The sequence below is a fragment of the Hibiscus syriacus genome, unplaced genomic scaffold (genome assembly GCF_006381635.1).
Source record: "Hibiscus syriacus cultivar Baekdansim isolate YM2019G1 unplaced genomic scaffold, ASM638163v2 tig00117012_pilon, whole genome shotgun sequence".
NCBI lineage: Eukaryota > Viridiplantae > Streptophyta > Magnoliopsida > Malvales > Malvaceae > Hibiscus > Hibiscus syriacus.
Window position 1 is genome coordinate 1,327,924 of NW_024063524.1, and position 72,089 is coordinate 1,400,012.

The following is a 72,089-nucleotide window of genomic DNA, read 5'->3' on the forward strand; positions in this document are numbered from 1 at the left end:
ATATTCTCTCATAAAACCGGTATACTTGTACCGGTTAGATTGGAAAATTACATATTACATTATACTTTTGGGTTTCGATGTTTTTGGGATCGACACTTTTTATATATGGATCGACACTTTATGGTTGCACCCTGTTTTCCATTTATTCTGGACAAAAATATCGACACAAACTAAAAAGTGTCGACACATTATTTAGACATATTCTCTCATAAAACCGGTATACTTGTACTGGTTAGATTGGAAAATTACATATTACATTATACTTTTGGGTTTCGATGTTTTTGGGATCGACACTTTTTATATATGGATCGACACTTTATGGTTGCACCCTGTTTTCCATTCATTCTGGACAAAAAATATCGACACAAACTAAAAAAGTGTCGACACATTATTTAGACATATTCTCTCATAAAACCGATATATTTGTACCGGTTAGATTGGAAAATTACATATTACATTATACTTTTGGGTTTCGATGTTTTTGGTATCGACACTTTTTATATATGGATCGACACTTTATGGTTGCACCCTGTTTTCCATTAATTCTGGACAAAAATATCGATACAAACTAAAAAAGTGTCGACACATTATTTAGACATATTCTCTCATAAAACCGGTATACTTGTACCGTTAGATTGGAAAATTACATATTACATTATACTTTTGGGTTTCGATGTTTTTGGGATCGACACTTTTTATATATGGTTCGACACTTTATTGTTGCACCCTGTTGGTCATATTGTAAATTTGCCTTTTACTTCAAAGTATCAACATGATCCTTAATGTGTATAAGAAACATGTACAACAACATACTGCTAACTTTTCTCATCTCATTCATAATTATATTCACATACAAAAATATAAATCGTATACAAAATTATAAATCTTATACAAAATTAACCCTACATTTACATCATTGCATCCTTTTGTTATTCTTATGTAATATGGCAGCTTTTGTTATCTCCTGTCTTCGTTCATTTTGATTGTGGCTTACGATATCATTTAATATTCGCGATCGATCCCAGTCTCCAACAACCTATATTCAAATTGTCAGAACGTTAAGTATTGTTAACTACAGCATTCAATCTACGACTTTTAACAATGTTACCACAAACGAATTTTTCTATCCACTTACAAAATCACCAGTTGCCCCTGTAGAACCGATCGATTCCATCCACATCATCACATACATGCCGCAATCATGTCTGTTACAAAATTTGAAAACCACACATGTCAATTATGATGAATACTGCATAAATTAAGCTTTCTATTTGTGATAACATCTCATACCCATTCAATTGCTTATTCTTCTTATGCTCCACAAATTTGAAATTTTTCAAGGGATACTTTCCTAGAGATCCACAGGATTCAACCCAAATGTGTTTTTTTATTATAAGAATCTAATATTTTAATCTGCATTAAAATAGAAGAAGTTATGATCCAAAAAAATTATGCATTATAATTTACATAATGTCCTTTCATACATACATACATACCAATCTCTTAGCATCCTTCACTCTCTGTCTAGCTGCTTCAGTTGTAAACATACTATCATATATTGTTGCAACACGATCTACCATATCCAACACCAACAGATACCAATGTGAATTATGGTAGTTTATTGTGATCATGATCTGCAACAAATTTCACTCCCAATTTGACAAAATTCAACATTCTATATCCGAAAACATCATTTGCAATTGGTATGGTGTCTTACCTTCTCACAGTCGGTGAATTTCACATAGTTATTCAGCATGGGACCCCAGAAGCTAGCAATACCCTCAACACTTTCTTTGCTGTTGGCATCCAACGCCTGCTGCTGTAATTACGCAAAAAACATTATTAATTTACCGTCTATAACACTACTTATCTCCATTTATTAATTTAACTCACCGCTAAGTGGTATGGAAGGTAGCCAATCCTCCGGAGTGACTTCTGAGAATCGTAGCATACTGTCCAGGCGAGCAAATCAATAACTTAACAAAATTAATTACACAATCAGAACATATTAAATAAGTTTTAACATTTTCTACTTTCTACTTACCACACCGCCAACCTATTCCGTAGGCTTCAACGTTGCAACGTCGTATACACTAGCGAATTGATTTCCCATTGATATTACAGAATACCTGTATGAATCATTAGGATTAATATGTTGTCATGAAATATTTAAATATAACTCACAAAGCAATATATTTCACTTACTCCGATTCTAACTCGCTATTCCATAAATAATCACAAATTGCAGCTTCGATGTCATCAATTCCGCTTGGAATATCCGCTTTTTCAACCTACAATTTTGCATACAAATTTTTGTCACAACAACATAATAAAAATCAAATTAAGTTTTCTTTTATTCAACTTACCTTCTGCTTCTTCTTCTGGGGTGCAGGACATTCTGAATCCAAATCTGCTGCTATAACACTCTCCGGTGTATAAATGACATCGACTTCCTTCATCCTCATTTCTTCCATCTTTTCTTCTTCCTCCTCCCTCTTTTCTTCTTCATATTTTTTCAGTTCATCGTATTTTTTTCTACATAGCTCTTCATCTCTTTTATTTCACCCTTCAATTGATCTCCTTCATCCAAGTATTTATCAACCACCCCCTTCACCCCCGTAAGTTCACTCCTCAATTCCACAACCTCCTTCACCACTCCCTCAAATTTTTCACCCGTCACCATCTTAATATCACCCCTTAACACACCAACTTCTTTCACCACTTCACCCCTCAACACCTCTACTTCTTTCACCACTCCATCTATTTTTCCTTCCACTACCCCCTTATGCCTCTCAAGTGTATCTTCGACTCTCTCAAGTTTCTCTTCGACTCTATCAAGTTTCTCTTCGACTCTTGATTGTATTTGCATGATTTCAAATTGTATTTTTTGATATCAGCCAATTCAGACATCAAAATGTCGAAGTTACTCTGTTTTCCCTCACTGTCATCCCCCAATACAACAATCCATCCTTTCTTCTCCTCTGCCTCCACTGCCTCCTCTACATCCTTGCCAATAACCTTTAAAATTAAATTACAATATTAAGACATTGATTATATTCTTAATATTATTTAATTACATTTATTACCCTTTCTTGCTTCTTCGCTCTATCCAACTTCAACTTCACCATCACTCTAACCACCTCTTCCTTCCCCCATGCACGGATGCGTGCCACTCCGGTTCTTTCATAAGTCGGCACTGCCTCACAGCCCGACCAAAAATCGAACAGTGCAACCTGCATTTATAATAAAATTTATATTTTTATATAAAAACACAAAAAAGTTATTCAACTCATTTACCTCTAAGATTGCTATGCACCCTTTGAGGTATCTCTGGCTGCCCTTTTTAAAGGTGATTATTGATTCAATCTCGAATGGATATATTCAGCCCAATTGAATTCACCCTTCAAGCCTTCATCACAAATGAGCTTCATATGTTCTTTGTTCGTTAATGTATTACCCGTTGGACAAAGAAAGATACCGACAAGGTATAATAGAACTCTGGCCTTCAGCTCATCCCCAACGTAAGATCCATTTTTTATTTCCTCTTCAATTTCAGCATATGTCACCTTATGCTTCAAACCATATTTGGAGGCAAGTGCTTTCCAGTCCTTACTCTTACAGACTTCTACAACACTTTTGCCTTCATTTTCTACCCCCAATACGGCTGCAGCACATGGGATCCCGAGAGGAAATGAAAATCACCATATTTAGCATACATTGACTGACATCAAATTGCACCATCAAGGATCGACACAATTCCCTCCGAATAGGTCGATCCCTTACTCCTACCAATGATCCAAAACCTATTTCTCCCAGCACATTCAACTGACCCTTCTCCTTAAGGTGTTTAATTAATAAATTCACCCTTTTAATGCTGCATCTTGTCGACACTTCCTACATTTTTTAACAATATATAATGTTATAGTTCTTATATATTTTGTATCAACGTATTTACAAGTTTAATGAATACCTTATTTTCATGTGCTTTCCTCCGTTCTTTGTATTCTTTACTATCATTTCTTGACTGTGTGATGTAAGGTTCCTTTTCAGCATCACTCATTGAATTCCATTTGGACCTCACATCTTTTGTCACCTAATATAAAACATAAACGTTTCTTAATCAATACATTAACACTAAATACTACTCAATGTCAATTTCATTTTACATACCGAACCGCTCTGTGTGCCATCTTCCTTCATCCTTTTGCATTCGGCCATACTGTCAACATTTAAAATTTGTAATTAATTTAAAGTTTATCGATACTTTAATCCAATTACCATTTCAACAATAATAACAAAAAGACATTGATACTTACTAGAAGTACATATATCCACCATTTGGTTGCTTTCGAGTCTCGGCCTCAATTTCAAAGTCATCTGCTCCACCAACAATTTTCCAACCCATTGACTCCATTTTTCCTTCATATATCAGTTTACGCAAATCAAATTATTTTGTTACATACACTTTATTCAATATACAAATATAGATAAATACTCTTGTGGTAAAACGGTTTTCTTCAAAAGAATTTGAATGGCCACACCAAAATGTGTCGGCACATTTATACAACCTGTAATATCATTTTCTACCTATAATATTTAATAAAAGTATCGACATTTATATTTTTCCTTGAATATCACTTTCTACCTGCAATCGGTCCCAAATGCTTCTTTACTCCAAAACCTCAAACAACACATAAAAACCCTATCGCGATTACTGTAATAATAAAAAATTAGGGTTTCGACAACATACTTTTCGATTCGACTGCAGCAACAAACAAACAAACTTCGCTTTAGAAACGTCTTCTGAAATGCAGCAACAATTACGCTTCGATTTCAAAACTCGTCCGTTCTATCTATTTTCAGAGGATATTTAGCTTATATTTTCATCGGATATGTTATTTATATTTAATCGATACAAATACAAAAGTGTCGATACTTTTATGTCAGGTGTCGATACTTTCGAAAGGATAATTACCTATTTCTTTGAAAGTGTCGATAATTTATTACACGTACTTACGAAAGTATCGACACTTTCAATATATCCGGTATCATTTTACCGGTTTTATCATTTTGATACCGGTTTTATCATATTTTTACCTGTTATATCGTTTTGGATCGATATATTTTTTTAAAGTATCGACACATTATAGGCGCTAAAACTGCTTCTCTTTTAAATTCACAAAGTGTCGATCCTTATATAAAGTATCGACACTTTCAATATATCCGGTAACGTTTTACCGGTTTTATCATATTTTTACCTGGTATATCATTTTGGATCGATACATTTTTTTAAAGTATCGACACTTTATAGGATTTAAAACTGCTTCTCTTTTAAATTCACGAAGTGTCGATCCTTATATTAAAGTACCAACACTTTAAATGTATCCGGTAGCGCTTTATCGGTTTTATCATTTCTATACCGGTTTTGTCATAGTTTTACCTGTTATATCGTTTTGGATCGACACGTTTTTAATTTGGATCGACACGAACCGGTAGCACAATTTTTTAATATTTCTTCATGACTTAGACCTACTTTTATAAGTATGGACACTTTTATAAAAATGATATATACTTTTTTAAAAGTTATGTAATTTATGTTTCAATTTTTTTTAATAGTGTTTCATGTTTTTCACCTACAATATTAATTTAATAATTTCATTTACACAAAAAATTATTTAATTTTTTTGATATTTTATAAAATATTATTTAGAATTTAAATTTAACAATATTAACCAAATATAATAATAAATATATTTTCATAGAGAAATAAGTATGGACACTTTTATAAAAAGGATAGATACTTTACAATATAACAGGTAAAAATATGACAAAACTAGATTTATTATGACAAAACCGGTAAAATTTACTTTATATGTTAAAAGTATGGACACTTTTATAAAAAGGATAGATACTTACCGATAACCAAAGTTTACCGGTTACCAAATTTTTTAATAATTTTTCATATTTTCTACCTAAAACATTATTAGTTGTCAACATAATAGGTACCGCTAAACCGAATTTATTAAATATATTTTAAAATATCCGATAATGTCGTATATTAACCGTATATTAACCCGTCTTTCCTGAGACAATCCCATGCTCCTTGGGCAGGAGAAATTTCTTCATATAAAGGAGTTTGTAGCATGGGGATTGCAACATAAAAAAGAAAGAAAGAAAGACGTTACGCTACTCTGCTCGTTCTAAATGTTTTTCAAACGTCTTTCATCGAGCACGGTAATTAGTACTTTAAATAAAAAAATAATTTTCTCATCACCCTAAATGATATTTTTTTCTTCAAAATATCATCTCAGCAATTTTGTCAAAATTGAATAGGACTAAGAAGATCCATAATTTTATTAATCATGATTGGTTAGCAAAATAAGATGTTAGCTATTTTATGTTAAAATTTAAATTTTAACTTGCTTAGACTAAATTTAAAAGGTTGGACGATGTTGATCTCTATAGTATCTCGTTTTTTATTAATCAATCAATGAATTAGACATTATAAAAAATTAAAATTATTTAATATAGTATTTATAGTAAAAATTATTAAAGTGTTATTTTTTATAAGATAAAGGAAATCGTTTTGAATCAAGATAAAAAGAACATTTGAGTGATTTATAGAAGAAGGGTGGTTATTGTTTGCAAGGTTGATATTTTCTTGATTTATATTATTCCGAAGAAGATTTTAGTAAAATCGACCAAAGTTAATAATATATGAGATAGGTACATCTGTTAATAAGATTTTATAAATAATTTAATATGTATACACAGACAGAAAATGGAGTGAATAGAGGTAACCTAATTTAAAGTCAAGAAAAGACGCGGAATCATAATATTTTTAATTGGATGTAATGTTGATTTTTTTAATAATTTTTTTATAATATTTTCGATCGCGTTTATTTTTACCGTTTATAGGCTTAAATTAATCTGACGTAGTACAGAGTTATCTAGGAAAATTAGAGTAAACCCCAAAAGAAAATAACGCTACATACTACTTAGCACCAAAAGATTGCAATTTGTTAGACATAAAAATGAGCTGACCCTTATTACCATATGTAATGGGGTAAGGGGGGAGATAGGATAGTAAGCTGTGTCCCCAACGCCAGGTTGAGAGCATCTTCCGTGAAGACCTCCAAATTATGAATTGTCTCCCGTAGAACTCGATCCCACGACCCCAAAGTTAAAAGCCTTTTGCTCTACCAATTGGAATTTGTTAGACACACATACTAATAATAACAACAATAATCCCTGATTTTGTTTGTATATTTCCCCCTTCCTACACTGTTACTGCAAGTCTGAGCAGCGAGCATCCCATATCTGGCTAAGTAAAGCTAAAACTGCAATGCCCCCATATTAAGTCTTAACTCCCATGGAGAAAAATCCCAAAACTCCTTGTCTCCTTGCTCAGCCACCGTACAATTCTTTTGTTTAATGTATGTAACCACTACAGCAAAAGTGTTATGTAGTGGCGTTTTTAGCGGCGTTTAGAAAATAAACACCACAAATTTCGGGATATAGCGGCGTTTACAATCCAAACGCCACAAATTGAGACTTTAGCGGCGTTTTTCCAACAAACGCCGCAGTTGAGTGGTAATTTGGCGGCGTTTATAGCAAGAACGCCACAATATAGTTATTTATAGTGGCGTTTTATCAACAAACGCCGTAAAATAGTAGTACTTTAGCGGCGTTTATGAAAAAACGTTGCAACAGTATTGTCTATAGTGGTGTTTGTGAAACAAACGAAACTATAGAGTGATAAATTACCAGCGTTTATCAAACAAACGCCGCAGAAGGATTGTTTATAGTGGCGTTTGTTCATTAAACGCCGCTATAGAGTATTAATAAAGCAGCGTTTGTAGTAAAAACGCCGCAATATGGTTGTTTATAGTGTTATTTTGGGAAAACGCTAAAGCAAACCTAATCAATAGTGGCGTTTATTTTAAAAACGCTACAAAAACATGTACTATAGTGGTGCTTTTATGTAAAAACACCGCTAAAGGATAAATATATGCTTCACCCTTTTCTCCTTCCCAATCCCTAAAATCATTTCAACATTGCTATCTTCAAAAGGGATTTCTGTGGTACAACAACGGCGCTCACACGATTCCAAGCGAAGTCGTATTCTGTATGTCCCGTGACCAAATCGACCCTCTCACCGGCGAACAGTTATCTGACGATTGCACGGTTTGATCCATTCTCTCACTACTTAACCTTTTCATTTACTTTTTGTTCATATTCTGAAAATGGATAAAACCCAGAAAGCTAACGTAATTGAGAACAATAATAGCGTTAGAATAGGAAAACAATATATATACATACTGTTTTACTGGTTTACTGCTTGGGATCAATGTTTTTCTGCTTTCGAATAGAAAAGTAATAGTTTTCGAATAGGAAAATAATACCTTTGAAAACTTGAAAAAATGGTTATGGTACAAACAACAGTGTTGCCTTGAGAAAGGGAAATTATCGTTGGAATGTCCACCTGGCGTATTTGCTCTGATGATGGATCAAATTATCGTTGGGAGCCTATCGGTCCAAGCTTGCCGTCGAAACTCGATGATGACCCAAAAGGACTCATATTGCTCCAAATCCTTCCATGGTTGATCTCCTAATTGAAGGTAATAATCGTGAAAGTTTCTGCCGCTACATTTTAATTTTGTACTCTAAATTTCATAGTTCGCACGCATGTAGGATGTTCAAAACTTATTGAGAACGATGATAGAGGAGTGGCTAAATACCTTATGCTTAGAACCAAATTTGTAACTCTGTGGCATTGAAAGAATATTCAATTGCAAAAGCAATATCTATCCTCAATGAAGACGACATTGCCTCAACTGTACTCCAAGTAAACGTTTCTATCATCTATTTAAAAAAAATTAATGTTTGATTCTGTTCGCAAGCCACTTCCAATCAAGTTTGATACTGTAGGTGGAAGGTCGTTATCTGTTTCAAGTGAAGCACTGAAGCGCGCAAGGAGTCTTCTTGGTGAACCGGAGGTTGGGGATTTATTTGGTGAAATGGATGAAGAGTATCTCCATATAGACTTTACACGGAGGAAAAACTTAACGATGCGTCGTGAAACAAGGAAAACGACTTTCCTACGTCCTTTCCCACGAAGGAGCACAACTAAATTCTAGTGAACAATATGGTGCATTTGTTTATGCATAACTTTTAGTAGAAAAATTACTGTGTACTTTGTTGTTAAGTATTTTGATGCATAAATTATGTCTAAATTAAAATGTATTGTTGTTGTTAATTAGATAAAGCTACATATATTAGTCATGGTTATTTGATGTAAAATCAACGAATGTTATCTAAATAAAGGTAATTAGCGGTGTTTGTTTCTAAAAACTTAAATTATTTGACGATAGATATGTTATCTAAATAAAGGTTGTTGTTAACATTTTTTATTAACTAAAAATGATTATAAGATAGTATATGTTAAAAAATTTAAATTATTTATGATAGATATTCAAATACTAATATAGATTATGTTTGAATCTGAAAGTTTTAAAGAAAATTCCTTTTTTTTATGTATTGAGGTGGATTGGTACATGTGACATGAAAGAGAGAGATGGAGTGAGTGTCAAAAGCGGGCAATAAATGGTAGCAGGCAGAAAAGCATGTGATCGCAGTTGCGGACCATATGCGCCATAAGATTTGGTTGCCTCCTACCATATTGTCAAAATCCCAAAGTTTTATTACTATTATTATAAATATGTATACGTATATAACACATTCTCTTTCGGTTCCAGGTTATCTGCAGTTGGAGGATTCTATTCTCTTGTAGTTGTATTGCAACTATGGTGTGGTCTTAGGAGGATTCGATTAGGGGTTTTGGTCTCACCCCGCCGTGGAGATTAATCTCCCTGTTCATCATTACTTCTCCGGTCACCATCTTCATTAACATATTTTGTTGATTAATTGAGAGAACGTGTGAATGTCATATCAGAGTGAAATTTATAGATTAATCTCTCAGTTTATAGATATTTGTTTCATCCATAATACTATGCTTTATAACTATGTATAGGGCTATTACATGAGGTAAAATTTATTTATACGGAGTAGAGTGCTTTATGATTTTGATGAATGAAAAAAATCATATTAACAGTAATAAATAACAAGATGTTTGCATGAAAAGAAATACAATGGCTGATTTGCTACTGTAGAGTTTTGAAAAAAATTATTTGTTAAAATAAGGTCTAACTGAAATTATTTTTTAATATAGTGTGAATACTACAGTACCTGTCGGAAGTCTTATGGACCACTAATTACCGACGTAGGTAGTCAATGTAACTTATGGGAAATCTAGGAAACCAATGCTTGAACGTTTGGAGGACATGGCGACCTATAGAGGTTGCCCGGAGGATCTGGCGACCAACCCTCGAACTGTAGCAACACTCCAAATGAGCAAATAATTCTCGGGTTGCATTATCTGAAGAAATTTTTTTATTTCAACTCATTATCTGAAGAATTTTGCCGAAATACAATCGTAGATAATAATAATAATAATAATTTATAAAACGAATTTTCAACCACATCAATCGGTTATTAATCCTTAATAAGCTCTTAAGTTTCATACCACTAAACAAAAATTCTAACTTTTGATGAACAAAAAACTAAATTTCGATCTCATTTCTTAGCGTATAAAAAGAAAAAAGAAAAACCCAGACAAATTGATTAAATTCATTGTCTCTATCGAATAGAACCCAACTTACCTTACCTTTCGAAAAATTATTAGCCCCACTCTATATACCTAAGACCCAAAATTTTTTGGATTTTTCCTTTTCTAATTACCATAATTAATAGCTCTACAACCTAGATTAATTTCATATTAGACTTACTTTCATTATGTGTTGATATATCAACATTTATTTTAAATCCAAAATTGGTGTAATTGTTTTTATACTTGTAAGACTTTAAGAATCCTATTTCTATATTCACATTAAAGATGATGAAATGATAGAACAGTGGAAGTTTTGAAACTTCAATCTTATTTTAGCTAACATAAATAAAAAATAGGGTATAGTACATATAGACCCCCAATTATAGAATATTATTTTGTTCAGTCCACTAACTATTAAAAGTTATGGAACGGTTCTTGACTAAGTCTTTGACTATTAAAGTTACAAAATGATAATTTGACTATTCATATGTTCTAACTCGTCATTTTCATAAAATTGACTGCAATCTGAGCTGGACGTTAACCTACTGATTGTGATAAATAATTTGATCGTAAAATCTGAAACGACTATCATATCTCAGTAAATAACTTAACCGACTATCATCATATTTTAACAAAAAGAACGAGTTTGGAACATATAATAGTCATGTGACCATTTGTAACTTTTAACAGTTGAAAGACTCAACAAATCAATACTCTCTAGTCAATGAACCATTTTATAACTTTTAATGGTTGAAGACTCAACAAAATAACACCCTATAGTCAAGGGGCTATTTGTGTACTTTACCCTGGAAAAAAAAGGTTTTGATTCATTTGTGTCATATTAGATAAGCACATATATGAATAGGAAAACGGGCGGGGCGGTGCGGATACCTCTTCCTCAATCTCTTATCCACTTAATATTTTCGTATCTATCATTTACCCACTACACACGACGAGTAAAATTTTTAAATCCACACCGGCCATGCGAGTACATTCTTAAGTCCATCCTCACACCCATTAACTAACTGGATACCCACCACTCATTCCATACATGTTTGTACCCATCGATTTGAGATCGGAGAAACAACTAACTTCAATTTTGAAAATGTTTATACTATAATGTGCTATAAAATCTTAATATTTATAAATAATCTTTGGAATTATATCTAAATTCATAATGGTTCAAATTTTATATAGTGGATAGTTAGTGGACGAATGGATGTGGAGCGGCGGATGCGAGACGAGTAAGGTCTTAACCCATCACTTTCCGACTACCTACGGTAGATATGACTTTTTACATCAACACCCGCCTACTACCCATTAAACTTATATCTATTTCTTCCTAATGGCATGAATACGATGCAAAATTCATTAATTGTACCTGTCTTTCATCCTTATATATGAATATGTTTTTTATCATGAAATTTAGACATGAAATATCAATATTTTAAAATAATTTCTCATTGATAATTCTTTTATATTTTATGTTATCGAGTTATTGAATTAATAAAAAATATATTTATAACGTGCTTTTCTAAAATATCTTCGTATTCAGTTTCGTTAACTATTGGTTCAAAATATTAGTCCTTAACTCGTCAATATATTAAAATTTAGGGTAAACTATACAGTTGACCACTTAACTATGTACTCCCTTTACTTTGTCACCGTCTTTCAAATTTTATAACTCACACTACTTAACTATTTAATTTGTTCAATCAGACCACTAGTCGTAATATTTGACGAAATGTTGACCTGACAGTTAAAAGAATTGGTATATTTCTACATATAGTCCTTAATATTTATATATTCTTTCAATTTGATCATATTTTACATTTAATTTAATAAATTATCATTCAATCAGAATATGATATTGTTAGTACTGGAGCATGACATGTGTTGTTAGTGACATGTGTCAATTCATGATTGGAGGATTTTTTATTAATTTAAGTTTATTTAATTAAATAATTTTTTATCCAATCAGGAGGTGACATGTTACCATCCGATTGGATACAAAATAAAGGGGAAGAATTTGCTCTTGGGTGGAATCAAACCAATGTGCAAAGGATTGATAAACAACACCCGAGCCACTGCAAGAAACATCTCTGGTGGTTTATTACTTACAACAAATTATATTTATCCTTTTAAAGCTTGATAATGGTAAAAGAAAATAAATAAAAATAAATTAGATTAATTTTTTTTAATATTTGATTCAAGAGTTGATCTATTATAAATTAATTACTGCTGATTATAACAAATATTTTTTAAATATTATTCATCAAAAATATTAAAAAATAAAAATAAATTTAAAAGCAAATAAATTAGAATTAATTTTTTTAATATTTGATTCAAGAGTTAATCTATTAATAAATTAATTACTGCTGATTATAACAAATATTTTTTAAATATTATTCATCAAAAATATTAAAAAATAAAAATAAATTTTAAAAGCTTTTAAATTTATATATTGAGAACGTTTGGTAGAAAATAAGCTCAGAATAGTAAAAACTATATAGAAAATTATGTAAGTTTTGTAACTGGAGAGGGGTTTGTCCTAGTGGTTCGAGCTTGTCTACTCATCCCTATGGTCCAAGGTTTGGTTTCACCTAAGAGCAATTTCATCTCTTTTATTTTCTATCCAATTTGGAGGTGACATGTGTTGCCTCCCGATTGGATAGAAAAAAATTTAAATTATAAAAAATTCTCTAATTATTTATTGACACGTGTCATGCTCCTGTACTGACACATGTCAGATCCTAATTGAATGATTAATTTATTAAATTAAATTTAAATTATGACCAATTGAGAGAATATATAAATATTAAGGACTATATGTAGAAATATATCAATTCTTTTAACTGTCATGTCATCGTTTCGTCAAATATTAACGTCTAGTGGTCTGATTGAACAAATTAAATAGTTAAGTGGTGTGATTAAAAATTGAATTATCGGTGGTAAAAGTAAAAGGACTACGTAGTTATAATAAAAAATTATATATAACTTTATTAGTTGTGGTTTAAATCTTAATAATATTTTCATTTGTTTTATTTAAAACTTTTATTAAATTTTCTTTCAATATTTTTGTGTCATATTTTTCTTTCTCTTTAATTTTTGTTCATACTAATCTTAATATGGTTTCCGACAGTCGGTGACTATTAGTTCTCTTGTTTTTTTTATATTATGTCTTTTATTTTCTTTTCTTTTTCTCGAGTCTTTTTAATTTTTATAAGAATCTCTATTCTTGTGACACATTTTTCTCTGCTCTTGAGCACGCGTTTTCTCTGATCTTGTGGCATAATCCATATGGTTTTGGTACATTTTTCGCATACTTTTACGAACCATTTTGGTTTTCACACAAAACCCATCATGACATTTATTTTCAGAGTGGTGTGTCGGTGTTCATGTATAGTTAGATCCCCTCTTTTGGTAAAATGTTGTTTGCCGATGTAATCAGAATTGTGTAGAGAAATAGCCTGTCAAATTGTTTGGTTTGCTCACCGCTCCTTTATCACTTTGTAAAGTGTCTTATTCGACAGAGATAAGGAATTTTTGGAGGTTATTGGCTTTTGACGTTGGTCGTCATTCTCAATTGAATATTTTATTTTCTTCGTTTCTTTAGGTTTAGTTTTTACTTTTGTATGAGTTTTTTGTGACTTGTCTCCAAATTTCTCTCTATATTTTGATGCATGTAATTTTGATTACTTTCATTATTAATGAAATCTAGTTACCATGGTTAAAAAAAACTTTATTAAAATTGAATAAGATAAACAAATTCTTATAACAATATTAATTATGATTTATAAATATTTAAATCGTTTTACTATTAAGTTGAGACTAAATTAATCAATGACATCAAACTCATCAGTGTATCCACGGTACAATGATTTTCGATTATGAGTAAGATTTCTTTGTAAAAACTGTCTTTAATAGGATCATTATCGTCATTATTTTAAAGATTTTCAACATTATCTCTAACGTTGTTGACAATAAAATTATTAATTAGGTGTGTTCATTCATTGACGGACCACAATCGTAAGATGATAATGACCAATGAAGAATAATGATTACAAAACTTTTTTATTCAAGAATATCATCGTTGAATGCAAACTATGAAAATTCATAAAATATTTTGATGAAAAGGACACTATGGTTAAATTGATTATGGTGATACTACTAGAGCATTACATGCCAATCGCAATGCGTATGTTAAGAAGCTAGTTAGGAAGTTAGTTAGGTTGTTAGTAGCAGTTTAGTTGTTAATTAAATATGATAAATCAATTAGTTTGATTGTACATAAGATGAATATAGTGAGTAAAGCATTACTTCATATAGCTCATTATCATCTTCTTTACTCGTATAAATGTTGACATGGTATCAAAGGCCATCGTCGGCAGTTGTTTCCGGTAGTTTGTTTTCGTGAGTTGGTTTAATTGCTATCTTTCTTGTTCTTTGTTTTTGCACAATCATGGTCTAACCGGAGACAACTCAAATTGACTACAATCATACTCGCTATCTTTATCCTTCAGACACTCCGGGAACGATAAGCTAACTGGTGTGGAAAACTACAATCTATGGAGCAAATCCATGCGCATTGCTTTATTATCCAAGAACAAGATTGGATTCATAGATGGAACTTGTTCTCGTGAAGGTCTTCTCCATATCTTTTGGCATAATGGGAGCGTTCCAATGTCATTTTTCTTTCGTGGATCTTGAATACGGTTAGTCAAGAACTTTCAACAGGAATAGTTTTTGCTTAAAATGCATTACGTGTTGGGAAGATCTTAAAGAACATTTTATAAGATTGATGGTTCAACGTGTTATTTTTCTGCATCGAGAAATTGTTTCTCATTCTCAAGGTACGTCTTCCATTTTGGTTTATTACACACGCTTGCGATTGCTCTGGGATGAATATATGCTATTGCTCCTTTCGCTGTGTGCAACTGTGAATTTTCTCAGCAGAATACGAAACATGTTCATCATCAACGACTTTTTCAATTTCTTATGGGATTGAATGATTTCTACTCTATGGTACACAATCAAATATTGTTGTTAAAACCTTTACCTTCTGTAAATCAAGCGTATTCCATGCTTTTTCAAGAGGAAGATCAGCGTCAAAATACATGAATATTAGCCAATGTTTAGAACCTACTGCATTCTACTCTAGCACTCAGTCAAGAAAAGTTTCAATGGAGTGTGCGATTATTGTCATATCAAAGGACATAAGAAGGAAACGTGCTACAAGCTAATTGGTATCCTCTGATTACAAGTTTACTAAGCATAAGGGATCTACTGCTAACATGGTGTCTTGAATATTGAAGGAGATCAACCTCTTCTTTGGCTGAAACTTTATTTCTGCTAAGGTTCCTACATTTTAAAGTCACCCAGCTCGCGGTTTGTCATGTTATTTCCAGCAAAAATTCTTATTTGTCTTCTACTTGTTAAATCAGATAATGATGTACTATGGCATGAACGACTTGGCCATACCTCTTTGAGTACTTTGAATAAAATGTCTCAGTTACATAGCAATTTGTCTAATGTTGATCATGTTAAAAGTTGTGGTGTTTGTCCACTTGCTAAACAAACTCATTTACCATTTCCTATGAGTGATTCTCGTGAGTCAACTGCATTTTCTCTTATTCACATTGATCTCTGGGGAACGTATCGTATTTCAACACATATTGGACATAGATATTTCTTAACTGTTGTTGATGATCATACGCGTATGACATGGGTGTTTTTTACTTAGACTCAAAAGTGATGCATTTGTCCACCCTTAAACAATCATTTTGTCTATGTTGACAATAATTTTTCTGTAAAGTTAAAACTGTGAGAAGTGATAATGGTTGGGAATTCTTTAGTAATGAAGGCAGTGCTTTCTTTTATTCTCAAGGGATTGTTCATCAAAGTTCTTGTGTTCATGCGCCCCAACAAAACTGGGTTACTGAGCGAAAACACCAGCATTTGCTTAATGTTGCTCGTGCTATTAAGTTTCAGTCTTTTGTTCCAATTAAATTCTGGGGTGAATGTATTCAAATTGTCTGTTACATAATTAATAGGCTGCCAACCAGGGTTCTTCAATGGAAAACACCATTTCAAATACTTTAAGGGAAGGTGTCTAGTCTTTCACATCTTAGAGTATTTGGGTATCTTTGTTATGCTATTATCCCCAACAATCATGAAAATTTTTCTTTTAGGTCTGTTCCTTCGGTTTTATGGGATATTCGTTGGTGCAGAAGGGTTATGTCATTTTTAGTTTAAGTTCTAAATCCCCTTTTTTAATCGTGATGTGGTATTTCATGAGTCTATTTTTTTTCAGTTTCCAGTTAAAAATTCTCCTTTGTTTCATATCTCGACATTGCCTAGTGACCTTGATCAAGATTTTTTCATATTCTAGTTGTAACAATGCATATTCACGTGATGAGTCTTCATATGTGCATAAGTTTTCATGCAACCCTGAAACTACAAATGCTTAAAATATAGCTTTTGGTTTAGCCTCGATTCCTGTTTCATGTCATTCATCTTCTCGGTTATCGAGTCAGCCATTGTATCTAGTTCATCTCCTTTATGGTATTCTACTCGGGTTACTAACCACCTTCCCGTTATCTAATTTTGTTTGTCCTTCTCAATCCTCTTCTTATACTTCAGCAAGCATGTACACTTTCTTCTTCTAATCATCTTTTTTTTTTCCTCATTTATCTTTACAAACACCAGTTTTGATGTTTCTTCCTTATCTCTATTGAACCTAAAACCTACCATGAGGCAGCTCGTGATGAACGCTGGGTAGAAGCTATGCACATGAAATTCATGCTCTAGAGGCGAATGGTACTTGGAAAGTGGTTGATCTACCCCTAATAAATGACCCATTGGTTGCAAATGGGTATACCGGATCAAGTATAACTTTGATGGTTTAATTGAAAGATTTAAAGCCTGGTTAGTTGCTAAAGGTTATAGTCAGTGTGAAGGTATTGACTTCCATGATACTTTTTCACTGTGGCAAAACAAGTCATTGTTCGTACTGTTATTGCCATGGTGCTATGTTTGGATGGGAGTATATCAAATGGATGTCTTCAATGCTTTCTTACAAGGTGATCTTCATGAAGAGGTTTATATGATGCTGCCAGATGGTTTTTCGCAACCAGGGGAAGTTTAGAGTATGCAGGCTGCTCAAATCATTATATGGTTTGAAGTAGGCATCTCATCAATGGAACTTAAAGTTGATTGAAGCCCTTACAGCTAGGGTTATGTGAAAAGCCTTTATGATTACTCGTTTTTCACAAACGATAGGGTGAAAATTAGTAATAATGTGATTTATGTGGATGATCTCTTAATCACAGGCAATGATAGTGGAATGATAGAAGAGTTGAAAAACATCATTCACAGGAATTTTAAGATGAAAGATTTGGGGTAACTCAAGTATTTTTTTAGGCATTGAGGTTGTACGAACTATAGAAGGAATCATTCTAAGTCAACAAAAATATGCCTTAAAGCTCATTGTAGATTCTGGTTTGGGGAATGCACGTAGTATTTCTACTCCTATTGAGTAGAATCAAAAGCTTACATCATCTGAGTATGATATGCACGTTGAGCATCATTCTGATGAGCTTTTAGAAGATACTGGAATGTATCAAAGATTGATTGAAAGGCTCATTTACTTAACATATACTTTGCCCCAGATATAATGTATGTTGTTAAGCTTTTAAGTCAATTTATGCAAGCTCCAAAGAAAGTTCATTATGAAGCAACTATGCGTATTGTGATATATTCGGAAAAATCCAGGAGAAGACATTTTGTTTTCAGTCAAAAGTAGCCCAACTTGGTTGCATTTTGTGATTTTGACTGGGCTGCTTGTCCAATGTCAAGGCGTTCTGTTACTAGTTATGTTAAGTTGGGAGACTCTCTCATCTGCTGGAAGTCTAAGAAGCAGAGCACAATCTCGCGATCATCAGTTGAAGCTGAATACAAGTGTATGGCATTTACTATAGCATAATTAGTTTGGTTGAGAGGATTGACTAAGGAACTGGAATTGAGCACCATGAGCCAACAACATTGTATTGTGATAATCAGGCTGCACTCCACATTGCAGCAAATCTGGTGTATCATGAAAGAACGAGCATATTGAGATCGATTTTCACTTTGTTCGTGAGCAGATACAAAAGGGGTTGTTTGTACCAGCAGTCTCAACTAAAGAACAATAGATTGATATTTTCACAAAAGGCCTAGGGAAAAACCAACATGAACGTTTGAAGGTCAAGTTAGGAATGAAAGACATTAATCATTCTCCAACTTGAGGGGGTGTAAGAAACTAGTTAGAAAGTTAGTAGAAGTTAGTTAGGTTGTTAGTAGCAATTTAGTTGTTAATAAAATATATAAATACATTAGTTGATTGTACATAAGATGAATATAGTAAGTAAAGCATTATCCTATAGCTCATTCTCATTTTCTTTACTCTTATAAATGTTGACAGCGTTTTAGAATAATTGTCTGATCTGATAGCACTGACTTATAATAACATTGTATTAGACTTCAATGAAATGCAACAATATACGATGAATATTGCATCTCGACCGATTACACATCGGTGGCATCGACAATTATGTATGATGTAATTGTGTGGGCATTGCCAAGAAGTTTAATTTGAAAATATATGGAGCATCATTTTTTAAAGGAAACAAATTATTTTATTATCATTATCAAGCCACACCAGGACGATAGCTGAGATAGAGACCTCATTAAATAACCTCTCTAAACCTAAGTGGAGGAAAAAGAGTGTCCCAACCTAAGCCACAATGAATCAAATACACACATGAATGATTAATAAAAATTAAGAGTTGTGCGCACCTAGAAGTTATAAGCGCGAACTCTAACAATAGACAAGATTTAGCAACAAGGCTAGTTTACAAACACAACCACAAAAATTCCATATCAGAGAGCCCACAATGAATTAAATTACTAAGGGCCAATGATCAATCCTTCAGACCATTCCAAAGATCTTCCTTCAACATCCACTATCAATTATACATCCTCAATTAAATAGAAACTATCGTAGCTCAACAACAATACCTTGTTACTCAAATCTGATCGATTGTTTAACCAGAGGTACTTTGCTTGGAAACCTCTGTATTCATAATACTCTTATTCAGAGTGATTCCCACTTTCACCAAATTTCACACACCTTAAACTACCCATCCTTTCATAAACTTACTGCAACTCCAAGGTCAAACATCAATTTGGGTGTAAATGTCTTTTCCATCCATCCAAGCTTCTAAAGCCTCATGTAGGAGCTAGTCATATGCACTGATCAGAATTAGTTATACAGCCAAACCTCTCCTTTAATTATTACTTGATCACTAATACGGTGAGTAAACATTAAATGGACAAACTCTCGAAATTATAAGGCAGCAAAGAGGATCATTGGCTTGAACAAAGTGCCACACGGCTTTGCAAAACCTTTTCACACCACGGAGAAAACTACAAGACACCATCAACTAGTTACAGGAACTTTCATCCACACGAAAGGGAAAACTCCTCGAGCACCTTCTTGAGATGGGTCATGTGCTTCTATATTTCTCTCTCTATAAGCAAAAGAAACTTTTCAGGACCGACTTAAGTAGTCGCCCTACATTTTTCGACTAAACCTTCAAAATGCTTTGGTGCGCTACTGGGGTTCTCGATCCAATTTATCGCTTTAAGGCAGTCTGATTCGATTATTAAGATGTCATTCTCATCCCACTTGAAAAAGGAGAATAATTGGCACGCTTCAAGTATAACAATCAGTTAATCACTTAAGGGGTCCAAATTCTGATGTTTCTATAAAAACGAATAAGTAACTTCCCCCTATGGTCATGGAGAATTCCTCCTATTCTAGCTTCACCAACGCTGCCATAAACTGTTGCATCCACATTAAATTTCAATTTACCTAATGAAGGTGCAATCCAAGAACCATTTGATGGTCTGCTTTGCATGTGCAAAGTAAAAGATATTGCGGATGGGCATCTTGTAAAGTCATTGAGAGAGATAATCACCTCTGACTATTGTTTTTGGCCCAAATTCTAATTCTCAGGGTCACTAAATCCACGATACTCTTTACCTCCCAAGCTTTTTTGTTGAATATCACCCCATTGAGAGCTAACCAAAGGGACCAAACGATGTCGAAAAATGCTAATTGCCATGGAGGATTCATCGATAGTTTTGGTGATAATGCTTCCCATATTAGGAGAAGATTTTTTAAAGTTCTCGACATAACTAGATTAACACTCCAACATTTTCACCTCTCATGTCAGACAATCTATGAAACCTCGTATTGACAAAAAAGAGGTATGCCTGTTCTTCTACTGTTCCACAAAATGCACACTTGTCCCTTTCTACGTTGCGTACACCTTACTTCAAGAGTTCAGCTCTTACTGGGACACGGTTTTGGATTGCTCTCCAAACAAAAAACTCCACTTTCGGAGGAGCCAATCCTGCCCAAACATATTTCCAAATGTGGTCAGCAGACTCCCCATCTCAAACAACAATCTCATAGAAAGCCTTAGGTGAATAAGTACCCGATGAACTTATAGACCATTTGAGGCAGTCCTGTAATGATGAGTTTGAAGCAGCTTGATTGAGAATCTGAAGAAAAATCTCCATTGAACTACCTCCCAATCAAACAAGTTTCTATTAAGTTCACCACAGATTCCCATGTTTCGTTTGCTTTGAACCCAAACTCACTAACTTTACCAAACTTTTTCTTTGTTTGTGCGAAAATCAGGGGGAACATATATTTAAGTGGGGCTTCCCCAGCCCAAGGATCCTCCTAAAAATTGATTCTTTGACCATCACCAAGGATTAATTTTAAATTGCCCATAAAACGCCATTAGATTTGAATAGTGGCTTTGAAATATTTTTCCAAATCCATGAAACTTTACCACGCTTAACTGGATTAGGAAGGAGGCGCTCAAAGCATCACCCTTTTTTCCATCAATCTTCTTTCTCTATAAACTATTTGGCTCGAAACCATATCTCCACAACCATTTGTTGAGAAGCGATCTATTTCGAATAAGGATATCATAGAAACCAAAACCCTCCACAATCTTTTGGTTTCACTATATTATCTATTTTATCCAATGAATAGGTCAATTCGACGAAGGATCCCAAATGAAGTTTTCTACCATTTTATTAAGTTTGGTCGCAATAATCCTCAGCAATTTGAACAAAGAAGTGTAATAAACTGGTAAATTTGATAGGACAACCCTTACCAAAGTTAACATTCCTTCAAAAGAGAGCATTTTACCTTTCCACCCATCCAATATGGCTTGAAATTTTTCAATGATAGGCTGCCACAACGATTTAGAATTGCGTCGATGGCCCAATGGGAGCCCGATATAGCTACTAGGAAACGCCTCAGTATTACATTTTATCGCTCCAGCCCATGAGTCCAAAACACTACTCTCCATATTTATTCCCATCAGCTTCATTTTTTGCATATTTAATTTGAGTCCAGATGAAATCTCGAATATTTGAAGAACCCTCTTGATATTAGAGACACTGTTCTCGGATGCTTCTGAGAAAAGAAGAATATCATTAGCGAATTAAATGTGGGAAATTTCCAAGCCATTGTTGTCCAATGACAAACCTTTAACTAGCCCGAAATCGACTGCTTTCCGCAAAAGTGAACTGAGCTTCCACAATGAGATCAAGAGTGGGGAAAGTGGGCATCCTTGCCGCAGACTTCTACTTATCTTAAAACTAGATGTTGGGCTCCATTTACCAACACTGATATGGTTGCGATAGAAACACACATTTTAATCCATTTCTCCATTTGTCCCCGAAACTCATCTTTTGTAAAACCCCAATCTACAGTATCATAAGCCTTTTTAAAGTCTACTTTGAATACTACGACTTTTCTTTGCTATTCTTACAATAATCTATCACCCTATTGGCAATTAAAACACAATCAATGATGTGTTTGTTTGTTTGGCATAAAAGCGAACTGTGTCTTGCTAACAATATCACCGATACAACCTGATAGTCTCTTCAAGAGAACTCGAGATAGAATTTTATAAAGACTACCCACCAAGCTATTAGGTCTGAAATCATCAAATCTTTTCGGATTAGGATTCTTCAGAATGAGAGCAATGTAGGAGTAGTTTAATGAGGTATCCTTTAATTCCCCTTGGTGGAAGTCATTAAAGAAATTCATCACGTCAACTTTGAAGGAGTGTCAATTTTTTTTTGTAAAAATCAGGTTAAATCCATTTGGGCCAGAAGCTCTTGAGCCATCTACTGAAACTATAGCTGACCAAACTTCTTCCACTGTGAATGGCGCTTCTAAACCTGAGGCAGACTCAACATTCAGCTTCTTCTTATCAACATCAAATAATTTCACTCACAACTTATAAATCTTATTATATATTCCGCGAAAATGGTTCAAGAAAGGCAAAGTATTGGGTTTTTCGAATGAAGCTCAATGATTAATCGAATGATTTTCCAAGAAGGGTTGAATTGATTTTTGAGATTAGGGAGTAAGGAGATTAAAAAGATAGACATTAGTACAAGGATTTATAGTGGTTCGACTTGTCAACCAAGTCTACATCCATTACCTTAGCTTATCACTAAGGATTTTCTAACAAATTTACTAATTTATTTTTTACAAGATCAAGAGATAACCTTTACACTCCCTATCTTTTCAATGGCTAAGATAGAATCAGTCTCCTTTACAAAAGGAATAAAAAGAGTAAACAAGAAAACCTCTCTAAGGTAGGTGTTTACAAGAATTAAGCTCACAAGAACAAGAATATTTACAAGAGAAAGGAAAAATAAGAATGAAAAACTCTTCTATTGTGTTTGATTGCTTGGATAGGTGTTCTAACACTTCTTCAAGTGTCATCAACTTGTTTTATATGTTGGAATGAGACTGTGGTCGTTTCTAGCCGTTGGGGATGATTTGGAGCTGTTGGGGATAAATTTTCTGCAAAATAAAATTGCCCAGGACAAGGAGTATCGGTACTCCTTTAATGAGTATCAGTACTATATTTATAATTTTTAAATAAAATAACCGTTAAAGACCGTTGGGCTTGACCAGTATCAATACTACATGTAAAGTAGTATTGGTACCCCTTGGGTATCAATACTTATTTTTCATTTTGGAATTTGAGTTATTTGGAAAACATCTGGTAGTATCGATATTATCTAGAGAGTATCGATACTTCTCTTACTTTTGGTATCAGTACCACATAAACATATCTATACTATCGCCACTATTCATGTAGTATCGATACTGTTCTTACAGTATCGATACTACGTACCCATAAAATAGTTTTGTGATCAAATTCGAGTTTATTGAACTTTGAATTATTTTGAAAACTTTGAAGTTTGAACAAATTCAGGTCCAACTGTTTCGAATTGAAGCAACCGAATGAAAAAAAATTGGTGTTCTTTGTCACCATCTTTAAACCATTTAAGGCAAGACTTTTTGAGCCATTCTCGTTCCTCTCTTCTAAGTCTCGTCCAAAGGGAAGCTATGTGGGATTGGATAGTCAATCAGACGTTCTCTGGATCAGAGATGATAGGAGATCCGCTTTTAACTTTTCGATTTTCGATTCAATGTCGCTGATAGACATAGACTATTTGTTTTTGACATCCTTAGCCCAAAGCTTTGCGGCTAATTTAACTATCTGGAGAATGTTACCCACTCCTGTTCCATAGTTTTCTTCAATAACCCTCTTAGTTGATTTCACAAAAATATGGGTCCTCTAGCCAATGAGTGAAAAATTTGAATGATCGAGCTCTCGATCCTTGGTTTTCAATCTTTAGCAGCACATGATTATGGTCTGACGTACCTCTGGCCAAAGTTTTTTTAGTTATAAAAGGCACCAAGATTAAAACCTCTGGAGATATTAGGAACATGTCAAGTCTGCAAGCTTTTGGTTCCGATCCGGACCTTTCTCATGTGAAGGAGCTGCCTGATAGAGGAAGATCGACCAAATTGTTTATCTGTATGAACTCCATTAGGATGTTAGCAGCGTGAATATTCGTTGGTCCTCCAAATTTATCCGAGCTCGAAAAGACTTGGTTGAAGTCTCCTCCTATTATCAATGGCAACTTAAGGGCTTCGATCATCTCAGACAAGCCTTCCAAGAAAGATCTCCTTTTGCTTGCTTCGTGGGAGCATAAATATTTAAAAGACCACATCTCAAATTTAACTCTTGAATAGATCCGATCAGAAGTATGAATATGTTATTGATGTTGGTAGATTCCAACTGAAAGAAGCTCTCATCCTATAAGGATATAAGACCACCAGAAGCTCCAATCGATGGAGAGAACACCATTTTTCCTTCGCTTGCTCCCCAAAGTTTGAAACTTAACCAATGCTTCTGTATAACTAACTTGGTTTCCTGAATAAATATTTTTTGCTTTGCTAGTTGAGATGACTCTCCTAACAGCCTTCAACTTTTCCGCCCTGCCAAGATCTCTTACATTCCATGTTATAAAATAAAAATCATGCTTAAACAAGAAAACTCACAGAGAAAAACATTTCACACTAGCCACTATTCAGGTTTCTCTGCATTTCCACTTCTTCAACCTCCTGTAAGTGACTAAGAACTACATCATCTGGAGCATCAAAATTGACTCCCAGTATTCTACTAACTTCAAGAATAGTTTCCGCTTCAGAAAGAATTCTCCCACCTGGACATCCACTTGAGAAGATCTGGGAAGGCAAGTTGATTGAAGAACTATCCCTGCAATCAGTTTTCTTCCTTTTGACTTTTGCTCATATATCTAACAAAATTGTTTTCTTTCGTTTTTTGTATGGTATGGGCTTACATTTTCAAAACTTCAAATATTCCCCTTCTGAGGGCATTTCTATGTTCTTTATGGTCTTACCTCTTACTTCTTGACTTGAGGGAATACCATTATTGAGCTGACGAGCACTAGGGCGGGTTATTTCTACATTGGTAGCTTTAACTGTGACATCTACCGGATTAAAGGGACTATGCAATGGATCCTGGACAACTTCAAAAATGATTAGGTCATCGATAAGGCCTATTTCAGAAATGGCATATGGTTCCCCACAAGATTCTCTCCCATCAGAGTTTTGAATTTCGCTATCACAACTCTTATTATTGGACTTTCCCGTTTGACCCCCTCTCGCAATTGGATTCTCACTGGGGTTTTCACATGCTTTTGGCCCATTTTTTGCATGGCACTGTAGCCTATACAATAACTATAAGTTAATATAAATATTATCAGAGTGAATCTTGGGTAATTAATAAGGTTGATTGAGTGAGGAATAAGGGCCTCATAAACAGATAAAAAAAGGTTGAATGGGCAGTGTGTCCTATGCATAATGCCACTGTGGAATGACTTTGGTGGGGGCTGTCATCATATCTGCAATGGTCTTTGGTTTCGTCTTTTATCAATCCCCACCCTAAAAATAAGACCATTTAGCCATTAGGGCCTTTGACTTGCCTCAACTTGTTGCCTAATTCATTTAAGAAACCTTTATAATTCCAAATTATGGTGATGTGGATTTGCTCCTTTTTCATTAATGCATCATTTTTTACCCTCCTTTGTGCTGGGATCAATTATTTGTATAGGTGAAATCAATAATGAGTTTAATTATAAATGTTATTGAAGGCAAACTATTTCGTATGTCGCTGAACTTTAAATATTGTATCATTCATACTATTAAATAGTTTTCTTAAAATAAATTTATCCTCCTTCGTTGTTTTGAGTATTAGACTTGAGTCTCTTAGGATATAACAATTAATGATCACAATAGTCAACACGACAATAATGATCAATCAAACATAATCTTATCTTTCTCTATCACTAGAAAGAATAAGTTTGAAAGAATTTTATAAATGTTTTCCTATTACAAAGTTATGTCAAAATTATGTATCAACTAGCCTATATAGTGAGGAGGAAATGAATTGAAAGACTAAGACCATTTGATGAAGAGGCTTAACCTTTGACGAAGAGAATTGTTGAAAAAATAATTATTTATTTCTTGTTGATTAAACTTATTTCTTAGTTTAAAGCTGCATCCATTCAATCATATCTGTTAATTTTCTAACAATTCTCTTCATCAAAGTCCAAGTCTCTTCATCAAATGGTCTTAACCTTTAAACTCATTTCTCCTCAACTATATATAGACTAGTTAAGGCACAATTTAGACATAATATTTGAATAGTAAAAGACTTAGAAAATTCATTTTAATTTCATTCTTTCTAGTGATAGAGAAATGCAAGATTGTTTTCGACTGAACACTACTGTTGTGATCATTTGTTATTGTATTGTGAGAGACTGAAAACAAGATTGTGTTCAACTGATCACTGTTGTTGTGCTTACTGTTGTGGTCCTTTGTTATTGTATCGTGAGAGACTGAAATCCAACGTCACTCAAAACACCAAGGAGATGACGAATCTGTCTTAAGGAAAAATGTTTATACATGCCTCAACAAAAATTCTTTTTTTATCCGACTCTATTCATCTGATTCTATATTTACATACGAGTAATAATTTATTCTTTTATTTTTATTTTGCTTCGGTTAATTCATAATGTTTATTTTATTATTATTATTTTTCTCGAATTAATATTTTATCTAACAAATTATACATGAATTTTAATCGAATTTATAATGTTAAATATGATGAATTAAAGCTTTTAGGCATGAAAGTTACATTAGATTATACGATCCCCACTTGCATTCAATATAGGACCAAAGAATACGGCCCAAATACCTCTATTACTATTAAAAAAAAGGATGGCGACGTGAGACCAACACCATAATACACAGCCCATCTTCCTCAAAAGATCATTGCTTAGATGCAGCTATACAAATCCCATTCCCAATGGCTCCTTTCTGGTGTGGGGACAAAACTTCCAAAGTTTCTGTCTGCATATATCTATCCAACTGAAACTATATATGTATATATTAGATTCTTTTGTACTGTGTTTCATGGATGGGCAGAACTACGGCAGTTGCATAAGGGGTGACCTTGAGTGGCAGCTTCTTCTTCATCTTAACTGTCGGAAAGTAAACGATTACCCATCTGCATATATAACAAGTTAACAGAACACGGGGTTGTTTTCGAATTTCGACATAACCGTAAGAGATGGCAAAAATCTGAAGAAAAATTCAACCATGAAAAACAATATTTTGGATTGAATTACTTGTACGTGGTGACAAGATGGTGGAGGAAGATTGAAATTTCAAGCCTTGATAATTCTAAACCAGGGCAAAGCCTCTGCCCACCTCCAAATGGTGTAAAGCTGTTGTTGTTAACAGCAGCTCCAAGTCTCTGAAGAAACAAACAAATTAAACCCATTATTTTCTCTCTCTTAAATTTATGTTTTTCTGCAATTATTTTGAGCTATACCTCCCATCTCCATGGATAAAAAAGATATGGGTTTTCATAAATTTCCTCATCCATATGAACAGAAATAAAAGATGCTAGGACACACCATCCCTTTGGTATTAAATAACCTGCAAAAACAAAGTTCGTAAATGATTTTCCCCCATATTTATGCAGATTCAAGTTCAAAGCAACACTAGAATGAAACTACCTTTAATATCTATATCTCTAAGTGCTTTCCTCCAAACACCATTGATGATGTCGTAACCGGTTTTCGTCGGGGCACGAAATATTAATTTTGGCGGGGAAATTGATGTGAATAAATGGTTTTGAAAATAATTTGGGAGTCGCCATCGGCCTTTTGGGTCAGGTAGGTCGAATACCTAAAAAAAATATCTTTTAAAAGAGTTTTTAAGAAAACATCAATTAAAAGATAAACTGATCTGCGTTTTAACCAAAAATTCGTTCTTTTTAATAATAAAAGGGATTCGTGGTCGGTTACGTTTAGGGAAGGATTAGCACCCCTACAACGCCCAAAATTGGTACTTTTTTTTATTTATAAATTGTCTCTATTATTAAAATTTTTAAAATTCAAAAATATATTTAATTTATAATTCTATTATTTCAAAATTATATAAAAAATTTATTTATTTAAAAATATCTGAAAAGAACTTCTAGGTGCCTTAAGACAGCTCTTTTCTTTGATATTGATAAATATTAATTTAAATAATATTGTTTACTTTTTAATTTTAAAATATCAGAATAGGACATCCAGTTGTATTAAGACTGTCCTTTCTTCGATATTAAAATAAATATTTAAAAATTACTATTTATTATATATTTTATGAATATATAAAAATATTTAATAATATAATATAATAAAATAAAATAAAAATAAAAATACTATTAAAACAATATATTTAAAAACAATAAAATAAATGAAGACATATAAAAAACGGACTAAATTATAGTAAAAATAAAATTAAAAATCTAATTCATATTAATCAAAATTATAGGGATTAAATATGTTATTTCTTTATTTAATAATTTAGTGACTAAAATAAAATGATCTAAAATTCGGATATTATAATAAAATAAATTAAAAATAAACTAAGGATTAAAATATTATTTATTAAAATAATGGATTAAATCTGTAATTTATCCTAAATATATTATTTTAATATGAAGGACTAAATAAAAGAAATTAAAATTCGAAGACTGAATTAAAATTATTATAAATTCAGTTTAGTGACCAAAATATAAAATTTACAAGTTGGGAGGACTACGGACGGGATTTAACTATTTTGTAATTACGCGCATAGTCCTTCCCGAAACGACGTCGTTCGGGAAGGACTATAAATGGTCCAAACGGCTGGCCCGAAGGGCCAGCCATTTCATTTCTTCTTTTTTTTTCTTTAAGCAGAAGAGAGAGAGAGAGAGAATTCTCTCTGGCCTCTCTCTAGATTCCCTCACGGAGGGAATCCGGCAGCCGTCTGCCGCCGCGAGTGTCCCCGCCGGCCACCGCATCCGGTGGCCGGAAAATTTATTTTTATACTATTGGATAGATCGGACCGTCCTAAGGACGGTTCCGATGTTCTTTTTCCTTAAATGGCTCCCAATCGGAGCAGATCTATAAATATACCTTCGGTATTTTCGGTTCTCCGGCGATGTTCAGTGTTTCCGGCGACGGTCAAGGCTTCCTTGGTAAGCTTCTCTCCTCTCTTTTCCTTCTGTTTTTGTTTTTGCTCTGTTGGGATCGTTGGTAGTTTTATATCTCTCTCTATTTCCCTTTTTTTTTTCTTTTGGTTCTGTCTCTGTCCCTGGTTTTTTGTCTCCCTTTTCTTCTTTTTCTTTTTTCGCAGATGGGTGGTGGCTTTTATAGCCACCACCGGTGTTCGTCTCAGACCGGTCCGAAGAGGGGGCCTCGGTGAGTCACCGGACTACCAGTGGTGACTCACCCCGTAGCCTTGCATGGACGGCTGGCGTTGATCTTCTGGAAGCATCATTCGGGACGTGGCAGCGGCGGAGGCGGTGAGAGCTTCTGGAAGCAGCAGCGGCGGCGCTGGGACGTGTCCCTAGGGTATAGATACCCTAGGGTTCCTCTGGCAAATGGTGGACCGTTGGATCAAACCAGATCCAACGGTTGAGATTGAAGATGGCGGCTGGCTAGATTAGGGTTAGGAAACCCTAACTGGAAACCCAATATTTAGGGTTTCTGGTTGGATTTGGACCGGCTCTGGTTGGTTTGTAACTGGGCCGGTCCAATTGTAATTGGGCCTGTAATTATATTTTTTATTATTTATTTATTTTTAATAATATTTATATGTATTTAATATATTTAATAATAATAGTAATAATAATATAATAATAATAATAATAAATAATAATAATAATGATAATAGTAATAATAATAATAATAATAATAATATATAATAATAATAAATGGATAAAAAAATTTAGTATCTTCAGCTGCCCCTCTTTGCTCATTCTTGTGTTAACAAGAATAGGGCAAAGATGAAAAGATAATAAAATTTTTTATCCATTTGACTTTACTTTGATCATTATGGAGATATTGAATAAATTCTTTTTTTTTCTCCAAATAAGTTCTTCTTATTATGAACTTTCTGCTGGGGATGATGATGACCTCCTTTTTGTGATAGAGTCATTCAAAAGGTTGAATAAGCTCTTGATGAGTTCTTCTCATTATGAACTTTTTCTTCCTTCTTCAGATGAGTTCTCATTATGAACTTTACCTGGCAATGTTGATCCATCAAATGATGAATTCAAGCAAAAGGTTGAACAAATTCTTCTCATTATGAACTTCTTCTTCCTTCTTCAGATGAGTTCTTCTCATTATGAACTTTACCTGGCAATGTTGATCCATCAAATGATGAATTCAAGCAAAAGGTTGAACAAATTCTTCTCATTATGAACTTCTTCTTCCTTCTTCAGATGAGTTCTTCTCATTATGAACTTTCTCTGGAAAAGATGATCCACCAAATGATGGATTCAGGTAAAAGGTTGAACAAATTCTTCTCATTATGAATTTCTTCTTCCTTCTTCAGATGAGTTCTTCTCATTATGAACCTTCTCTGGAAAAGCTGTTCCATCAAATGATGGATTCAGGTAAAAGGTTGAACAAATTCTTCTCATTATGAACTTCTTCTTCCTTCTTCAGATGGGTTCTTCTCATTATGAACTTTCTCTGGAAAAGATGATCCACCAAATGATGGATTCAGGTAAAAGGTTGAACAAATTCTTCTCATTATGAACTTCTTCTTCCTTCTTCAGATGAGTTCTTCTCATTATGAACTTTCTCTGGAAAAGATGATCCACCAAATGATGGATTCAGGTAAAAGGTTGAACAAATTCTTCTCATTATGAATTTCTTCTTCCTTCTTCAGATGAGTTCTTCTCATTATGAACTTTCTCTGGAAAAGATGATCCACCAAATGATGGATTCAGGTAAAAGGTTGAACAAATTCTTCTCATTATGAATTTTCTTCCTTCTTCAGATGAGTTCTTCTCATGAACCTTCTCTTCAAAAATAATCCATCAATTGATAGATTTGAATCTTTGCTAAAATCTTTGAAATTCCTGTTAAAAATTCAACATAGATGAAAATGAATGAAAATGCACCTATTTTTGTAAACACCTAAAATATGATGCATGAATGTTAAGTTATTTGATTTCAGATTGGTGAACTGAGTATTTCTTCAATTGTAAAAACCCAATAGATTTTTCTTCTTCAAATGAAAGAAATCTATCATCTTTGACAAATGTAGATATAATGTCACAAAAATCTCTTGAGAATAAAACTCAATAGTATAGGCTCTGAAAAGCTTGCATTCAGGCAACATGTTGATTCTGATAACAACTCATCTGATTATGAAGTAACCTTTCAAGATGATTTCACAGATATCGATAGTTCTTCTAATACCGAGAAATCTTGAATTCTGATTCTGATGAGGAGAATAAACTGTTATACTTGACAAAAATGGGATTCTCAAAGGCTGAAGCTTCAATAGCCATGTAGAGATGTGTGGTCCAAATTCATTAATTGCAGAATTGGCAAATTTTATATGCTGCTCAAATGACTAAGGCTGCTGATGCACTTCTTCAGATCAAATAACTCAAAGAACACTTCCAGAAGATGCTATTGAGTATCCTTATTTTTACTATGAGCAAATTCATCTTCCAAATTCAATGATTGTTCTGTCCAACCAGATCAGATAACTCAAAGAACACTTCCAGAAGATGCTATTGGCAAATTCATCTTCCAATTCAATGCTTGATTCTATATAATCAGATCAAATAACTCAAAGAACACTTCCAGAAGATGCTATTGGCAAATTCATCTCTAAATTCAATGATTGTTCTGCTAAACTAGGTCAGATAACTCAAAGAACACTTCCAGAAGATGCTATTGGTAAATTCATCTTCCAAATTCAATGACTGTTCTGCTAAACCAGGTCAGATAACTCAAAGAACACTTCCAGAAGATGCTATTGGTAAATTCATCTTCCAAATTCAATGATTGGTTCTGTTAAACCAGGTCAGATAACTCAAAGAACACTTCCAGAAGATGCTATTGGTAATTCATCTTCCATTTAATGTTTGGACTGGGATATCACAGTACTTATTCGATGTAAAGCCAGAATTTGTAGATTCGAAGCATTTCCATGCTGCTACACTAAAAAAGGCTATATTCATAATCTGCCAACAGAGTTTCTCTTATTCTGCTTCTTTCATGTGCTGATGCTTTTCCATTGACAAAGAAATGATGGCCTTCTTGGAATCCAAGAATAAAGTTAAACTGTTTATAAACATGTACAGGAAGTGCCAAATTGACAGAAAGGATCTGTAAGGTTCTTGAAGCTTATGACAATGAGCCACCTTAGAGTGTCCAGAAGTATGTTCTTAATGAATGCTGAAAATGGAATCTAGTATGGGTTGGAAGGAATAAAGTTGCTCCACTTGAACCTGATGAGGTGGAAATGCTTCTAGTTTTCTTTAAAAACCATACACAAGGATCTATATAGAGACATATTTCCCAGTGATATCAATGTCTTGTTTCCTTTTGTTGGAATCAGTGCTGCAAAGATCACCTTCTATTGTCTTAGTATATCTTTGAAAACAGATGTGCAAGAACTGAATGGTGATCGGTTGGAGCAATTGATGAGTAGATTTGACGGATTCGACTTTGTTGTCGGTAGAATCCCGTGTAATAATCTTGATGTTCATGGCTTTAAGCTAGTGATGATTTGCCTACTTTGTATTCCATGTATTTAAAAGTATTAACATAAAGTGATATTCAGAAATCTTTAAATTATTTCAAAATTATGTTAATTCAATAGAAAAGAATAAATTGAATTTCCAAAAATAAATTGTCTCTCAAATAAATTGAACTTGAAATAGATAGAATTGTATTCAAAGTTATGGCAAACATAAGAATGATAAAATTCAAATGTCTCAACAAATTATAAGCATAAGTATTTCTAAATTAATCAAGTTGACACAATTTAGAGATGATGTAAGCTTTTGTCTGGAAGATCTCAAACGTTGTTGAAATGCTTGTAGATGTGAAGTTTCTTCCAAACTGTCAAAATCTTAAGAGAATTCAATTGCCGGATGCCTAATATCAACCTGCATTTGAGCCGCCTTTTCAGGTTTTCAACTCAAATCCTTCCTTTGATTACAAGATGCCCTTTGCGGGTTTTCACCTTGACCCCCTTCATTCTGCTTTGACCTGAATTGTTGTGGAATTATACCGGCTAAAGAAAGTTGTTGGAATATCCAAACAAACGGAGATTTAATTTCAGAAATGTCAGTTGCTTTCTTTCTGTTCTCTTCCTGAATTGCATTCACGTTTTTATCTCCCATGATTTGGCAATGGATGATTTGATGCAGATGGTGTAAATTCCAACTTTCCAGTGTTGATCAAATTTTGAACCACCCTTTTGAATGCTAAACAGTTTTCAATGGAATGACCCGTAATTCCTTCATGGTAAACACAGTGTGCCTTTGTATCATACCAAGGAGGGAATGGTGGTTGCATGGGAACCAAAGGATAAGGCCGTATAACATCTGCTTTTAACAGCGAATCATAGATCTCTGCATATGGTACTGGTAAAGGTGTAAAAGATAACCTTTCATTTTCCTTTCGAGATCCTCTGGAATCTGCTCGATTAGTGTTTGTTTCCTCTTTCTTAACCCTTGGCTGGGTTATTGTAACACTTTTCGATGAATCCTTGCTGTAAGAATTTGCATTGTTGACTTCATTCTCCTTTTTCCGTACGTAGTCTTTTGGAACTAGACCCATCATTTGATTCAATCTTGCCACTTTTCAAGACATTTTCAATTCTCCAGAAATGACCAAATCTGCAAAATTTCTGGTTGCATTCCCCATTAGATGGTTTAAATAAGGAGCCTTCAATGTATGGACAAACATCACTGTGGCCTCTTTTTCTGACAAAGGTGGTTGAACTTGGGCGGCAGTGTCACGCCATCTCTGGGCATACTGTCTGAATGTTTCATTATTCTTTTTCTCCAAGTTTTGAAGAGTCCATCTGTCAGGGACCATGTCTGTCACATGGCGGTACTGCTCTAAAAATGCTTTAGCCAAATCTTTCCAAGATCTAATGTTGGCTTTGGTCAATTGAGTATACCATTTTAAAGCCGGTCCTGTCAAACTATCCTGGAAGCAGTGAATTAACAATTTTTCGTCCTTCACATATCCTGCCATTCTTCGACAAAACATAGTAATGTGGGATGAAGGGCATGTAGTACCGTTATATTTATCAAATTCGGGAGCTTTGAACTTGATAGGGAGGATTAGGTCTGGAACCAAACTCAACTCACTAACATCAAATCCATAGAATGATTCAGTTATTTCCACGGATTTCATTCGCTCTTCTAAGCTCTTGATCTGTCTGGTCAGTTCTTCATTTACTTTTTGTTTCTCATTTAGCTCATTCAAATCTGGGATCAACTGATCAGTATTAAGATCCCCTACTTTCACATCTGATATAAGTGGATTTTTGCTTGAAGATGCGGGATCCACTTGTTGATCTTCATGTGGTTTAGCTTCTTGTAATGCAGATGTACGAGCATTGATTTGTATAGGGGTAGTACCAGAGTGATAAATTGGTTCTGGTGAAAAACCTAGAGGATACATAGATTCTTGATCAAAAGATACAGGATTTTCATGCATTTTTCCACTGATAGCCTGCCTTTTAAACATGTCATCTATCTTCTTCATCATACTGTCTTGTGAATTAGCAATACTGGCTTCAATTTTTTCCAACTTCATTCTCATTTCTTTGTTCTTTATGATGCTGTTCCTCAATACGCGTATTTTATCCTCCATAATTCTCTTAGTAGCTTGTCTAGTACCGTAGTGATGTAGTATTTCTCTTTTGGCCAGAGTAACTGCGATTGAAAAATCTTTTAATATTATTTTTTCAAATTTTAATTGATGAATTTTAACTTAATAATAAAATAATTCATAGTGAAAATTATGAATGAATGATGAATGTATGCAAAATGCATGTATGTAAAAACATTGATCAAAAAGTTAACTGTCATAGAACAACTTTCATCGGCATACAAAAGTTTCTTTATAATATTTCAGGACTACAGATAAGGCATAGCTTTCCTATTAAGCTCTATAACTTCTTTCATTAACCATGAAACCTTCTTTCCAAACTTAGAAACTGGATCAACTTGATGCTCAATTATTTCGGCTTCAACAGCTAGTTCCCCAACATATCTGGCAACCTCGCTCATTTGTACCATGGCCTCGAACACCATATTGCTTCTTTCTTCACTTCTTTCGACATAGAACTCAGTTGACTTTTGCCATTGTTCAGTTGTTCCTTCAAGAGTTTGCTCTAACTCAGTGATTCTGACTTGACAATTGTGCAGAATTTTTTCAAGATCTCTAATGCGTCTTCGTAGTGAAGCATTTTCCTCATTACTTTCTTTGAGATCATTAGGTCCTAGACGAACCTTTTCTTGAAACAATGATTCTTCAAGTTGCAAAATGTAAGCATTAAACTCTGAGTTTTTGTTTCTAGACTGATCCAGATCCTCTTCAAGTTTTGTTCGTGCTTCTTGCGTTCTTTGATTAAGCTTCTGGATTTGAACATCTTTGTTTCTGCATCTTTGCATCCAATTGCTAGCCACCTCCTGCTCTACCTCAAGTCTGGTGTTGAAATTTTTTCTTTCTAGCTCCCATTTTTCTTTTTCAACATTGGATTCTTCCATCTTTTGGCATCTGACTTCAAGTTCAGCAATCAAATGGTTCATTTCAGATTCAAATCCCTTGAACATGATATTTTTCTCGCCTTCAAATTTATCAAAGATGTCATTCTTCATCTCTTCTAAATCTTTGGCTCGATCCTTTTCTCTTTGTATTTCATTCATGATCTCGCGGTGTTCAGCCTTGTGTTTTATAATTCGCTCTCTTCTGTCAACCTCGAAATCTTCCATTTTTTGCTTTCCTTTTTCCAGGCTTTTGAGTAGACGGCTATTCTTTCCTTTCAGATCTTCAACTCGTCTTTTCTCAATGTTTAATTCTCTGGTCATTTGTACCGTCGATTGGCCGGGTCCTGATGCTTTTCGGGATTTATATAACTCCTGGTAATTTTTCTGTAAGGCTCTGTACTCATCCTCACCTTTTTCTTTATCTTTTCTCAACATTGCACATTGTGATGAATGAAGTCAATGTCAACCCCCAACATAGCTTTGTCTTGTCTCATTTGCTCTAACTCTTTCGACCAGCTATCTCTTTCTGCTTCAAACTCAGCTTTCAATATTTCAATCTCTGATGGAACCACCTTAATGCGATCTTCCATAGAGATATCCTCATTTTGATCTGGTAAAGGAATATTTTCGTTTTTTCTGACAGATCTCCAATCTTCATAATCAGGAGTTAGCATTTCTTTTGCTGCTTTAGCTCGAATACAAAAAGTTGTTTTCCAAGCTGTAACGGCTTCCATGATATTTCTTTTATAATTTTTGCTGTGAAATGCGAACTCAGATGACTGTAGTCCAGCAGTGACAGGTACAAATTGACGACCTTCATACTGTCTTATAACCAGCAGTGGTGCATATCCAATTCCTCCCCATAATCCGAGCAGCATTATCCAGTTGTAATCACCACACCTGTAAAAGAATTCCCTTTGTATTTGCCACGGGGCTCGCCAAACAACGTCATTGCTTTGCAGATTTCGAAAGGCATTAATCCACATATCTTTCTTAATTTCTTTAGGCCATTCCTGCTCTAGAAATTCTTTTAATGGTGAGTAATCCGTATTGAAGCGTCGGTATGAAACCTTTTCCGTCCTCCAGAAATGACTACGGATCCAAACATATAGCAACTGGGTACACCCTAAGAATCGTCCACCTCCTAACCTTCTGCAAGCATTTAACGATCTGAAGGTCTCTGCTAGGATGGCAGAAACATGATTAATCTTCTTCATTAGCTGTTCAAACAAGTCTACCACTGCAGCTTCAATATATCCCAATACTTTTGGGAATATGACCATACCATATATACCCAGAGCAAATAGATCGAATCGTACTTTAGCATCTGGATGACTCTGAATAAGCTCTCTGATGTTGGTCCAAGCAATGCCTTCGCTTTCGCCTTTTTGTTTTGTACGGGATGCTACCCATTCTTCTCGTACCCCAGCAATCTTTGCTAATTTAACTCGAAAGGGCTGAGTTTTAATTGACTTTGAATATATTCGATTCTCCAAAGCACTTTCAAGATGTAACAAAGTTGTATATTCTTCAATAGTAGGGACCAAGTCCTCCTTATTGAAAGTGAAGCAATTGTACCATGGATTCCAGAATTGAACTAGGGCTCTGAGTAATTCATCATCAACTTCAACATAGAGCAAATATGGGATGTCTCCATAAGTCTGATAAAACTGCAATTTTTTGTTTGAATCCCAACTTTCCCAAATGCTTCGCAAATCTTGCATATCATTTCTTTTTAGTGAAACTGAAGCATAACTGGCCAAATCAGATACATAATCATCCTGCAGACTATCTCCTTCTTGTCTTTGTAAATCTTCAGCCCACTGTCTTACTTCTGAGTTTAGAATTACTTGACTTGAACACTTTTATCCATAGATGTAGGCTTTCCAATGAGACAATTAACACAATGATCAATGTCTTTTATCCTGTATGATGCAATGCAAACAGAAAAATAAAGAACACACAAAGAAAATCAATTAGTTTACATAATAAGAAATTTAATAATAATATTTACATAAATATTCTTTATTTAAACATGCTTTTCTGAATTTAAAAAAATTTAAATAAACATGTAACTTAAACAATAATAAATTAACAGAAAGACAGAATTCATTTCTCCTGTGTGTACACCTATTTTGGACAAAATTTTGGCATGACTTCGGATTGGAAGAGTTTCTAAGGTTTTTTATATGCAGGGTTTCAGATCTAAGAATCAAGGTACCCGAATTGTCCTTGTTAGTGCCCCCTTAGGCTGCTAACCCTCAATCCTAGTCCATCACAGACTAAAGTGGATCGAGTTCAATTCGAGGGGATACATTTCTCTATGCCTGACACGGAGAATAAATTCTCACGAAGACATAGAGCATATGAACCCCGAAAGCTACTTGCTAGGTCTGACACGGAGAATAAATTCTCACGAAGACGTCGCTTTCACTTCCACTTAAAAGGGACAACTCAATTATAGAGCTTTATGTAATGCAATGCAAGTGTTGTGTGTGAGGAGAAATGTTCAAACCTTTGACAGAAAAATAAATACTGAAATAAAATGCTTGCAAATAAAATAAAACATATAAATGTTATAAAAATAATAAATAAATGAAAAGAATGAAAAGAAAGAATTAAAATTAAATATATAAATTTTTAATTTTTAACTAATAGAGACAATTTATAATTAAATTTTTAAAAGTTTGACCAAAGTTCCCCAGCGGAGTCGCCAAGCTGTCGTAACCGGTTTTCGTCCGGGCACGAAATATTAATTTTGGCGGGGAAATTGATGTGAATAAATGGTTTTGAAAATAATTTGGGAGTCGCCATCGGCCTTTTGGGTCAGGTAGGTCGAATACCTAAAAAAAATATCTTTTAAAAGAGTTTTTAAGAAAACATCAATTAAAAGATAAACTGATCTGCGTTTTAACCAAAAATTCGTTCTTTTTAATAATAAAAGGGATTCGTGGTCGGTTACATTTAGGGAAGGATTAGCACCCCTACAACGCCCAAAATTGGTACTTTTTTTTATTTATAAATTGTCTCTATTATTAAAATTTTTAAAATTCAAAAATATATTTAATTTATAATTCTATTATTTCAAAATTATATAAAAAATTTATTTATTTAAAAATATCTGAAAAGAACTTCTAGGTGCCTTAAGACAGCTCTTTTCTTTGATATTGATAAATATTAATTTAAATAATATTGTTTACTTTTTAATTTTAAAATATCAGAATAGGACATCCAGTTGTATTAAGACTGTCCTTTTCTTCGATATTAAAAATAAATATTTAAAAATTACTATTTATTATATATATTTATGAATATATAAAAATATTTAATATATATATAAAATAAAATAAAAATAAAATACTATTAAACATATATTAAAAACAAAAAATAAATGAAGACATATAAAATAACGGACTAAATTATAGTAAAATAAAATTAAAATCTAATTCATAATTAATCAAAATTATAGGGATTAAATATGTTATTTCTTTATTTAATAATTTAGTGACTAAAATAAAATGATCTAAAATTCAGATATTATAATAAAATAAATTAAAAATATAAACTAAGGATTAAAATATTATTTATTAAAAATAATGGATTAAATCTGTAATTTATCCTAAATATATTATTTTAATATGAAGGACTAAAATAAAAGAAATTAAAATTCGAAGACTGAATTAAAATTATTATAAATTCAGTTTAGTGACCAAAATATAAAATTTACAAGTTGGGAGGACTACGGACGGGATTTAACTATTTTGTAATTACGCGCATAGTCCTTCCCGAAACGACGTCGTTCGAGAAGGACTATAAATGGTCCAAACCGGCTGGCCCGAAGGGCCAGCCATTTCATTTCTTCTTTTTTTTTCTTTAAGCAGAAAGAGAGAGAGAGAGAGAGAATTCTCTCTGGCCTCTCTCTAGATTCCCTCACCGGAGGGAATCCGGCAGCCGTCTGCCGCCGCGAGTGTCCCCGCCGGCCACCGCATCCGGTGGCCGGAAAATTTATTTTTATACTATTGGATAGATCGGACCGTCCTAAGGACGGTTCCGATGTTCTTTTTCCTTAAATGGCTCCCAATCGGAGCAGATCTATAAATATACCTTCGGTATTTTCGGTTCTCCGGCGATGTTCAGTGTTTCCGGCGACGGTCAAGGCTTCCTTGGTAAGCTTCTCTCCTCTCTTTTTCCTTCTGTTTTTGTTTTTGCTCTGTTGGGATCGTTGGTAGTTTTATATCTCTCTCTATTTCCCTTTTTTTTTCTTTTTGGTTCTGTCTCTGTCCCTGGTTTTTTGTCTCCCTTTTCTTCTTTTTTCTTTTTTTCGCAGATGGGTGGTGGCTTTTATAGCCACCACCGGTGTTCGTCTCAGACCGGTCCGAAGAGGGGGCCTCGGTGAGTCACCGGACTACCAGTGGTGACTCACCCCGTAGCCTTGCATGGACGGCTGGCGTTGATCTTCTGGAAGCATCATTCGGGACGTGGCAGCGGCGGAGGCGGTGAGGGCTTCTGGAAGCAGCAGCGGCGGCGCTGGGACGTGTCCCTAGGGTATAGATACCCTAGGGTTTCCTCTGGCAAATGGTGGACCGTTGGATCAAACCAGATCCAACGGTTGAGATTGAAGATGGCGGCTGGCTAGATTAGGGTTAGGAAACCCTAACTGGAAACCCAAATATTTAGGGTTTCTGGTTGGATTTGGACCGACTCTGGTTGGTTTGTAACTGGGCCGGTCCAATTGTAATTGGGCCTGTAATTATATTTTTTATTATTTATTTATTTTTAATAATATTTATATGTATTTAATATATTTAATAATAATAGTAATAATAATAATAATAATAATAATAATAATAATAATGATAATAGTAATAATAATAATAATAATAATAATAATAATATTAATAATAATAATATGGATAAAAAAATTTAGTATCTTCAGATAATGTTTGCCAGTCTAAAAGTTTCACTTATTACCTAACAAACAGGGGAAAAAACATATAACAAATTCCATTTTAGCTGTAAAAAGAAACCTTGAGAGCATCTTCACTTGAATTTGAGACTCGCATTTTGAGTGAAAGGCAAAGACAAGTAGTCAGTCCAACTATAATCTTCACCAGAATCCTCCTTTTTCTTCTTTATTTCCATGTTCTCGTCCTGCAGATATCAACATCAAAACTATACATTAAAAATCTTCTCTTTCTCTCTCTTTTTGCTTCAAAAAGAAAAAATTACTAAAAAAAACTTGCTTTTTCTATGAAAGAAGCCAAAACTAATGTCAATGATCACTTTTACTTTATCGTTTCTTCATGAAGTAAAAAAATCTTCTCTTTCTCTCTCTTTTTGCTTCAAAAAGAAAAATGTACTAAAAAACACTTGCTTTTTCTATGAAAGAAGCCAAAACTAATGTCAATGATCACTTTTACTTTATCGTTTCTTCATGAAGTAAAAAAATCTTCTCTTTCTCTCTCTTTTGCTTCAAAAAGAAAAATGTACTAAAAAAACACTTGCTTTTCTATGAAAGAAGCCAAAACTAATGTCAATGGATCACTTTTACTTTATCGTTTCTTCATGAAGTAAAAAAAAAAAAAAGGAGATGACTATTTAACTCAATTAGTAGAGCACAAGATTTTTAATTTTGAGATCATGAGATTGAGTCCTACTAAAGGTATTTTATAATTCAGAAGTCTTATACAGAAACTACTCTCAACCTAATGTTAAAGACAACCTACTATCTTACATCTTCTTAATCTATTACATATGAAAACAAGGTACATCTATTTTTCATGAAGTAAAAAAGGTAGAGTACAGACTTCAGAACTGTCAAGTATCTTTAGTTCATTTTTTTTCAACATTTTTCTCTTTAATTCTAACCTTAAAAGAGCGTCTCCATGAAACTTCTTCATTTACTTTCTCCAGCAGAGAGATTTTTACATGAAAGCAAGCCAACTTATAATTTTTTGTACTTCTTATGTAGTTTCCATGTCTTGTCCAAAGCTAGCCAAGTAGCCAACACAGTTCCAATACAACAATTACCAGTTAAGTTCTAATCTGTGTTATCTTTTTGAGATAAATGCAGAAATCCTCTTGATAAACTACATGGTTTCGAATATTTTCTTTTTGCATAAAAAAAAACTCATGTGAATCAAAGTTTATGATCCCAAAAGTACAAATAGTAATGCCAGAAGAAGGGTTCATCGAAAATCTGACAAAGGAAAAGGAAAATAAAAAAAAAATAAGGGCGATGAGGGTAGCAGTACTATCTCTTATAGGTAGAGGTGGGTATACGGGCTACCCGCCCGTTTAGCCTGCGAGTTTTGATGGTGCGGGCTTAAACGGTGTGGGCTAAAAAGCCCGTATTCATAAACGATTTTGAATTTTAAGGCCCGCGGTCCGTCCATTTAACCCGCGGGCTAAACGGGCTTACTCGCGGCCCGTTTAATAAAAATAATTTTAAATGCTTTAAATACAATAAAAAATAATGTTTTAACTTACTACACCTTTAAAAATGATCGAACAACTTGAAAATGAAGGTAGCACTGTCAAAATAATAAATAATATTTAAATTTTATTTTAAATAGCCGAAAATGATTATAAAATAATTTTTTTAATTTTTTAATCATTAATATATATATATATATAATGATATAATTACTTAAACTCAAATTAAAAAACAATATTCACTTATATCACTAAATTGAAAAACAAATAAAACAATAATCATATTATACTTTTATAAAACACGATTATTCAAGGCTATAATATGAATACACAAAAGTGTCTGAAAGTATAAATTCAAACATAAAAATTTAACAAAATCAAACATTATACAAATCTAACAAGAAAGTTGTCAAGTGTTTCTAATAATTGTATTTTATGGATACTTTAGAGAAATACTAAAACATAATATGAAAATATAAAATAAAATACTTACAGTATAAGAGTAAATTTGAAAGATACAATTATACTAAAATTGATAAAATATAAGTCATTAATTTGTTAAAATATATTTATTTTGTAAAAGTCTTTAAAAGTTGAAAAGTATATTTTTAATTTTTTATTTTACTTTTCTTTCTTATTTTTAATCCAAATATTACGTGTCATGTGATATATTATTAGAATATCACGTGACTTTTTATAATTAAAGAACAAAATGGATAACATACTTCATGAAAAAAAAAATAAAGGTCAAAATTAAATAAAAAAAACTTTAAATACCAAAATGATAATGATGTATATTTAAATGAAAAAAATATCAAGCAACGGTAAAATTATGACAAACACCCTAATAAATTTAAGAACTATAATAGTTTATTGATCAATATCAAGCAATAGTAGCTTAAATTTATGACAATCATATTTATAAGTAATTTATTTTCTGTTTCTATAAAATTCTTTAGGTTTATTTTCTCTAAAATTTTATAAATTTTAAATTAAGCGGGTTTTAGCGGGTTTAACGGGTAGCCCGCGGTTATACCCATTAAACCCGCGGGTTTAACGGTCCGGGCTAAAAAACTCGCAATTTAAACGGTCTTCAATTTTTAAGGCCCGAAGCCCGCACGAATTGTGGATTAAACAGGTAGCCCGCGGGCCTTAGCCGATATACCCATCTCTACTTATAGGCCAAAGTATGGTCTATTTTATGACAGAATTTGGGGCCCTCCAAACGAACAATCTGACTTACACGTGCATGTTCTCGTGTGTCCAATGAAAAATATGGAGCCATGAAAGATACTTTTGCATTTCCAAGGTGAAATTAAAAAAAAAAAAAGTCATATAGTTGACGTTGGCATTGATGAAATCAAAATAATCCTAGCGGTCGTATAAAAAAAAGAAAAATGTAAAATGTTGTGTATGTATGATACGTACCATCAACTGGTGGCGGGAAACAGGGCAGTCAGTGAGGAATTTGACAGCTAGGGTCATCGCCATGGGAACAGTCTCTTCTCCAGGGATCATCATCTCTATTATGTTACCACCTATGAAATCCAACGGCAGAGATTGCTTCTCACTTCTTCAGTGTCACGTAACAGCACCTCCACTGCATCCCTGGCCATACCCTTTTCGTCCGTTTTCTCCATACCCAATTTCCTTTCCTCTACCATCTTTTTCACACATATATTCACCTTCAGAGATTTATATAGTCTGGTTCCTGGAAATTTGATGGGCAAACAAATTAAACCTTTGATGAATTCTTGGAATTATCTCTTCAAAAATTCCAAATCTTCACAGGCACCAATACTCATCAAAACATTCACCAAAACCTTGAATGTTATCTGACATTTCCATTAACCATAGTCAAAGACATGAATATATTTGGAATTAATAAAAGAACGAACCTTTTTGGTTTCTTCTTGAACTTGTACTAGCTGCATGTCTTGCCAAGAACCCAGGGTTAATTTGACAGAGTTTTCGATATGCGTGGTGATACGGGTTTTAAGCTCTGGGAATCTGAAGAAACCTCCGATGAGTGCATGGACTCGCTTCTGGAGATTACCATTCATATGAAGTATGGAATGTTCACCAAGCAACTCTCACTACAAGAAATTTAGATTGATTTAATAAAATTATTAATCACTAAAAGTATTAAATTTATCACGATATATTTATTTTGATTAATTTTATTTATTATAATGTTTGTTAGAAAAATATTGTCATGTAAAGTATATTGTGATAAAATTGTGTTTCTTACCATTATATAGTATTTATTGTAACAATAAAATTTCATTACTATAATTAACTTATCAAAATAAAATATTTGTCACAATTAATTAATAATTTCGTCACCAGAAGTATATTTTATCATAGCTAACTTATATTTAAACATCAAATATAAAGAGTTTTTGTGACGAAAAAACATAATGCAACGAAAGTTATTTTGTCGCAATTGCTATTTCGTCACTAAATGTAACTTACAGAGATAAAATATTTGTTAAAATAAAATAATTATTTTATCACAGTTAAGTTAAATTATAACATCAAAAAAAAATTCGTGACAAAAGACATATTACAACAAAATTTATTCTCACTACTTTTATTTCGTCACTAAATATTTTTTATAACATTTTACAGTGATTAAATATTTTTTTTATAATTTATTATTGTGAAAAAATATTATTTTTCATAATTTTTTTATAATGAGAAATTAATATTTGTTATAAATTATTATTTTGATTAAATAAATTTATCAAAAGATGTTTTTTGAGAAAATATTGTGACAAAATAAATTTAACATAATTTTTTATTTTGACTAAATTTAAAGTTATTGTGACTAAATAAATTTGTTATAAATGATTATTGTAAAAAATATTATTTGCCATAACTTTTTATATTAAGAAATTAATATTTATTATAATTTGTTGTTATAACTAATTAAAATTGTCATAATTTGTTATTTTGAAAAAATATTTTGACTAAACACATTTGTCATAATTTTTTATTTTAACTAAATTTAATTTGTTCTTTTGTTTATATAAATTATCATAATTTGTTATTTTGTCTAAATAAATTATCATAAATTATCTTTCTTGCAGGGCACATATACAGATATAGGGTATCATCTGAAACAATAGCAAATTGTTCTCTGTCATCACTTGTATTTCTCCTCTTATTTGATCCATACTAAAAAAAATCAGACTAAAAATGAGCTCGCTTCCCATAGCTATTCCTCTGTCCCGCCATTATTATTAGCAAATATTTCCTGCAATTATAAAACTTTTCAAAGATTTACAAAATGAACAAATCTTGAGGATCAAACCACCCAAAATGTAAAGCAACGGCACAAAAGCTAAACAACAGACCAAATCAAAAGGTAAGGTGGGCATATTTTCATTTTTGAATCATCAAAGCATAATTCAGATGACAATAAATTTCCATTTGATTGTTGGTTTTACAACAACTTGCTTATACAAACAAAAAGAACAAAAGAGGTGTTTAGATAGAAACGAAAACATATTTTTGGAAAATTAAAAGTTTTCACCTTAATGAACACCAAAATGTAGAAAACTACTTTCACACATAAAATTTGTACTTCAATAAGCACTAGATTCCATACATTGGTTCATCTTTTAGAAAATAAGATCTAGAAAATTTTCAATAAAATGAAAAACAAATATAAAATAACTTTATTCCTAAGAATATTTAATATTCATAAAATATCCATGCAAATGCATACCTATGTATTTACAGTAATGTCATGAAGGACTAAAAACATATATATTAAAAATAAGATGGCGGGATGTAAAACAACAAATAAATGAAGTATACATGCTAAAGGTTAAAATGCAACTTGGCAGAATTACAAGCACTGGAAATAGAATAAATCTCGAACACACATAGGATTAAAATGAAAAGCTTCATAATGACGTGCTGAATTTATAAATAGTATGAAATACAAACAAACAGACAAGATAAATTAAAATGAAATATGCAAAAATTTAGAGGCCAAAATTCGAAACCTGAAAATCGTTTGTTTCAGCATTAACATAAGCAGAAGTAACACATCACTATTAACATCTATGTCAGTATGACAATGAATTTTTGCGTGTCATCTTAATTAAACATTTAAGACACCAATCAAAGGAATTACATGCCATACGTTTCCAAAACAACATAACCAAAAGTTACACATCATATGACTAGACAAAAAAAACAGATATTACGTAAGAACTTAGATATTTAAGTAAATAAACCTAAGATATAAAGGATTACAGAGAGGAATATCCCCTCTTCCAAAACACGCAGGTTGGTAGAGTACCAAACGTCGTTGCTTCCATAATGGTATAATATCCTTTTTAGGGTTTAAGAAAACCATCCGTTTTCACACTTACCCCGCCAGAAAACCTCCACTTTCATTTCACACTAAAAATGATAAATTTACATAGAAGATTATTCATTACGCCAAGATTGAATTAAAACCCAAAAGATAACACTCGAGCAAACAATTAACAGATACTAGAATGAATCATTGGAAATTCCTATTATTTAATAACATTGACGAAGTATGTTGCTAAAGTACCAAAATAATGCAACTGGTAACATCATTTTTGCAAACATGCACTCACACCATGAAAGTGTGAAACATCTAATAAAAAATCCAAGGATAAAAAAAATGTTTCAGTACAAATCAACAAGAAGTTCCAAGTACTTGAAGCCATCAAAAACCAAACAAAGGAATAAATGCAAATGGAAGTAAATATAGTAGTAATTCATAGCAAAAAAGAGGGAATGATCATCAATGTCTCAACACCATCAGATTTTAGCCATAGGTTCCATATAAGATGATGCATACATGAACATGATCAAATCAATCAGTGTTCCTCAATTGCAATAGACCGTGAGAAACATTATCATACTAACATTTGTGCCAAAGGGACCTACATGATTGTTCACATCTTCAAGGATTTTCTAGAGTTCGTACTCAAGTTCCTCGCGCTCATGACAAGTAGCAATTTGCATTACATCCTCAACTGTTTTCTTCACATAAGTATCCGCTGACTCGGCAGAGAAATGGTGAACGAGGGAAGAAGCAGAAGAGGAAGGAGAAATGTGAGATTTCAAGGGAAGCGTCACCGTTTTAGAAGCGGATCGGCAAAGAAGTGCGGATAGAGATTTTGAACTGTGAAGTGAGTAGCCTTCTCCACATATTTCAGAACTCGAAGGGATTTTGTTCAGTTCTTTTGGTGATCTCAGGTCTCGCCCATATCTTGATGCTGCTGCATGAGGGTGCGAGAATTGCAGAACGAGAACGCAGAGGCGGCGGAAGTGGAAGATGAGGTCATGGTGGAGGAAGAGTAAACTCCATCGCTCTGGTGATCTTTCGGTTGATTGCCTCCGAGGTCGCCATAGACGGTTGAAAAATTGTGGTTTTGCATTTAAACATTAACCGTAACGCTTCCAATTTTCTCTTCCGATCAGCGGAAGAGAGAGAATGTGAGCATTTTTTTATTGCTCTCCCTGGATCAATTGAGAATGGGAGCTCCCCCTCCTTTCTTCGTTGCCCTATCTCACAAAAGTGTTTATGATGGCTAGACGGGCTTGGGGTTCGTATTGGCCAATATTTGGGTCTTGAAATTGACCTAAAAATAATAAAATTAAATTAATATTTAATATTTAATAATTATAATAATAAAAATAAAAATGATAAAAAAATTCTGGAAAAAACGAGTGTCTACATATACGATAAGAGAAAAAGACTTGATTATACAATATGATGCAATTCTTCCTACTGTTAAAATTTATAAAATATTTTTATAATGGTAAGATATTATTTTATTGAGTTTTTCGATTATTAAAAATTACGAAATAATTATTTATTATTCATATGTTTTAAAATTATTTTTATTAAAAAATTGATGATCATTGAGTTAGATGATGATAGTGATAATAATGGTGGTGGTGGTGGTGAAAATGAAGATATAGACGACCAATATGAAGACGAAAAGGAGGATGATTACTTATAATTTTACGTGAGACAATTATTTTATTAAAATATATTATTTAGTTTAATTAATTACGATTGTTTGTATGATTCTAAATGAAATTACTTTTAATTTGTTCAATTATGCATATTGATTTATTCAATTTATTTACTTGGTTAAATTATTTACATAATTATAATTAAGAAAAAAAATTAAAATTAGCTTCGTAAAAAATAAATGAAAACATTTTGATAATATATTTTGTTATTATATTTTATTTGAAAATGCCATTGAATTATATATATCATAGAAAATTGTTTTTTTTAGCATTTTATTTTTATAATAATAATAATTTTATTTTCTCATTATAATCAAAATGTATAACTACAAGCATATTTTTTTTATAAAAGAACTAAAATCATTTATTAATTAAAAAATAGATTTTTTGTTGTTATAATTTTTCTATAACAATAACTATAAAACTTTTATTATATAACATTTTTGGCACCAAAAAATAGGGAGAAATTGTTCTAATAGTATAATTTTTCATAATGATTAAAATATATAACTACAAAAATAATTGATTACAAAAAACTTTAATTTTACTATATGATGTGATATTTTTTTCTATAACAGTAACTATAAATTATAATTACAAAACTTATCAATATCACTTTTTGAAACAAAAAAAAAGTGGAAAAAATATTTATCACAATATATGTCATCACTATAATTAAAATTTATAACTACAAGTATAATTTGTCACAAAAATTTGAATATCATTATTTTTTGTAACAATGTATTTTGTAATAATTATAAACACTTATAGTTAAAAAAAAGTATTACCATAGGATTTTTTGGCGTAAAAAAATATGGAGAAAAATCTTTATGACAATATATTTGTTACTATATAACATTTTTTACACTAAATAACATGGTGAAATGTTTCTGATAGTATAATTTTTTAGAATGATTAAAATATATAAGTACAAAAATAATTTATTACAAAAAACTTGAATTTTATTATTTGATGTGATAATTTTTTCTATAAAAATAACTATAAATTATAATTATAAAAATTGTTAATATAAATTTTGAAACAAAAAAAGTGGAGAAAAATAGTTATGACAATATATGATATCACTATAGTTAAAATTTATAACTACAAATTTAATTTGTCAAAAAAACGTGAATATCATTATTTTTTGTGACAATATTTTTGTAATAATTATTAACACTTATAGTTACAAAATTTGTCACCATATGCTTTTTTTGGCACAAAAAAAAGGAGGGAAATCTTTATGACAATATATTTTATCACTATAATTAAAATATATAACGACAAACACTGTTTTTTTACTAAAAACTTGAATCTCATTATTTGTAATGACAAATTTTTTCTATAATAATAATAATTATTATTATATTTTATAGTTACAAAACATGTCACTATATGATTTTGTTTTTGTACAAAAAATTGGAGATAATAATTTGTGACTATACATTTTGTCACTATAATTAAAATATATAATTACAAACAAAATTTGTCACAACAAATCTAAATCTCATTATTTGTTGTGACAATTTTTTCTGTCATAATTACTAAAACTTTTAGTTACAAAAGTTGTCACTATATGCTTTTAATTTAGCGTCAAAAAACTGGAGAGAAACATTTGTGACAAAAATTCGTAATAAAATTTATTTTGTCACAATATGTTACACATGTTCGCTAATTATGACAAATTATTATGACGATTTTAACTTCTGTCATAATTGTATATATTTTTTAAATCTAATACGACGATTATATATTTTGTCACCGAAAAGCTAGTAATAGTGACAAGTTTAATTTTGACAAAATTAAATTTGTCACAATAGTAGAAATTTCTTGTAGTGTTTCGGACGGATTTGGGAAAAACAGGGACGAAGATGTAGCCCATGTTCTGCAAAACCACCTTGTTTACATCGGGATCCTTTGACACAATGATGGGTGTTCCCAATAAGTGTGTTTTGAACACCTTCCCATGCCTGAAAAAAAACAAACATTAACAAAGTTTGCAAAGGATTTGTCTTTCTTTATTGCTTTTGTTTTGTTGATTTAGGTTCATTGATGGAAGAAGACCCATAGTCCAAAATTGGAAACAAAACGGTCGATTTTCATTGAAAAGCTGAAAACAATGGAGAATAGGAGCTGAACTTCACTGCCTGCAACTAAGCAATGGAGCTAGCTTCTACCACTATGGCAATTGCTCATGGTTCGTACTTACAGGCTTTAATGGCTTTTGTCTTAATTCAAAAAAAAAAAAATCTTTTTCACTCCAACATTTTAGACCATGTCACCACCTTCCTTTTTGAAGCTATGGATGTAATCGGAGCAGGCAGCTGTCGTTGTTCATTAATGAAGAATTTCTTTCTTGGGACATATATCGTTTAATGAAAAAAAAAACAAACTCCTTCGTGCATGCATATGATGTTCCTTTTTTTTCTCAGTTGTTTTTCATTAATTGCTTTTGTTTTCCCAAGTCTCTGAATTATAAGTCAATTATATTGATATCATTCAATTAAAAAAAACAGAAAACTACTACTACATTTTAAATTTCAAGAAACTCGAATAATAAAAATGATGGCAACAAAAAGAAAAATAATTAAATAAAAAAATTGTTACCATGCAAGTTTATGTTTTTTTTAATCAGAGTTGCATGTTACATGATTTGATTTGGTAGATAAGGAAATTCTTTCTATATTTCGATAATTTTTACATATTTTAATTATAATAATAATCGGAGATTCACTTAAGAAATGATTGTGTTTAATAATTGATAATTCCATTGCCATGCAATTCATGTAACTACAAACTTTGGGAGCAATTATAACATGCTATATATTATTAACTTTATATAAAATAATAAAATAACAAAAAATAGAATGACGGGGACGTTGATGAAGTGATGATTTGCATATCCATCTAGGGTTTCTATCATCAATAATCCATATAAAAATCGACATAAATATTGAAAATTAGTTGGGAAAATATATGTGCACGAAGAAGAATTTAATTTTCAGTGTTAGATGAAAACATATACTATAGGTAAACTGGAATGGAGTCATGGAGAAAGCAGATAAAAGAAAAAGGACAATTAGCAAAGAAGAAGACGATTATAAAAAACAAAAGTGAAAAGAAAATGAACAGTAGATAAAAAGAAAAAAGAAAAAAGCTTACAGAAGCTTGCGTTTGTCCATGAAACTGACAGGTCGAGAGGTGTAACCAGAAGCAATGAAGTCAAGAGTTTCACCAATCGAAGGCCAACCCAAGTGCCCTTTTGGTACTCGACGATTATTCTTTTCTATATTTTCCCTCATCTTCATCCTCATCTTGTTGTACCATAACAATCTTAAAGAAATACCCATCATCATCAACAACAACAATCCCATGCTCCATTCCATCTTTTCTAAGAGCCAAACCCTAGCTCTACCCAAGCTTTTTCTCTTCTGGTTTGACAGTAGTTTCACAGTGAAACTACTTTGTATACATGATGAGGCTCTTCGAAAGACAGAGGTAGAGAAATTATACTTGGCAAGTAAGTAATAAGAAGGTGGGAGAAAAGAAAAGAAAAGAAAACTAGAGGGAGAGATTCGGAAGATCTAGAGGGGTTGCATCTATTATTAAATGAGTTGGCCACATTGGGTGCACCAAAAATGCTCCACGCTTGTTCATTGTCTTCTCTTCACTTAGAGATATATGTACCCATCCCTTCTGCCTTTGCCTCGCATAATACACCATACATATATGTATATATATATGTAGGAGTGGGGTAGCCTTAAAACCCCTTTTTTGTTGTTTTTCCTGCTGTTGATCTTCATTCTCATTTCGATGGCTGATCCAATGAGTTTTAATGTCCTTGTACAATATAATAGACAAAAACATAAATAATTTTTTTTTAAAATAAAAATGTAATAGAAATTATACTCAAACAATATCAATACTAATAAGAACCAAAACCTATAAGACTATAGTGGTACATGTATTTCGAAAAATTCTTCTTCGATTTCTTTATTTTCCAGTTCATTTTTTTCGTTTTGTGTGTGTATGCGATTGTTATTTAAAACCTAAATTTGAGAGGGATTGGGGAATTTACCTGGGCAGTTCGAACGGAAAAAATGTCTTGTTGGTTCCATTCATACTCTGTGATGAGATTAAGCTTTATAAAATTTTTGAAACAAAACTAAGTCTAAAGAATAAAAACAGGGAGAGGGGATCAGTTCGAGTGAAAAACAAAAGAGGAAGCAAAAAGAAAAGAGAGGACTTACCTTGGCCGAGCGTCGGGGCTATTGTCGGGAGTGAAGGTGTGATCGGTCAGGTTCGTTTTAGGAGCGGCTTTTGGTTTGATCCATTGTCGTGGATGGTGGTCTAGAGGTGGAGCTTCACCGATCTACGGTTAGAAAATGGCGTCCATGGGTTTGGGGGTTATTCTGTCGAGAAGATGAGAGGCTAGGAGAATCGTTTCGAGCGGTTTAGGTCGATTAGGGAGTCGCTTGGCCCCTCGGGTTGTCGTTGGCAGTGAACGGAGTGAGGAGTAGCCACCAAAATATGGTGGCCGGTCGGATTTTATCTGGCTTGAGGAGCCATTGCTTTCGGCCATGCGAGGTAGAGAAGAAAGGCGAGCAGAGCGGCGCTGGAATAGGTTGAGTGCGGCAGAAATTAGGTTTTATTAATTTAAGGTGTTATTTAACTTTAATAAAACAATGTCGTTTAATAGGGGTTCAGGGTATTTCATTGTCGGGCGAATGGGTTTATTACTGAGAGAGTCATGCTTGTTTTTAAATTAATACATTTTGGTCCACGAGTCAAAACATGCATATTTATTATTTAGTCTTTGTATTTCACGAATGTTTTATTATAACCCCGGCAGTCTTATGTCCCCTCAAACATGCTGCCCTGGGCTAAGACCCTTCTGACACATGTATTGGGTCAATCCTGATTTTTGTTATTGTATCTTTGTTGTATTAATGAACGTGCATAGTTTTTTATCTTTATAATCATTCATATCCAAATTTGGGTATGAAGACACTAGTTTTTTTTCCATTTGGGTTTTTTATTTTTATTTTATTATTTTATTATTATTTATTATTATTATTATTATTATTATTATTATTATTATTATTACATGCCCAAACCAGACCGACCCAGTTACAAGAGCCCAACCCAGACCAACCCAATAGAAATACTAAACCTATTTAGGGTTTTCTATCCCAGCACCCAGCCGTTGTTCTTCTCAGCCGTTGGATCTAACCTTGACGAAGAAAGACAGGAACCTGCAAAGAAAGACAGGAACAGAGAAAAACAAGAAAGCAACCCATCAACCAAATACCACCAAATATTTAAAACAACGAGAGAAGCTTACCAACGAAGACCTCACTGTCATCGGAGACTCCATGCTCCTCCACGCGCCACCAAAAGCCTTCAAAAACTGAAGGTATTTTCATAGATTTGCTCCGATTATGAGTTTTTTAAAGGAAACAGAGGTCATATTTGGCCTTAGGATGACGGGATCTAAATTTTGGGGTAATTTGGGAATCTCCGGGCACCACGGTGGCCGGTGGTAGCGATCGGTGTCGGAATACGGTGGCCGACGACTGACGGATTCCCTTAGATGAGGGAATTATAGAGAGAGGCGAGAGAGAAAAAAATTTCTCTCTTAGAGAGAGAATGAAAATAGAAGAAATGAGAAATAAGGCCTTAAGGCCGGCCATAATAGGGTATAAATACCCTCACCAAAACGATGTAGTTTTGGTGAGGGCCTTTGTGTAATTTTATGCATGGGTAAATACGGCCCGCAATCCTGTAATTTTTAACTTGCATTTTAGTCACTAAAATAATTTATTATTATTTTAATTCGGTCTTTCAATATTATTTCTTTATAATTTAGTCCTTGATATGCTTTTATATATATTAGGTAAAATAGCCGATTTAGCCACTGTAATTTTAATCATTATTTTTTTAATCCTAAATAACTAATTAGGTTAAATTACACTATTAACCATTACATCTCATAATATTTCGAATTAGCATTTATAATTTCAATATTTTATATTTTAATAATATGATTTCATTTTTATTTGTTTTGATAATTATTCAATTACAATTTATTTTTATTATTATCCTTTTATTTTCAATATATTTAATTTAGTAATTTTATTATTATTATTATGATTTATTAATATAAATATATATAATAATATTTATTAGTTAGTTATTATTTATTTTTTAATTTTAAGAAAGAGGTTGTCTTAAAGCAACTAGAAGTTCTTTTCTGATATTTTTAAAAATAAATAAATATCCTACTTTTATAAATTATATATATTAATTTATTTTTTTAATTATTTTTAGAAAAATGTTTTATTAATATTTATTTATTTTTTAATATTAAGAAAGGGATTGTCATAAAGCAACTAGAAGTCCTTTTCTGATATTTCTAAGTAAATAAATATCTTATTTATAAAAATATAAAAATATATATTTATTTAATATATTTTCTAATTATACTAATAAATTTGAAATCACAGGATTATGAATTAAATATTTTTGAATTCTTAAATTTCAATAATAGAGACAATTTATAATTAATGGGTACCAATTTTGGGCGTTATAGGGGTGCTAATCCTTCCCTAAACGTAACCGAACACAAATCCCTTTTTTACTAAATTTTTTTGGTTATACGACAGCTTGGCGACTCTGCTGGGGACCGGTCAAACCTAATTCGATATTGTCTCTATAATTAGAAATTAAGAATCCAATTTTATTTAATTTATGATTCTTTTGATTTCTTTCATTTTATTTTATACTCTTGTATATTTGATTTATTTTTAAATTCTATGTGAAAATTTCTCCTCACACACAACATGTGTATTGCATAACATAAGCTTTATAATCAAGCTTGTCCCTTTTAAGTGGGAGTGAAAGCGACGTCTTCGTGATAATTTATTCTCCGTGTTAGACCTAACAAGTAGCTTTCGGGGTTCATATGCTCTATATCTTCGTGAGAATTTATTCTCCGTGTCAGGCATAGGGAAATGTGTCCCCTTGAATTGAACTCGATCCGCTTAAGTCTGTGATGGACTAGAATTAAGGGTTTGACAGCCCAAGGGGGCACCAACGAGGACAATTCGAGTACCTTTACTCCTAGAACTGAAACTCTGTATATAATAAACCCTAAAAATTCTCTTGAGCTAAGATAATACTGAAACCCTGTCCGTAGGTGTACACAAAGAATAAATAAGCTCTAGGTTTTAATTTATTTGATTTCCTTTTTTTTCTAAACAAAGCATGGAACTAGAAATCATGCAGTTAGATTAAATTTTTACAAACAAAGCGTGGAGCTAGAAAACATGAGGTTAGGATTTATATACCATGATAGATATAATCTTTTATTTCTATTAATTTGTACTAACCATTATATTTTTTATTTTTTTATTTTTTCCATGCATTTTATTTTGTTCGAATTTATTTATATTGATTTATTGTGCATGCATTGCATGATTATGACATAACCAGAAGGTGTTGACTCTTGAGAGTGGACATCAAATTGGAAAAAAAAGCTTTATGATCAAACAAATTATGACGCATTTAGGGAATGACATCCTGAAGGAACTCTGAGGATAGAGGAAAGCTATGCACACAAAGATCATGTTAGATTGATACCGAAAGTATTCCACAAAGATCTTGTTAGATTGATACCAAAAGCATTTATGGTAAGAGTATCAATAGGGGCATTCAGAATAAAGAAGGTTTTTATGAAGCTCAAGCATGTTATTTGAAGGATGAAAACAATAAATTAAGTATAAAGATGAGCACGATGTGCGAGGATTTCCAAAGGACTAGTCAAGCCCTTCAAAATACTGGCATAGGAAACACCCCAGAAGAGTGGATAACAGGGGTCACCAAACTGAAAAAGAGTTACGACATACATGAATATCTTATCAAAGAACTCTGTCACCATAAAGATTCCCTTACAAGAGAGAATGAGCAACATTGCCTACAACTCTGAAGGTTGACATAGAAGATGAACGAAAAAGAGAATGTCATGGAAGAAGTTGCAGTCCAGACAAGAGATGTGGCTCATAAGCTGATAGATTTAGCTGACTTTACAAGGGATTGAAGCATATTGAGAACTCAACTTTTGAGCAGGAAGGGAAACTAACTCGGCTTTGGAGAAGTTAAGAGTGAAAGCTATCCCCTATATGTAAAGTTTTGTTTGATGTACCGAAATTTTTGTGTTCAATGAAATCTGTTTTAAGATGATCACTCATGATTAACACCTTCGTTGCATTTGCATTTTCACTTTGCATTCGTACTTTTACGTTTTCATTGAATTTACATTTTCATTTTTGCATTTATATATATTTGCATAGTTAAATCTATAGTTTCAAACTTACATCATACATTAAAACATTCATTCATTAAAATAAGGATTTCAACCGAAGTGATCTTGGTTTTTCCTTATAGCAAGAACGCTAAGCACGACACAAGAAAAATGTCTAAAGAAACTGAGGATAGGCTAACCAAATTTGAGATAGAGAAAAAAGAGAGGCAGTAAGAATTAAGGAGCAAGTTGGCACAAAATTGAAGCTAATATCGCAAATTCTTAGATCGATCTACTAAACAATATGAAAGAAATGATTGGGAAGCACCAGACCGATGGAAAGAGTCTTGTTGAAAACCCCACAAATCCTCTGGGTGTTACACCTGTTCATATTCCTGAGCACACCTCAGTACACCAGGAAATTCAATCACCATTTCACTTAACTGTTAAGAACCCACAATATCAAATTGGAGCTTCGTTCCCCACTGACTTTCCTACTTCTTCTGGGTTGAAGTCAAATGAATTTTGTACTGATAATGAGATCTCTGACCCAAATAAATTAGTTGAGAACAAAAATATCATCCAACAACTGAAAAATGTAGAAGAGGTGATAACATCTAGAGAGACAGTTGAGTCATTTTATGGGTTTGACGCTAAAGTGCTATGTTTGGTCCCCGATCTAGTTCTCCCACCAAAGTTCAAGGTTCCAGATTTTGAGAAGTATAATGAGACCACATTCCCTTCATATCATATCGCCATGTACTTTCATCGTGTGACTGGCCATGTAGAGAATGAAAAGTTGTTGATCCACTGTTTCCAAGACAGTTTATCTGGGTATGCATCCAAATAGTATAATCACCTAAAACATACTCAAATACGTTCTTGGAAATACTTAGCTCAAGCCTTTTTGGGTTAATACAAGAACATGGCTGATATGGCCCCTGATCGAACAATGTTGCAAAACATGAATATGAAGTGCAATGAAAGCTTTCGACAATATTCACAACGATGGAGGGACATTGCTTCTCAAGTGCATCCACCATTGACTGAAAGGGAGTTCACTACTTTGTTCATCAGTACATTAAAATTTCCCTATATTAATCACATGATAGGGGCTGCCACTAATAATTTCTCTGACATCATCATGAGTGGAGAAATGATCGAAATAACTATCAAGAATGGCAAGATAAGAGGCTCTGATAATACTGACGTCAAGAAAGAAACTGAGGTTAATATAGTGAGGTCTTATTCAGTTAAACATGGTACCAAACCTTATAGACTGATCAAGAAGAAAAAGAATATGCAAGGTTTTCAATTTCCTCCCTTCCACTGTTCAAGTGAAAAATTGCATTTAAAAATGCTCTCAACCAGATTAACTACTCAGCCACAGTGGCCTCCAAATGAGAATTGGACCTATAAGGAGGTTCCTTAGATAAACCAGACTGGAATTCCAAATTGTTCATCTAAGGTTCCTGGTAACCTTGAGGGAAATTTCCAAGATCCTTTAGAGCAAGCAATTCAAAAAATGCAAGGACAAAGAAGGGGTTAATGTTCAATGTTCAGAAATTGTTGCCTCAACAGAGACTAATGTGACCAAATCCTGCAAAGAATATCAGTCGCAAGAAAACGAGAAAGGAAATCAAAGAAAAAGGGTTCCCATAAATGTAATCCGAGATTGGCTCATAGGTTTAAAGATAAATTAGGAAGATGCCACCATGAAAATGTCTCAAACACCCATACCAGACTTCATGAGGACAGATGAAATTTTGGGAAGTTTAGAGAACATGATAAATACTACGCCAATCACAGCTGCAATAGGTGTTCAGAACCAGGACAAAGCTATTGTCACCAATAAGAATTGTTTTGAGCCCAACTTCCAACTGATAAACGAGGAGATGAGATATGACCACAAAATTGCTAAGAAATAAGTAGAGATTGGTACGTTTGAGGAATCATCCAAACGAGCCCATATAAAAGAAATGATCAAGAAATGGGGGGGAAATGAGGACAATGACCCTGATCCTATTACACACCCAACATTAGATGAGTAATGATGCAAAACAAGTGGAAGTGTTATCTACCACTGTAGTACTTTCTATTTTCAGCATCTTGTTTGAATTTGTTTTTGTTCTTTTCTCCGCTTTTTGTGTAATAAATAAATTTGTGTTGTTTTTATGGTTATGAGCAAAGAATCATATTTTAATCTTGAAGTTTTTAAGTATCAAGTAAATTAAATATTCTTTTGATTTTTTAAGAGTTATAGATCTTTGGCAAGTGGTAAAATTATATCTTTCATATCCCATCAATGCCAGAAATACAATTACATGATTTATTTTTTACCCTTACCAAAACCAAATCCTGGCACTACATTTATCTTAGACTCTGAAGTTATGTCTCTACTTATTTTTGAGACACCGAATCCAGATGTTTACCTTTTTGGATAGAGTTGATTGGTTTATAACATTCCACCATATACATGACTTCAGAAGTCACACCTTTGTCCTTCTAAATACAAAATCATCATTTTTTACTGGTGAAACCAAAAGACCTCAAAAGAACCAAACTTTCAATTATCCGTGAATCATCCTGCAAGAAGAGACGAGATGAGGCATCATGGACCAACTTATCAAATAGAATTTCGAGTAATTGGGGCATACTTGAAGCAAGAAGAAGAAAATAAAAGATGGATTGATTTGAATAATTATATCATGCATTAATTACATTGTTTTCATGTAATAAAGTTAATCTTGAATATTCATCCCCTGGGGATACATCTTTTTACAAAGGTTTCTGTGTATGAAATGATGAACGTCATTTTTTTCATTTATCCCTTCGCAAAAGGAGAAAAATATATCCTTTGTTGTCCACATTTGAGCCTGCATTATTTTTCTTCTGATTCAACCCTAACCAGGGATCACCCTCCACATTGGGGGGCAAAGTGAAGTATATCTGCTCACAAGAATAAATATTGTCAATCCAGCTTTATTACAAAGGCAAATCTCCATGAAAGAAATAGATTTTTGAATTACAAAGTAGGTCAAGAATAACGGAAAAATTTTTGAAATACAAGAGGAAAAAGAGTTTCTCAAAGCAATTGGAGTCATATACTCATTCATCAAGAAAAAAAAAGAAGAAAAAAATTGAATCAATATGGGTGACTCATTGAGCCTCAAGCTACAAAGTTGATCAAGTGCAATCAGTTTCAAGATCCATATTCAACAAGAAGCACAAGAAATGCTGGAGATATAAGAACATGGAAATAAACCCAAAAAAATAGCAGTCTAAAGGGATCCAAAAAAAGAGAAATGATGAAAGACAAGTAGCAAAGCATATCCAAGTCAAGCAAGGCAAGATTGAAGGCATCAAAATGAATTGATCCTTGGTTCAATCACCCTTAAACACTTGTTTGGGCCTTCTTATCCCTTTCTTTCATAACCATGAGCCCTGGCCTACGTTACGTACCTGAAAAGTCCATTCTAATCATACATGGATTTCTATGTGAAAGAGACTATCTTCAGATTTCATTCTGCCTCTCAGGATTGATTTTTATTTACAAAAATTGGTTTTTAAATTCTTTAATGCATGATATGAAAAATGATAAAAGTGGGTTTAAGATGTAAATTTTAAATAACGTCTTGAAACCAAAGGAGGATTCGAGTTGAAAACTTGAAAAGGCGGCTCGAATATCGAATGGTGCAACAACGACATAAGAGACGATCTTAAGCTCTTGATGAAGCACCATATATCCCAAAGACGTTCCTAAGATTCTAGAATCAAGAAGTATCTCTATGAGATAAGCATAACAACCATTTCTTCAAGATAGTGGAAGCTCAAAAAGACATATATGTTGGATCAACCTGAGAGACCTTACTTTACCAGAATCAACCTATACCTTAAATCGGTCAATAATTTTGACATTTTTCCATAAGACTATGATTTTTTGATTTAAAAGTGTAGTTGATTTATTTGATATTTATTAAACTCGTGTTTTATGATTTGATTCAATTGTGAACCTGTAAGGAGCAATACTTTACAAAAAAAATTCATTTTTTGATAAAGAAATGGGGGAAACCATTTTCAAGCAGGACAGTCTCAAATGAGGAAAGTCCTTGAAGCAAGTTTTTGCCTATTCTACCTCTATTTTAGAAAAAGAATGAGTGATGCCACAATGATGAAACACTTCACAGCAAGTGATCCAAGAAGCCAGAAAGTCTGGAGAATTGAACTTATCCTCCAATTACAGAGCTATAAGTCCCATTAGGTGTATTATGGGAATGAACAAGTCCACCATCTGCACTCTGGTTATATTATGATATTGGTTCAAGTTTTGATACATCATTGTTGTTTCTTCCATGTCGATCATTTTCTTTGTCAGGATTATATCCATTATGTCCTTCAGAAGATTGTTGAACTTGAAATGGAGAACTTATAGGAACAAAATAAGGCATTGGAACAGATTATACACTTGTAGGCCTTTCATATGGAGTAACATTGGTTACAAGATTCTGAAAGTAGAGATAACCAGATTTACCATCAACTAAATTTTTCCATGGTTTGGGAAGAGTGAGATATGGAGTTGTGTATCTTGAAGCAACAAAAAAGACAGTTGTTGTATCAATCATTGCAAGACACCAACAAAAATCCTCGAGTCCATCCCTGTGATGTTTATTTTTTTCAGTAAGGTTGTTATACGGGATGCCATTGACAACAAGGTTGAATCCGCCAAATCTACTCATCAATTGCTCCAATCGATCACCATTCAGTTCTTGCACCTCTTCTTTTAAAGGTATGCCGAGCCAGTAAAGGGCAACCTTTGTAACACCAATCCCAGAGAAAAGAGATAGGACATTTATACCTTTAGGGAACATGTTTCTTAAGACTGAAAGATGATAAGCCACTGTTTCAGCCTGGAATGAATTACCAAGTGATTTATACCACTCTGTCCGACTAGATCCCTCCAAATCCAGAAAATGGTCACCTCATTCAGAAGAGGCACATATCTTAGACTTTTTCGTCAGAATGATTGAGTACTTCTTAAGTTTATGACAACATGAAGAGAATTCCTCAAATTTCTTAACAACACTGTTGTTTAGTGACACCAGAATGAGAGTATTCAAGATAAACAGATTTGGGGTACGAATAAAGTTACAAGTACTCATAACAGTGCATTGTCAAAATTGGACTTCGTGGGGATCGTGATATTCAAGTCAAACAGATGTTGAGAGTGAACCAGAAATAGAATATTGGGACATTTCAAAAGCCCATTTCAAATATAAATGATCCATGTGGGGCTTTTTGACTGTCCATGCCAGTATGAATATTTAGGCATTTTGAAAGCTCACATCAACAAAAAAGCAAATGTTGGGGTATGTTGAAAACCCATTTCAATCATAATCAGGAATATTGACGCATTTTGAACGTTTGTATCAGCAAATGCTGGGGCATGCTGAAAGCCCAATTCAATCAGAATGAGGAATATTGACGTATTTTGAACGTTTGTATCAGCAAATGCTGGGGTATGCTGAAAAGCCCATTTCAATCAGAATGAAGAATGTTGGCGCATTTTGAACGTTGTATTAACAAATGTTAGGGCATGCTAAAGGCTCATATTATCTTATGGAAAAATCATTGCTTTGAGCAAATATTTCTAATAAGACAAAAAGGAATGAAGAATGAAAATGGTGAAACAGTGACAGTGGAGCTGACTATACATAATTGCTTTATTCATCAGGCAGTTACATTAGGGTCTTGTTGTTGAACAAATATCTACTCAGCAAGTATAGTTTCAAATACTCAATCTTCTTAACCATGTGTCACATGACAGCGTGTTCTTTGTTAAGTTACATCACGGTTGCATGGATAAAGATGATCCCCATATAGACCATTCAATCTAGGGTTTAGTTCCTCAAGATCTCGGCTTTGAATTTGGTCTTTTGTGTGTCAGTAATGATTGAACATATTTCTTTGAGGTTTATGGCAGTTAGTTTTAACCATACTGTTGGGGTTACGAAGTTGTTTTTCACATCAGTTTTTGTTTACTTGATAACATTGAATAAAGAGGCTCAATTTATGTATATTACCTTTATTCCCGTTGTTACTGGGGTTATCATTGCCAGTCAGGACGAACTGAGTTTTCATCCATTTGGTTTTATCATGTGCGTTTCATCTATAGTAATAAGAATTCCATGAACCTCCTTCTGTACATGGATCCTAAAGCTGATGTGTATCTACTTCCTACAATACTCATTATGGAAGAAAACGTGATCAATATCGCCCTTGCTTGAGATGATATCAAGATCAGTTTGTATCTCTTATTCAATTCGACACTAGCATATTTTGTGAATTTGACCAACTTTTTTGGTCATGAAAGACACCAGCATCCCATTTGTATTCCCGTTGAGTTTTGTTCTCAAATGGTATTATTACGTCATACAAAAGCTTTGAACACTATGCAAGGAGCTTCAATGATTGAGAAATCTGGGCAGAAGCCACAGGAAAGAATGAATGTGTTGTCAAATATTTTACGAACATCTAAGCAGAAACCACATGAGATGATGAATGTGTTGTCAAATGTTTTAAGAACCAGTTATTCTGATGTTGAACCAATGTTGTGATCATATAGTTTCCATTTATTGATTCAAGATAAGGTTTGTCTTCTTCAACCCCAAGGTTAGAAGTAAAAAATGATGAAGATTTCTTTCCATAGAAGGGAGCTAGAATTTTAACAATAAGAAACTAGTGGAGCCAACTAAGATTGAACAATAGGTTGTTGTTAAACATCTCGACATGATATGGTCCAAGTTGCCTTATTCGAGATTTGATTAGATGTGGAGCCATGAAAGGAATTAGGATAAATCCTTATTGTGATGTGTTTCAAGAGTCAAATCAGAACAAACACCACTCTTTTAATTAATCTCTGCTGAGTTTACAATATCTACATTTACATTTGTTGAAACATTTTAATATTTCGATATAACAAATTAAGTTAAATGGATTTTAAGATTTTCCAAATGATTTTCTAAGTATATTCGATATAACTATTCGAATATCAAAACATTACTCCAAATATTTCAAAAATCATTTTTGATCCTTACTTAAGTGTAAAATTAAGTTTTAATCATAAAACAATTTCAAAATAATTTTACAAAGTATTTCGAACCAATTCAAAGCCAAAAATTCCAGATTGCTCAGAGGGAACCGATTCCCCCCCATAGGAGGAACCGATTCCCCCATGAATGGTTTGGCTCCGAGATTTCCAGAATGCTCGGATGGAATCGATTCCCCCCAAGGGGGTACCGATTCCCCCATGTTCAACGGTCGAAATATTTGAATTTTACACTTAGGGAACCGATTCCCTATGAGAGGGAACCGATTCCCCCCACGCTCCAAGTTGTTTTATTAAATGTTTTCACACTAAAACGGCTATAATATCTTCTCTAATCATCCCCAACGTTCAGAAGTGATCCAAGGTGTATTTAAACAAGTTCTGAAGCCCTTGATCAGTAAGAAAATCATAGAGAAACAAGAGAGAAAGCATCAAACACAAAGTTTGTGCAATTCAAGCCAATTTTCATTCAATATTCATTTTGCTTTCAAAGAACACTTATTGTGCTCATTTGTAATTTTCTTTGAGTGTTCTTTTCTTGTTCTAGAATTGTGCAAACATCTTACCTTGTGAGGTTTTCTTGTAAGTTTGCAAATTTGTAATCTTCTCTTTGAGAAAAGAGTGTTCTCAAGAGTTGGGGTATACTCTTGAGGGAATTGTAAGGTTATCTCTTTGGCCTCAAAAGAAAGAACAAATTAGTGAATTTGTTGGAAAATCCTTAGTGTGGATAGCTAAGGTAGTGGACGTAGACTTGTTTGAGAAAGTCGAACCACTATAAATCGCTGTGCAATTACTTTCAATTTTCTGCAAAAGCTTCCACAAAATTTTTATTGCCAATTCACCCCCCTTGGCCAATTTCGTCATTCAATTAACTCAACAATTGGTATCAGAGCCTAACTCATTTGAAGGTTTTATCGCCTCTTGAGTCGATTCGGGAAGAGTTATATCGATTATTAAAGTCATCAATGGCCTCCGCTTCAAACTTCGACTCCGGTCTCGATTCGATGCCCGTCAACAAGCCTCCTTTCTTCAATGGAGCTAACTACGCCTATTGGAAGAATAGAATGATGTACTTCATTCAAGCAAGTGACATGGGAGCATGGAATGCCGTAGAAGAAGGATACATTAAGCCTATCACTCATCCAAGGTTGTGGAGTGAAGGAGATACAAAAATGTTCCAGCTCAACTCCAAAGCCATCCATATTATCTTTTGTGCTCTTGGACCAGATGAATACGGAAGAGTTTCATCGTGTACAACCGCCAAAGAAATATGGGACAAGCTTCAAGTCACATGAAGGTACCAATGAGGTAAAGAAATCAAAAATTAGTATTCTAACGCATAGCTATGAAAATTTCAGGATGAAACCAATGAAGACATCAAAGCTATGACGGATAGATTTTCAACGATTGTCAATGGTCTCAAATCATATGGAGAGATCATCTCAAATGAAAAACTTGTGAGGAAGTTAGTCTACTCCCTCCCAAAATCATGGCAATCAAAGAAGACGGCAATCATCGAGTCTAAGGACCTATCGTCCTTAACTCTTGAAGAACTTATCGGTTCACTCTTCACTCATGAGATGATGCTTGAAGATGAGGTGGACCTTGATAAAGTTGAAGAGACACCAAAGGAGAAGGAGAAGAAGAAAAACATTGGAGTTGCTCTCAAATCCACAAAAGATGAGAGTGATTCTAATGATGATGATGATGACGAGGAAATGACATTGTTTGCCAAACGGTTCAGAAAAATGATGAGACCTTACCAAGGAAGAAAATTCAAACGAAACGAAGGCCTCAAAAATGAACCAAAAGAGAAGGACCCAATCATTTGCTATGAATGCAAAAAGCCGGGGCATGTCAAATATGATTGCCCACAATTGAAGAAAAAGGGTCAATCAAAGAATAAGCACAAGGCTCATGTGGCTACATGGAGCGATGAAGAAGGTTCCGATGAAGAGGAACAAGAAGTAGCAAACTTGTGCTTGATGGCATTCGGGGAAGATTCTAAGGTAACCTCTAACTCATCCGATTTTGATGATTTATCTTATGATGAGTTATTTGAGGAGTACAATGGGTTGGCTTCGGATTATGAGAAATTGTTTTTAAAATATAAAAATGATGTTTCAAATTGAAAATGAAAACAAACTCATATCCAAAACCAACAACGATCTTGAAAGTAAAATCAAAAATTTGCAAATCAAATTAGAAGAGTTTGAAAAGAAAAATTTAGATTTGCAAAATTTACTTTTAAAGATCAATGATGATCATCAAAAGAAAATTGATGATCTTAAAACTTCTTTTGATAAAGTTGGAACAAAACATTTTTAAAAAGGTGGAAATTCAAAATCCAACTTTGTTAGAAAAAGTTTTAGAAACTACAATCATAGAGGTCCCCAAAGAACCTCTAATGGAAAAATCATTAGAAGTGTGTGGGTTCCTAAAGAACTCATTACTATTAAAGATAAAAATATCCTACACAAATGGATACCTAAGGGGACTAGGATTTTGGAAACTAATGAATATGGACCCAAAAGAATTTGGGTACCAAAAATCAAAAATTAATCTATGTTTGTAGGGAAAGGAGCATTGCTACAAGGCACGGGAAACAAATTCAAACTCATGGTACCTTGATAGTGGATGCTCAAGACATATTACCGGAGACAAAAGCCGGTTCATTGAGCTTAATGCCAAAAATGGAGGAGAAGTGACTTTTGGTGATAATTCAAAAGGTCACATTGAAGGTATTGGTACAATAGGTAATACCTCTTCCATACAAATTAAAAATGTTTTATATGTGAATGGATTAAAGCATAATCTATTGAGTATTAGTCAATTATGCGATAAAGGATTCAATGTCTTATTTGAAATTAATGGTTGTAAAGTCATTGACATTGCATCTAATCGGATTATGCTTGTTGGTCATAGAATAGGAAACATTTACATGGTGCATTTAGATTCTATTGATATGACTAATTTGTGCCTAGTTGCTAAGGATGAACATGATAGTTGGTTATGGCATAGGAGACTAGGACATGCTAGTATGAGTGTTTTGCAACGGTTAATTCAAGGAGACTTAGTAAGAGGGTTGCCCAAGCTTAAATTTGATAATGATAAAATCTGTGATGCTTGTGCTAAAGGAAAACAAAAACGAGTTTCTTTTAAATCTATTAATGATGTATCAACTAGTAGAGTATTACAATTGATCCATTTAGATCTTTTTGGGCCAACTAGAACTACTAGCTTGGGAGGAAAACAATATGCATTTGTCTTGGTAGATGACTATTCTAGATACACTTGGGTTCTATTCTTAAGTACTAAAGATGAAGCATTAGAAAATTTCATCACATTTTCAAAAATAATCCAAATGAAAAAGGTTACTCTATCACTAGTGTTAGAAGTGATCATGGAACTGAATTTGAAAATCTTGGATTTATTGAGTTTTGTAATTCTAATGGTATTAGCCACAATTTTTCAGCACCTAGAACCCCTCAACAAAATGGAGTTGTTGAGAGGAAAAATCGAACTTTAGAAGAAATGGCTAGAACCATGCTTTGTGAAAATAATTTGCCAAAATATTTTTGGGCGGAAGCCACAAATACCGCTTGTTATGTTGTAAATCGAGTAATGATTAGGCCAATTTTAAAGAAAACTCCATATGAAATTCTCAAAAATAAAAAGCCTAACATTAGCTATTTTCATCCTTTTGGATGTAAATGTTTTGTTTTAAACAACGGTAAGAAAATCTTGGTAAATTTGATGCTAAAAGTGATGAAGGAATTTTCTGGGTTATTCCTTAAATTCTAAAGCTTATCGTGTATTTAATAAAAGAACTTTAGTTGTAGAAGAGTCTATACATGTTGTTTTCGATGATAATCCCCTTCCGAGGAAGGATTCTTCTGTTAATGATGATGTAGGTATTGTACAAGCAAATGACGTTAGACATGACGTTGGAGAATCATCATCAAAGGAAGAAACAAAAGATGAGGAAACTCATGATTCCCTCGAGAATCCAACCATTGAAGAAAGGGAAGTATCTTTTCCAAGAGAGTACAACTATGTCAAGGATGGTGAAATTATAGGTGATCCATCAAAAGGGGTAACTACTCGATCTTCTCTTAGAAATATCTGTAATTATGTTGCATTTATTTCATGCATAGAGCCTAAGAACATCAAAGAAGCATTAAAAGATGAACATTGGATTATGGCTATGCAAGAAGAATTAAATCAATTTGAGAGAAGTAAAGTATGGACATTAGTTGAAAGGCCTAGTAATAAATCTACTGTAGGTACTAGATGGGTTTTTAGAAATAAACTTGATGAAAGTGGTAATATAGTGAGGAACAATGCTAGACTTGTTGCTCAAGGCTATACTCAAGAAGAAGGCATAGACTATGATGAAAAATACGCTCCCGTAGCTATGATGGAAGCAATTAGAATGTTATTAGCATTTGCATGTTTCAATAAATTTAAATTATATCAAATGGATGTTAAAAGTGCATTTTTAAATGGTTTTATAAAAGAAGAAGTGTACGTGGAACAACCTCCAGGTTTTGAAGATTCAAATTTTCCGGATCATGTTTTAAAATTGACAAAAGCTCTTTATGGCTTAAAACAAGCTCCTAGAGCATGGTATGAAAGATTGTCAAATTTTTTAATTGAAAAAGGTTTTTTAAAAGGAAAGGTTGACACTACATTGTTTTTAAAAAGAAAAGGTAAATATTTATTAGTAGTTCAAATTTATGTTGATGATATAATATTTGGTTCTACTAATGATGTTCTTTGTCAAGAATTTTCTAAGCTAATGCAAAGTGAGTTTGAGATGAGCATGATGGGGGAGCTCTCATTTTTCTTGGGACTCCAAATCAAGCAAAGAAAAGATGACATCTTCATTAATCAAGCTAAGTACGTCAAAGATATGCTCAAGAAATTTGGACTGGAAAATGGGAAACCTCATAACACTCCAATGAGCTCTTCAACAAAGCTTGACTTAGATGAAGGAGGTAAATGTGTAGATGTTAAATTATATAGGTCAATGATTGGCTCTTTGCTTTATCTTACTGCAAGTAAACCAGACATTATGTTTAGTGTTTGCTTATGTGCTAGATTTCAATCATGTCCTAAGGAATCACATTTACTAGCTGTTAAGAGAATCTTTAGATACCTTAAGGACACTCCTAGTTTAGGACTTTGGTATCCTAGAGACTCTAGCTTTAGCTTGCATGCCTTTTCTGATGCGGATTATGGAGGATGCAAATTAGATAGGAAAAGCACCTCCGGTACTTGTCAATTCCTTGGAAATATGTTGATTTCTTGGTTTTCAAAGAAACAAATTGTGTTGCATTATCCACCACTGAAGCGGAATACATTTCAGCCGGTAGTTGCTGTGCACAAGTTTTATGGATGAAACAACAACTTTTTGATTATGGAATTGAAGTAGGTACCATTCCTATCAAGTGTGACAATACTAGTGCTATTTGTCTCACTAAAAATCCCATCCAACACTCTAGAACTAAGCACATTGAAATAAGACATCACTTCATTAGAGACCATGTCACTAAGGAAGATGTAGTTCTAGAATTTGTTGATACTTTGCACCAATTAGCGGATATCTTTACAAAACCCTTAGACAAGGAAATATTTTGGACACTTAGGAGAGAATTAGGTTTGACCAACCTATCTTCACTTAGTGTTTAAAATAATTTTAGCACTTTTAATAAATCTTGAAAAATGCTTATAATAATAATTTTTGATTGCATTCTTGCTATTAGTTAGGGGGAGTTTGTGATTCTTAGTGAAAATTAATTTTATGTTCAAAAATCGATTAAAGATTAATTTAATTGTTTGAACATAATTAATTTTTGATATATGAGTTGCCAATACCACTAGAAAAGATTAATTTAGCATTTTGTGCTTAAAAAATCGGATTTTAGCATTTTGGTGCAGAGGGAATCGATCCCCCCCCTGAGGGAACCGATTCCCCCTTTGAAGGGGAACCGATTCCCCCCATAGGGGAATCGATACCCCCCTGGGGTTCTGTTAAAATCGACAGAACACCCCCAAAATCCCAAACCCTCATTTTCTTCTCTCTTCCGCCGTTTTTACCCCTACACCCTCAAATCTCCATTTTTGTCTCAAATCGACGATATTAATCGGAATTTACTTCAAATATCATCTTCTAAACCTGTTGAAATCATTAAAGTCGTGCAAACAACATCTAAATCCCCTCAATCTTCATCTTTCAAGGTAATTTTTCTAAACTCTCTATTTCATTATTTTTGAACATAGGATTAGTTGTAATTAGTTCTAGGTTGAAATAGTGATTGGGCATTGCTTATTTAGGGATTAGAAACTAGATGTTACAACTAATTTCATCAAAAACACAAGAATTTTTCAAAAATTTTAAATTTTTGAAATAAAAAAATGTTATCTTTCAAATTATTGTGTTTTGATTAAATTATGTTGTTGTTATGAAAAACTATACAAATATTGTTTCTCAAAACCATATTTTTTCAAAAGTTTTTCAAAAACCTTGCCCATTATGATTGATTTAGAGAATCTTGAAATATTGAGGACTCATTTGAGTTTTGGGATTAATTGAATTGCATACATCTGTTTTAAAATTGCAGGTTATTCTATCTATTCCGGTTTCCTTCACCATGTCAAATCCTAAAACGTCCTAGGTCTTCATCTAGTCGTTCTAGTCGTCAACCAAATCCACCTCCAAATCCTCATTCTATTCCAATTTCTAATCCCAATCCCACTGATCCTAACTTGACTATTCAAAATTCGTGTTTTAATCATCCTGGGTCTAGAAATCACCGATATTGGTATTATCAATATTTCGATTCTTACAAAATCCGGGAAGAACGTATTCCTTTCGTCAAGCTATGTTAGCTATCGATTTTAAATATCTTCCCATTTTACAAGAATGGAAATTTGATAAACTATTTGATCTTGAACCCATCGTTTACCATCAACTTGTTCGTATATTCTACTCTAATGCCGTTTGTGTTAAAAATCAAGATGAAACCGAAACCATAGGAATTCGTTCCTACCTCCTAGGACAATTCTTATATATTGACCCGGCATATATAGCCAATACATTTGGATTAGATAATGATGGTATTTCGAATGAAAAACAAATTTTAGGTTCTCGTTATAAAAGAAGAGATAGTGCGAGTGTCTTAGACCTACATGAGCGTTTTCTTCATCTAATGATTTCTTGGTGGTTTCGACCATCCGGAGGTCGTTATTCTACTCTTAGAGCTTTGGATCTTTGGTGGTTACATTGTTTCGAAAACCGTATTAAAATTAACCTACCTCAGATTATTTTTGCTGAAATTGTTGAAACCGTAAATCTTGTTCCTAACAAGAAACACTGTTCATCTCTAGTTTACGGTTGCTTTTTGAGTAATCTGTTTTCCAAAGCTGGGCTTAGAGTCGGTCTAGATGCCGTTTTTCCTCTTAAGAAACAAATAAATCTTCTTTCCTTAACGAGAGCGGGATGGGTAAAGGACAAAGAAACCGGTGAATGGGTTCGATCTTCTACTCCGGGAGCTAGTTCTTCACAAGCTCCACCCGAAGCTGACGAAGATCCCGAGCTTGAGCAATTAATGCAAGATATCGATGAAACCGAAGATGAGCCTGATCAGCCCGAAGAGCAGCCCGAGGAGCAAGCACAACAAACGCATCAAATGCCTCCATATTTTCAATCCTTTATGGAGACATTCGATTTCCGATACGCTACCATGGACTCGCGCTTTTCCTCTATAGAGTCTCATTTATCCACAATGGGAGCTCAACAATTAGAGATTCTTCGGGAGATGCGTGCAAACAATGAATCAACCAACACTCGTATCAATGAACTCACACACGAGATGGCCGCTATGCGAGCCCGTTTTCCTCCTACCGATCCGGATGCTTGATTTTATGTTTATC

General features: G+C 33.2%; 1 protein-coding gene and 2 long non-coding RNA genes across 3 annotated transcripts; 1 reads left to right on the forward strand and 2 right to left on the reverse strand.

The window, feature by feature from the left end:
• Window positions 1–13,311: 13,311 nt before the first annotated feature.
• LOC120195415 lies at window positions 13,312–27,562 on the forward strand. The gene is made up of 3 exons (XR_005523048.1): window positions 13,312–13,324; window positions 22,789–22,790; window positions 27,427–27,562. It is a non-coding gene; the product is annotated as an uncharacterized LOC120195415 (long non-coding RNA).
• Window positions 27,563–27,812: 250 nt separating this feature from the next.
• On the reverse strand, window positions 27,813–44,771 carry LOC120195353 (3-epi-6-deoxocathasterone 23-monooxygenase CYP90C1-like). Its single transcript, XM_039197409.1, is given in 8 exon segments — window positions 27,813–27,951; window positions 28,030–28,136; window positions 28,217–28,265; window positions 41,215–41,244; window positions 41,335–41,424; window positions 44,137–44,279; window positions 44,282–44,468; window positions 44,607–44,771. Coding segments are annotated over 8 exon segments (903 nt in total). The 3' UTR covers window positions 27,813–27,819.
• A 5,839-nt stretch (window positions 44,772–50,610) lies between these two features.
• LOC120195414 lies at window positions 50,611–53,368 on the reverse strand. The gene is made up of 4 exons (XR_005523047.1): window positions 52,995–53,368; window positions 52,823–52,869; window positions 51,907–52,584; window positions 50,611–50,714 (listed from the first exon to the last, which is right to left on the reverse strand). It is a non-coding gene; the product is annotated as an uncharacterized LOC120195414 (long non-coding RNA).
• Window positions 53,369–72,089: the final 18,721 nt, after the last annotated feature.